This window comes from Eschrichtius robustus, chromosome 4 (assembly GCF_028021215.1).
Source record: "Eschrichtius robustus isolate mEscRob2 chromosome 4, mEscRob2.pri, whole genome shotgun sequence".
Lineage (NCBI taxonomy): Eukaryota > Metazoa > Chordata > Mammalia > Artiodactyla > Eschrichtiidae > Eschrichtius > Eschrichtius robustus.
This window is the reverse complement of record NC_090827.1, coordinates 75807050-75879138: the sequence shown is the minus strand read 5'-3', so window position 1 is coordinate 75879138 and position 72089 is coordinate 75807050. Positions and strand designations below refer to the sequence as shown.

At 41.9% G+C, this 72089-nt stretch overlaps 1 protein-coding gene and 1 non-coding gene across 2 annotated transcripts; one reads left to right on the top strand and one right to left on the bottom strand.

The window, feature by feature from the left end:
• Positions 1–36888: 36888 nt before the first annotated feature.
• Positions 36889–43404, bottom strand: LOC137763739 (serine protease inhibitor Kazal-type 2-like). Its single transcript, XM_068542196.1, has 4 exons — positions 43347–43404; positions 42483–42526; positions 37711–37820; positions 36889–36934 (listed from the first exon to the last, which is right to left on the bottom strand). The coding sequence occupies exons 1-4, from the start codon at positions 43402–43404 to the stop codon at positions 36889–36891; spliced, it is 258 nt and encodes an 85-aa protein (XP_068398297.1).
• Positions 43405–50549: 7145 nt separating this feature from the next.
• TRNAA-UGC (transfer RNA alanine (anticodon UGC)) lies at positions 50550–50626 on the top strand. Its single transcript is given in 2 exon segments — positions 50550–50586; positions 50591–50626. It is a non-coding gene; the product is annotated as a tRNA-Ala (tRNA).
• Positions 50627–72089: the final 21463 nt, after the last annotated feature.

The following is a 72089-nucleotide window of genomic DNA, read 5'->3' as shown; positions in this document are numbered from 1 at the left end:
CAGCAATATTCCCTAAATTGATCTGAAGATTCAATGCATTCCCTATCAGAATCCTAACTCTCTTGTAGAAATTGACAAGCTTATCCTAAAATTCATATGGAAATTCAGGGAACCCAGACTAGACAAACAACCTTGCAAAAGAACAAAGGACTTTGAAGGAGTCCCTGATTTCAAAATTTATTACGAACCTACAGTTATCTAAAGAATGCAATACTAACATAAGGAGAGATCTATAGATCAATGGAATTGAACTGGGAGTCCAAAAATAAACCCTTACATTTATGACCAACGGATTTTCAACAAGAGTGCCAAGATAATTCAGTGGGAATAGAATAGTCTTTTCAACAAATGGTGCTGAGAGAAATAGATATCCACATGCAAAAGAATTAAATTGGACCCCAAAATCACACTGTATACAAATACTAATTCAGAATTGATCAAAGACTTAAATGTAAGAGCTAAAACTATAAAACTCTTAGAAGAAAACATGAACAAATCTTTATGAACTAAGATTTGGCAATGCTTTCTTATACATGGCATCAAAAAACACAAATGATGAAAGAAAAAAATAGATAAATTCGATTTCTTCAAAATTAAATACTTTCATGAATCGAAGGACACTACCAATAAAGTAAAAAGAAAACACACAGAATGGGAGAAAATATTTGCAAATTGTATATTCGATAAGGGACTTGTATCTAGAATATATATGGAATTCTTCAATTCAATAACAAAAAAGACGAATATATCAATTTAAAAGTGAACAAAAGATTTGAATAAAGTGAACAAAAGATTTCTCCAGGGAATTCCCTGGTGGTCCGGCGGTTTGGACTCTGAGCTCTCACTGCCGAGGACCCAGGTTCAATCCCTGGTTGGGGAACTAAGATCCCGCAAGCTGCGAGGTGCGGCCAAAAAAATTATTTTAAAAAACCCCACATTTCTCCAAAAAAGATACATAAATGGCCAACAAACCCATGAAAAGATGCTCAACATCATTACTTGTTAGGAAAATATAAATCGAAACCACAATAAGATACCACTTCACACCCACTAGGATGACCATTACCTAAAAGACTATAAGAAATGTTGACAAGGATGTGCCTTTCTCCAAGAATCTCCTTCAAAACTCTTTGTTTTAGACTCTTTGTCTAAAAGCTCTATTCATTCCTATGAAAACTCAGTCTTTTTAACTACAAGGAGGGAGCTCACTCCTGGAGCGGTTTACCTGTTCACATTCAGTGTATAAAAACTTTCTGTCTCAAAATGCACCTTGTGTGGATGCTGCAGTGTACCCCCTGGGTCCCCTCCTGGAATGAAGGACTTGCCCCTGCTGCTGGAAATGTGGCCAAAAGACAGCTCTCACCTGTCAGCCCCCTCTTTGAAGACTGCCTCTGATGATAAAAACTGCCTTGTCCCAAGTCAACCTCTTTCCAAGGGTAGCACAAATACAATGACTAATCAACACAAGGGTGTAAAGCCCCAACCCCCTCACTCTGACTTGGGGCATCTCTGCAGGACCATTTCAGACCCGAATCTCCCTGTGGGGTTGGTTAAAGCCCTTTGCTGGGTCTGCAGCACAACTCAACTTCTCCCTTTGTCCCATCCTGCTTCCTCTCCTTCCCTTTCACGGGTGTTGGTTGCAAGAGCACTGTGATGCCCTACACGAACACACACACACACACACAGAGGCTTTATTTATTTATTTATTTATTTTTGGCCACCCCTTGCGGCATGTGGGACCCTAGTTCCCTGACCAGGGATCGAACCTGTGCCCCCTGCATTGGAAGCATGGAGTCAACCACTGGACCACTGGGGAAGTCCCCACGTAGGCTTTCAATATGTATTTATTCAGGCTGTGCCGGGTCATAGTTGCGGCACCCGGGATCCTTTTTTTCAGTTGCAGCATGCGGACTTCTTAGTTGTGGTATGCGTGTGGGATCTAGTTCCACAACCAGGGATCAACCCGGGCCCCCTGCATTGGGAGCGTGGAGTCTTATCCACTGGACCAGCAGGGAAGTCTCCCCACATGGGCTTTAATATGATGCTCCACGTCCCTGTTGCAAAACATCAAGGGCATTAAGGGGTAGGGAGCTGGGGCCTCTAGATCTCAAAGTCAGTAGGACCTATGTTCTTCTTATAGGATTTGTTTTCAATAATTCACCAGTATGAGCTGCATACACACTGGTTTCTTTACCAGTGAATACATTAAGTTAAACGAATAAAATGTACAGCCATACTAGAAAGGACATATTCAACAATTCTCATTTAGGTCCTTATTTTCATGAGGGGAACACTTTCCCTATTCTTTGGAAAAGAATTCTTTCCTCATCTATAAAAGGGAATAAATAATCTCTTCAAACAGTTGTAGAGTAGTGAGTTAGTATATGTGCCCAGCATGTTGTGAGTACTATGCTTACCAGAATAACAAAGACATGAGAGTATTTTGAATAGCAGCTCCCTTTGTTATCCCAGGACTCTCAGACTTAATGGTTAAGGTTCTGCAGTTTCTCTCTGTGGGAGGAGGGTTGCCAATTCGTTCATCTTCACTTGAGACATTTACCTGCATATGTGGGAGGGGCTCTTTCCTATAAATGCAACAGACACTCTGTGCTTCATGATAATGCCTATTACATTCCCCATGGAACCCACTGCAACATCATCATAGAGGTATGTGCCTTGTGAATCTTGAAAGGCTACATAGTGTTTCTTAGGTGTATTTATCCATGAAATCCACCCCCTCCCTTGGTTTTTGAGTCATACCTAGGAATTATTTCTTGAATAGTGTCCTGTGAGACACATTTTTGGAATCCCTGATCTCTTCCAGGTGATTCTACTAATTTAGGAGGACATTTTCCCCAAATAACAGCAGGGAACCTGCTTTATGTGTCGGGTACCAAGCATTGTCCTGAGAGCTGTACAAGCATCACCTCTTTTAACTCTCTCAATAGTTTTTTTAGAGATGGCCCTTTAAAGCCCCACTTTAGAGATGAGGAAATTGAGGAGCAAAAAGGTTAAATAGCTTGTCACACAGCAAGTAGTGGAGCCAAGATTTAAATCTAGGTCTATCTGACTTGAAAGCCCATGAATTTCAATTTCTGGTTTGAACATGGTGTTATAAAGGTAGCATCTCTCTTTTCTCTTCATTGAAATCAGCCAAAAGCAACAAAGAGATAGAGAAACAAAGATACAAAATTATTTTTCTTAGAATGTAGGAGATAGTTAAAACCCCAGGTCCCCATTTATTTGGAAGGGCTGCCAAAACCAGTAAAAACCAAGGGGACATGTGGGAACAAGAAGAGAAAAAACCTACAGCAAGGGGACACGGTGGCTGTTTATCTCAGAAAGAGCTGGATGCACGTCTCCAAATCAAGGGGCAAAACCTAACTCTCTTGTTTGCTATATTGGGGCAAACATGTGTCTGCTGGTATCAAGAATTTCCCTGCACCCTGTTTGATATCAAAAGACAAAGATAAGCCTTCCAAGGAACCAGAGATTAGCCACATTTGGGAGAAACCCTGTCTTTGTGGCAGCACAGAAGAGTCTCTGTGTTGTAAAAACTTCACAGCTGCTCATCTTCATTGTTTAGGAGATGCAAAAGCTAAACAAGCTCACTTAAAACCCCAAATAAAGAAAAGTTCCAGCTAGCCTGACCCTTCTCCTACACAAACCTTCTGTAAGCAGCTCATTGAGGAAAAATTCATATCCTGCAAGGATGAATCATATAAAAGAAACCAGTACAGGAAGCTACACAGAAATACTATAAGAAAAAAAGCGGACACGGGTAGGAAACCACATAGTAGACAAAGAATACAACCTGGCATGTTGCTATGAAGCAGATAATAGTTGTGATCAAATATTTCATCACGAATTTTTAAAATTTAATGAAGCAATTGCCTGTGTGAGACCAGCACACAAAGCAAACAGTGCCAAAGGTCAGGAAGGACACAGTGAGATGATGGGATGAAATGAACTGGCAGAGCTCAGATGTCAGCGCAAGCCCAGTAACAAAGCTAACCTGTTCTTCTACATACATCACTAGTAGAGCACAAAAAGGATGATAATAGCAAATGGAAACAGGGTAGATTTCTCTTATGACCAGAGCCTAATTGGAGGGGAAATTTGGGGCTAAATGAGCTCACCTCCAGAAATCCAAGATGGTCTGTTATAGTTTTTGGTACAGCTGTAGGGCTAACTCTGACTACAACTTTCAACAGATATGATGTATTCATGGAGATGTAAGGTAAAAACTAAGTATCAATAGATTGTGTCAAAGTTTCTCTTGGCTGTCAATCTTTTTTTCTTTTTTTAAATTTTATTAATTTTTAAAATTTTTATTTTATTTATGTATTTTTTATACAGCAGGTTCATATTAGTTAATCTACTTTATACATATTAGTGTATATGTGTCAATCCCAATCTCCCAATTCATCCCACCACCACCACCCTGCACCCCTGCTTTCCCCCCTTGGTGTCCATACATTTGTTCTCTACATCTGTGTCTCTGTTTCTGCCTTGCAAACCAGTTCATCTGTACCATTTTTCTAGATTCCAAGTATATGCGTTAACATACGATATTTGTTTTTCTCTTTCTGACTTACTTCACTCTGTGTGACAGTCTCTAGGTCCATCCATGTCTCTACAAATGACCCAATTTCGTTCCTTCTTATGGCTGAGTAATATTCCATTGTATATATGTACCACATCTTCCTTATCCTTTTGTCTCTCAGTGGGCATTTAGGTTGCTTCCATGACCTGGCTATTGTAAACAGTGCTGCAATGAACATTGGGGTGTTTCAAATTGTTGAATGGGGAATTTAGTTTGAAAGAATCATGCCAAAGAATGATTGCTATGGGAAAATATTATAGGAATTCTTAAATCCTTTAACACACACATACACACACACACAAACATGCATGTACACTAAGATAGATAGATAGATAGATAGATAGATAGATAGATAGATAGATAGATAGATAAAGACAGACACACACGTATATCTTAAATAGGCTCTAAACTAAATGCGTAGGCCTAGGCCTTTCCCACCAGAGACTACAAATACTGCCACATTTTCCTCTCATTTCCAGATTACATTAGCTTAAGCCCTCATTTCACTTGCCTTTAGGAAATTTAGTGTTTTTTTTTATTGTGTTTTCCACACCAAGTATCACTGAAATTCCTGGAAAATGCTTACTTCTGAAATTCATCTTGGTTGTCCCTTTCCTCCTCAGCAGTGACTAATCACCTCTGAGCCATCTTGGGCCACCATTTCTTCTGCCAAATTCTTCCCCTGGAAGTTCCTAAAACGCCCTCCCTCTGGTTGCTGCTGCTTTCCCTTCTACTGCTTCATCCCAACCAGGCACAGACCTCTCCCTCATTTCTACAGAGCACTAGTGGAAACCAGGCTGTAATGTTTAACAAAGATTTTTCTAGAAGCTGGTGGCTAACATGAGGGAGTTATAACACAGGCCTAGAATCTTCACAGTCCTTGAATGCTTCACAGGAGTCCCTCGTGGAGCATAGCTTTACTTAAACCCCAGCCTGCAGTCACATGCTGAGGCTACTAAACATCAGTTTTCTCCTGAGAAGACCTATGAGTGAGTCACTGGGTACATTTTCTCTTCCAAGAGTTCAGGTCCAAGTAGAGGATGGAATTGCCCACTCACACCTGTGTAAAGCCTTCTTCCAGAAGCCTTATCTCATGTTCTAGGACCTACATTTTCCCAGAATGATTGACAGCAGAAATGTCCCATTCCCAACCAACAGGGCTAACCTTGCCCCAACTGGGCAAACAGTTTCTCAAGAGGTCCAGCTAATTCAGTACTTTATAGGATCACAGTCTAGCGCCAGGTCAGGCACAGCTAATCCAATCAAATTTATTTTTTAGAATCTCCTTTAATTCAAGAGAATAACCCTCCAGCTGTTTTCAGAGTCTTGTGTCTTGATTTCCTGTTTGCACAGCAATACACATGCATACCTTTACCAAAAATAAGAAATAATATACTATCGATACCTTACACATTATCATTCAGGGCATTTTAGTTTCTTGGAGCCACACATATCAAATCCATCCACTCTAGAAGATATGGTAGCCAGTCTCTGAATATATCCCCCAAAAAACCAGACCTCCTGGTATGAAATCCTTGTGAAGGCCTCTCTAACACGAAATCTTGGCTAGCCTCATGACTTACTTATCCAATCGAACGAGACAGAAGTGACATTGTGCCAGATCTAGGCCTAAGGCTAAAGAAGGCCAGGAAGCTTCTATGTTTGAACTTTTGGGAGCCCTGAATCACCATATAAGTCAGACTACCCTACTGAAGAGACCATGTAGAGGGAGAGGTCATGTAGATAGAGGTCCCAGCCTTCCAGTCATCTCTGCCAAGGCTGCAGACATATGAATGACGCCTTCTTGAAGGTTCCAGCCATTACCACTATCCTACCATTGCAGCTGGTTGAGAGGCCCCAAATCACTATGTTCTGGAGTGCATCGTTATGCAACTATAGATAACTGAGACTTAGCCTGTTGTCATACAAGAAATTCACAGGGAAAAAAAGGTAGTTTATTCCAAAGGTGAACTTTTTAAAAAATTTATTTTATTGAAGTATTGTTGATTTACAATGTTGTGTTAATTTCTGCTGTACAGCAAAGTGATTCAGTTATACATACACATATATATTCTTTTTCATATTCTTTTCCATTATGGATTATTACAGGATACTGAATATAGTTCCCTGTGCTATAGAGTAGGACCTTGTTGTTTACCCATTCTATATATAATAGTTTGCATCTGCTAGTCCCAAACTCCCAATCCATCCCTCCCCCACCTCCCCTTTCTTTTGGCAACCACAAGCTTGTTCTCTATGTCTGTGAGTCTGCTTCTGTTTCATATGTAAGTTCATTTATGTCATATTTTAGATTCCACATATAAGTGATAACATATGGTATTTGTCTTTCTCTTTCTGATTTACTTCACTCAGTATGATAATCTCTAGGTCCATCCCAAAGGTGACCTTTTTAACTGTCATCTCTTATCTGCTTAAAGTTGTAAAATTTTAATTGTTTCCCTTTTGACACTTCAAATATTTTAGGAACAGTATGTAAGATTTGAGTTCAAAGTACCATCACTTTCTTATCCCCTTAGCAGTCTCAGTGTAGCTCATAGCTTTCACAGGTCAGTTTAAGCCTGAAATTAGGGTAGAGGATCTCTTTCCTCCTTCCATGCTTAACGCCAAAGGTCCTGGCCTTTCTCTATTACAGTAAGTGAGTTAGTTAAATTAAACAAAGCTACTTATGAAAGAGCATGCATTAAAAGTTTTACAAGTATAAAAAAACACATGAAATTTAAAAACATTAAGCTAGAGATATAGGGATGGAATGAAAGGTAAATGTAATAGAATGGAGTATATTGTACACCTAGATCAAAATTAAAATTTTATTCTAATCTGACCTTACAACATAGCAGTTAGTATAAGGCAATTCCAATTTTACCGCTGCCTAAGGGAATCACTACTGAGTCAATGGTTATTTTGTGTGGCCGTCGATTGTGTGGCCATCTTACCTAAAATATGTTCTTGTGACATAGAGCAAGAGAACACTATTTTGTCTCCACTTACTCAAATAGCCAATTCCCAATTACCCAAAAGCAATATCAAGGGTATAATATCATATGTTGCTGACAAGTCTCCTTCTGCCCGTTAGCTCCCTCTCGTCATCCCCAAGTCCATTATCTTGGTCTTTGTAATGGCCTTCTACTCCTGGCCCACAAGGTCTATAGGAAGACAATTTATATCTATTCATTCAATCATCCATTCGTTCAACAAATATTCAGTGAGTACTTACTATAGGATAGATACCCTTCAAAACACTCAAAATAGGGTAAAAATTCTAGTTGCCCTATCACTGCTGCAACAATTACAGAACATTTTGTAGTTTAAAAGTGTATTCAAACACATTACTTCCTCTGCTTTATTAAATTGGTCACCAAACATTTAAACCTCTCAAAATGAGACTCATTACACCCACCCATCTCTAGGTTGGTAGGATTTTTTTTGCCTAACTTCAGCACCATTTAATGAGGGTTACTAGTGCCCTGAATTATTCCAAACATAAAGAATGATAGTGATATCTCTGCACAGAGAGGCCTAATAGAAGTTTCTATCAATAAGTGGTCATAAATGTAGGTGATGATGTCATTGTAAAATCACCATTTATAAATAATACAATGCAGTTGAAAACTAAGTGCAACTCTGAATAACAGAAATGACGCAAGCAGACAAAGAGAAATAAATGACCAGTGTGTTACGATAATAAGTGCTTTATAAATACCTACTTACAGCATATTAAACTTGGGTGGAAAATGGGGTTGGGGGAAGCTAAACTCACATGAGTCTCTCTCTAGTTCCTGAGTATCTCTCAGGATTTTCCTTACAAGGTGGGCACACAGTTTTAAACTCCATGTCTTAGGACAATGTCCAAATTTCCTTAGGTGGACCTGATACATTATTGAATAAGCTCAAGCAAATGATAATATTAAATATTTTACTAGTAGCAAGAAAAGCATTTTGAACATTTAGCAACATTTTCTTAAAATAGGTGATTTCTAGAATCTTCAGGCTAAAAAACAAAACTATTCAAAAGATAGGATGGATTTCTCAGATTTAAAATGTGGGCATTAACATTGTATTTGCTAAAATTTGGTTGTCTATTTCAATATATAAAAAATAATTTGAACACATTTGATATGGGTGGCTGAATGATCGTGGTCATTGGAAACATGTTTCTCAGATGCTGTATCTAGGCATCAAGAAATTTAAGATCTAGTTTTGTTTTTCAGTCCAGAGTGAAGGTAACAAATGTTGAAAGCTATTAATTTTACAGATGATGGAAAAATGATGAGAAAGATAAATGAGAATCCCCTGTTTCCCTATGACTTCAAAGAATCTTGTAAACATAGCTTCATTCATCTAAGAAAACAACTCTGCTAATTATATTATATGTAATTATATTATTATATATAATAAGCTAATCTCATAGTTGCCTGTTTTATAGAAAGAGAAGTCAAGCCTTGGGAAAAGAGTTGTGCAAAAGTGGAAAAACTAGAATGAAGCCCCTAGATTTTCTAACTTTTTGGCTCAGACTAACCCTCCATGTAAATGGAGATGCGTTCTCCTCTTGGTCTAACTGGTTCAGTGGATTGTGAGCTCCTCCCTAGTGGGAATGTATCTTCTTCACCTCCCTGGTTTCCATGTCACCACTCACTCACTTCATTTCTCTTCCTATCTCTCTAGTCACTTCTCAGTCTTCTGTAGGTTTCTCTTCTATTATGTGCCTCTTACATCTTGCAGCTATTGGTCCTTCCTTGGCCCTTTTTCCTTTTGATGTTATTCATTCTCCCTGGGTAAATTTTTCTTTCCCATGACTTCAACTACTAACCACTTGCAGATGGGTTTCAACTTTAATCTCCAATACCAACGTCTCCTAACCTCCAAGCCTGTCTGTCCAGCTGTCTACTGAGTGTTTCCTGGAGTTCAGCATATCCAAAGTTGAGATCCTCATCTTCCCCTGAAGACCTGCTCTTCTTCATTTCCCCCCATCTCAATGGATGTCACACAATCTACGAAATGTTGAAACCGGAAAACTGGGAATCGTCCAAGATTCCCTTTTCTTTCACAGACTCTACATCCAAACAATCAAGTCCTGACCACTAGCCCCCGAAATCTTTCCCAGGTTTACCTTTGCCTGTCTGTTCCTATTGTTGCTGCCTTTTTTTTTTTTTTTTCAAGTTTTCATCCCTTCTCTCTTGGACGAAACACTAGCCTCCTTTACTGGTCTCCCTGACTTCAGACCCATTTCCTGGCCCCCGCATCCACCACAGTGCCTCCAAAGCAGCTCTAGATATTAATTCTCTGTTAACCTTCAGTGGATCCTCATCCAGGACAATATAACATGGTCCCTCTCTATCTAAACTTCCTTGTCTTACACCAATTTCATACTTTCATAAATCCTTTCATGTTGCATTTTATGTTCTAAGAATATCAAACTCTTTGTAACTCCCCAAATGTGCTAGACCTCCCTGCCTTTGCATGTCCTTTTCTCTCTGCCCTACCCTGATGTCCAACTGGCAATGTCCACAAGCCCTTCATGTCCTGGTTCAAGCATTCCCTCCTCTGTGAAAGCCTTCCCTGACCCTCCAAGGCAGGTTTTATCCTTCCTCCTACAACTGCACCAGCCACTCTACTGTTAGAGCATTCATTACATAGATTGTGAGGCAGGAGCATATTTTGATATAATGAATTGGAAAAATTCAGTCTTTCCCTCTTATGTGTCTCCTTTGCCACCACAAAACACTTCACTTCTCGTTACTAAACGTGTGCTGGTTTTCCCCCCACCAAACCAAGGAATCCTCTTTGACACCAGCTAGGTGTCCTACGATTTAACTCAATTCTAACGCTATCTAGGTGGAGATAGTGTCAGATCCCACAGGTTAAGTGCTCAGTCCCATAAGACTGCTACCAACCTGGGAATGTAAATTGACACAGCCACTGTGGAGAACAGTATGGAGGTTCCTTAAAAAGCTAAAAATAGAACTACCATATGATCCTGCAATCCCACTCCTGCCCATATATCTGGAGAAAAACATGGTCTGAAAGGATACATGCACCCCAATGTTCATTGCAGTATTGTTTACAATAGCCAAGACATGGAAGCAACCTAAATGTCCATTGACAGAGGAATGGATAAAGAAGATGTAGTACATATATACAATGGAATATTACTCAGCCATAAAAAAGAATGAAATAATGCCATTTGCAGCAACATGGATGGACCTAGAGATTGTCATACTGAGTGAAGTAATTCAGACAGAGAAAGACAAATATCGTATGATATTGCTTACATGTGGAATCTTTTAAAAAATGATATAAATGAACTCATTTACAAAACAGAAACAGACTTACAGACTTAGAGAACAAACTTATGGTGACCAGGGGAGAAGGTTGTCAGGGGAGGGGTAGTTAGGGAGTTTGGGATCGACATGTACACACTGAGATATTTAAAATGGATAACCTGGGACATCCCTGGTGGTCCAGTGGTTAAGACTCCATGCTTCCAGTGCAGAGGGCATGGGTTCTATCCCCAGTCGAGGAACTAAGATCCCACATGCCTCGGGGTGTGGCCAAAAAAAAATTTAATTAAAAAATAAAATAAATAAAATAAAATTATAAAATAAAATAAAATGGATAACCAACAACAGGGAACTCTACTCAATATTATGTAACAACCTAAATGGGAAAAGAATTTGAAAAAGAATAGATGCATGTATATGTATAACTGATTCACTTTGCTGTACACCTGAAACTAACACAACATTGTTAATCAACTACACTCCAATATAAAATTAAAAGTTAAAAATAATGTACCACCAGAAAACCAAAAAAAAAAAATGACTGCTTCTACCCTACATTAGATGCTGATCACAAGTAGTAGGTCCCCAGGTTACCCACAACTTCTGCCCGATTTGCCTACAAAGCAAGGGTTCCCATGACCCCCTCTTCAGGTTCAGTTAATTTGCTAGAGCAGCTCACAGAACTCAGGGAAATATTTACTTATATTTACTAGTTTATTAAAGGGTATGATAAAAGATAAAGCTGGACACCAAGATGAAGAGTGATATATAGAATGAGGTCTGGGAGGGTCCCAAGCTCAGGAGCTTCTGTCCCTGTGGATTTGGGGTGTGTCACCCTCCTGGTGTGTAGATGCGTTCACCAACCTGGAAGCTTGTCGAACCCCATACTATTGGGATTTTTATGGAGGCTTCATCATGTAGGCATGATTGATCATTAACTCCATTTTCAGCCCTTCTCCCTTCTCAAGAGAATGAGGGGCAGGGCTGAAATTTCCAAGCTTCTAAGTATGGCGTGGTCTTTCTGGAGACCAGCCCTCATCCAGGAGCCATCTGGGAGCCCACCCAGCGTTAGGGCAGGTGGATTGTACCTTTGCCTCCACAGTGTGATTTTAGGGACCCGAGCAGCTCCCTGCAAAGCTTTCTCACCTGCTCGCTCTAGGTGATGCCTGAAATTCCATTGTCAATACTCCATTCCCTTAACCAGAGATATTGATCCTTGCTAAAATGGAGGCACATTTGGGAGAAAAAATATTTTGAGTTGCTGTCAATATTTGGGGTGACCAAAAGAGTTGAGGAATTTTTTAAAAAGAGGTGATAAGGTGGAGAAGAAGAGAGTAACAGGTACCTGGAGATTGGGAAGGGGACTCCATGAATAGAGAAAAAAGACAGAATAGAGAAACGTGGGGTGCAGATTCTTGGTGGACTTTGCAGTGCTGCCTTGGACCTACTGTACCTGTGCATGGATAGGATTTGGTTCTGGATCTGGGAAGGCCGGGACGAGAGAACAGAGATGCTTTCCCCTTCCCGACAGTAGTCACTGGCACTGTGGGAATTACCCTGGCCTGCTTGGCAGCAGTTTTCTGTCTTGGATCAGTTGGTGCTTTTCTAAGCACGAAGAGAGCTGAATTGGACTACAATAGACATAAACACTGGGGCATGCGCCAACTCACCAAATTGCTTCCTGAGCTTGTGATGCAGAGAACTATGTAATTATGAGACTAATACATATATGTTGGCTTGAAGAAATTAGACATATACACCCAACTGCCAAGAGCAATGAGAAAAAGTGGATTTGTTGGAGCCAAGTGAATGGTGTGGAGACAAGGACCTTGGAAGCTTGGGTTTTCTGATGAGAAGATACTGCTAAATCTAATTAAGTTAAATCTAATTGCTACAGGAAGTAGCTCTCACTTTCCAAAGCAAAGAAACAGTCATGGCTGTGGCATGGCTATGACAAGCAGGACCTGAAGGTGTGTCTCAGAATTTCCTAAAAAGATTGACTGCCAGAGCAGCCCATTGTCCTCCTATTTCACTGGGTCTTCTCAAATGGGGTGAATATCTGTTTCTCTCCAAGTTCATCTCAGCTGTGCTTCTGTCCCAGTTATTGAACATGTGTGTACCCCTTGCTGTTGCTTAGAAATAACTGTACAGTCATTGATTGTAACTTAGGTGTCTCTGGAAACTTAACACCTCTTTGCTCTTCACCCTTCCTGCCAATGGCTCTGCCAATTTCTCAGCCTCTGAGTTGGTAAATACTAAAGTAAGCTCTTGCCAAGGGCCAAGAAAATGCTTGTTGATTCTGCATCAGGAAAACAATGCAATCACTAGTTCATCTCAGTATAGGGTTAGCAGGACCTTAGTACTAGAGCTTGAAATGCAGTGGGTAAGTAGGCCCCCAGGGACTCCTCTTGCAGGTTGCACAAGGGGAGAAACAACGGGGGTGAAATGTCCCTTCACTGTGCTTGAGAGATAATTGCAGGTACAAGAATGAACGGGTGTGTAAGAATAAATCCACGCTAATATCTAGACAGAAAAAAATATTGAAAAGAAATCAAGAGAAATTTGCATTGCTGGGATTGGCATCTTAGAATCAGGATAATGAAAATATCAGTAATTCCCACCAAAGACCACTGTATTAGCCAAGGTTCTCCAGAGACAGAACAAATAGGATAGACAGAGATAAAGATAGAGTTAGAGAAAGAGAGAGAGATTTGTGGGGATTTCTTATGAGGAAATGGCTCACATGATTATGAAGGCTGAAAAGTCTGAGAAGATCTGCTGTCTGTTAAGCTGGAGACCCAGGAAAGCTAGTGGTGCAATTTAGCACTGTTCCCGAAGACACGTAAGTTACAGTCAATGACTGTACATTTGTTTCTAAGGTACAGCAAGGGGTACAACACTTGTTCAATAACTGGGACAGAAGCACAACTGAGGTAAACTTGGAGAGAGTGTTTCCTGTTATTTTTTTTAGTTTAGCACCTTGAAATATTTCCTCCTTCACTTGGGTTTATGTGGTGAATACAAAGTATTCATCAAAAATTTATCTTTAAATTTGGATTTACTTTATAAACATTTTCATTTACCAACAACACTCTGAGGATATTTTTCAAGTGATGGCAAGTTGCACACCTTAAGGAAGGTGGGAAGGAAAGGAAATGTGAAGGGAAACCCCCCTCCCCCTTACTTGTCGTCCATGTGCACAAGTCATCCATCCCTACCCCTTCCCTGCTCTTCCATTGCTTTTAAAATTATCCCAAGATCAGGAATTCCCTGGCAGTCCAGAAGTTAAGACTCCGCACTTCTACTGCAGGGGGCATGGGTTCCATCCCTGGTCAGGGAACTAAGATCCTGCAAGCTGTGCGGCATGGCCAAAAAAATAAAAATTATCCCAAGATCATGTGGCCATGTTCCCTCCAGGGTGAAAGCACATTTACAGTGAATGTCCCTTGCGGTTACTTTTTATGATCTCAGCTCCTAAGGAAGTGGATGCAGATGGGGTGGAGCCGAGCCAGCCTCCTTTCTCCAGCCTTCCTGTTTCTTTGCCTCTGTCTGTGCATAGGGGTCCCTACAGACCAGGAAATCTCTGCTACAGATGACAGGGGTAGCTAGATGTGTACCCACAACAATTTCCCCTTCTTCCTCACTGAGAAACATTTATTTTACTGCAAATGTCAGCGTGTTCACTTCAGCAAGTGTGGTCCCTTACTTTTCCCAGCCACTGAGACGGATAGGAGTGAATGGTTCTGGCTGCCGAGATGGGAGCAGAAGTTGCTGAGCAGGGCGTCTGCAAAGCTCCTCCAAAGGGGGAAACAGCTCACCTGGCAGGGCCCTTGATACTTTCCCCTCCCCCTTTCTTGCTTATGTATATTAAGCACAAACACACAACAATACTCCATATGTTACAAGGATGTATGTATATCCAATAGCACATCTCGATCACATCTGAGAGGAATGCCTGCAGGGAGCAGGCAATGGGAATGGGTGGCTGGTGTGAATGGAGGAAAGCAAATTTTACAGAAGAGAAGGGCCCTACACAGTCTGTCGATGCGAATGCGTTCTGAGATAGGTGCCTATTCACCTGGTGTCTTGAAGAAAAGAGATTATCGGGTAAGGGTGAGGAGGGGAGAGGAGGAAGATAAAGGAAAGCAATGCAAAGAGTTATTGTCAATAATCCTACAGAACTCTGCAGGATGACACATGGATAAAATTCATCTGGCATCCACGAACCCAGGAATCCATGACAGCTCTCCTAGGCTCAAATCTTCCCCATCTTGCCAGAGTCTGACTTCACTTGGGGGAGCTCTCCAATGTCCAACAGTACGGTAGCCAGTGCCCTGGGGATGACAAAGGCGAATTCTCTGCTTGCGGTACCTTTCCCTGCAGATGTGAACAAGAACCCCATGGCGCTCCTGCCGGAAGTACACGGGCTGCTGGCCAGCCCTCATGTCTCAAATCCAAACACTAGATTCCCTTTCCAGATCCTCTGTCCTGGGCTTGGGCTTCCACCCAGCTAGCTTCAGGGCCTGGGTCAGTCTTTACACAGCTGTCCCTTTTAAGACTCAGTAGACCTAACTTCCTGTTTAGGTTCTGTTCTCCCTGGGGGCAGATTGCTGGCTGCCTTCTTCCTCTAAGCAGAGGTGCATAAAATTAAATGTTAAGTAAAACATCTGTGTTGTGAAAGAGAGGTTTGACAGAAGAGCCACGCAATGAAAGCCTCAGGAGGAGCGCAGTAGGCTGCCACGTGGGTAACCCCAGATGGGCCGGGCCTCCTGGCATTCGCACCCCGTGTAGACCCCTCTCCTTGACTCTCGATGGCCCTGTGACGTGCTTGACCCCAAAAAATGAGGCAGAAGTGATGCCGGGCCAGTTTGGGGCCTAGAACTAAAGAAAGCCTGGGAGCTTCTGCTCTGACACTCCGTGTTCTGGGGGAAGCCAGCTCCTAAGGAGGAGGGCTGATTACTCTGAGACCATCATGCTGGGAGGGTGCCCACAGCAGGTTTTAGGGTGGTTTGTCACCCAACACGAGATAACCAAAACAAGGAGCTACTATATCCATTCTATTTAGGGTTTAAACCTAGAAAGACTTTGGAAATCTTTCTATAGAAAATAGAAATAGAAAGATTTAGAGAGAAAGGTAGTATTTCTTCACTCAAGGGAAAGAGAGTGGTCTTTTGACAAATGGTCTTCCAACCCAAGCTTAAGAGAACGTGTGCTACTGCAGAGCTTCGTGTGAATACCAAGTTCATCTCCCCACACATCTCCTTCTCTCCTCCACCTCCTCTAAGTACGCCGTTCCCTGTTCCCTGGATCTGCCTTATGCTTCTCCCACTCCTGTGGTTGGCCTGTGCTGTACCATCCACCTGTAATGGCGCCTCCCTTCATCACTGCGTATCAAAGTCCCACCAGTTCTTGTGACCATTGTGAAGCTGGGCCACTTTATGACAGTTTCCCAGTGAGGGCTCTTCCTTTCCTCTGAACTCCATTCCCATAGCAATTCTAAAATGGAAAACTTATGGGTCATTAGCCATTTTGTACCATCATGTCTCTTATTATCTTGAACTGACGTGTAAATGTATTTTGATTTAACTTTATACTGGTTCATTTCTTGTTCCTCAAATCAGATTGTAGCTTATCAAGACAGGAACATGTGTGTCTCCCCTCAGTGGAAAGTCAGTAAATATCTATTGATTTCTACTATACTTTCCAGTTATCCCCAATCCAAGGGACCCAGCAGTTGTATTTTCTTTTTCTTACTTTTTTTTTCTTTTGTGTGAAGCTTGAAATAGTGCTTTTGCAACATGCAGGTTTTAATTTATTTTTTAATTGAGATATAATTGACATATAACATCATATTAGTTTTTATTTGAAGTATAGTTGATTTACAATGTTGTGTGTACAGCAAAGTGATATATATACATATAGATATATACACATACGTACATATTCTTTTTCATATTCTTTTCCATTATGGTTTATTACAGGATATTGAATATAGTCCCCTGTGTTCTACAGTAGGACTTTGTCGTTTATCTATTGTATATATAGTAGTGTGTATATGTTTGTCCCAAACTCCTAATTTATCTCTCCTCCACCCCCATTCCCCTTTGGCAACTATAAGTTTATTTTCTATGTCTGTGAGTCTGCCTCTGTTTCATAAATAAGTTTATTTTTATTGTATTTCAGTTTCCACATGTAAGTGATATATGGTATTTGTCTTTCTCTGTCTGACTTACTTCACTTAGTATGATAATCTCTAGGTCCATCCATGTTACTGCAAATGGCATTATTTCATTCTTTTTTATGGCTGAGTAGTATTCTATTGTAACATTATATTAGTTTTATCTTTTCTTTTTAAAGCTTCCATTTCCCATCAAAACAGTTGTAATGATTTTAAACTCTTGCCCGAGACTGAGGAGATTCCTGGGAAGTAGGACCTTTAGTATTAAAACTGGGAAAGTCTCTTGCAAACCAGGGTAGGTTGGCTACCCTCCTTCTACAAGTTATCGCCACATCTAATTCATTTGGCGTCCCACCCAGAGTTTCAACTGCAGAGACTGCAGAACAGTTGCCCAGTCCTATTTTCACATAAACTGCACCCTATAAAGTTCAAGCAGGTGGTCTCCTAAATGAGTTTCACTATCATTTACATTTGATAGGAAGGTTTTTGAAAACTACTTCTGGTAATTATATGTTAGCAAAATGGTGGTTGTTTTCATAGTAGCAGCTATAAAAAGGAAGATTAAAAACTTGCTGAATTTTCTCCAGCGTGGTTCTAGAGAGGGAAGCAATATGACAAGCACATGCAGTCCAGAGCCCAGAGAGTTTACCATAGTCCATGTGGCAGTAAAGAAAGTCCAGCACTTCACTCATACCTTCATTATAGCATTTATTACATTGCATTGTATTTGCTTCTTTACGTGTCACTTTTTTTTTTTTTTAATAAATTTATTTATTTACTTTTGGCTGTGTTAGGTCTTCGTTTCTGTGCGAGGGCTTTCTCCAGTTGCGGCGAGCGGGGGCCACTCTTCATCGCGGTGCGCGGGCCTCTCACTGTCGCGGCCTCTCCCGTTGTGGAGCACAGGCTCCAGACGCGCAGGCTCAGTACTTGTGGCTCACGGGCTTAGTTGCTCCGCGGCATGTGTGATCTTCCCAGGCCAGGGCTCGAACCCGTGTCCCCTGCATTGGCAGGCAGATTCCCAACCACTGCGCCACCAGGGAAGCCCCACGTGTCACTCTTTATGCCTCAGTACTGTGAGCTTCTTAAAGACACAGACAGGTGTATTTATATGACAATATTTATAAAACATATATAATATGCCAGATAGTATTCTCTGCTTTTTACAAATGTTAACTCATTTAATTCTCATATCTCTCTTATAAGATAGGTGCAATTTTTATTCTCATTTTACAAGTGAAGAAACTGAGGCACAAAGTAGTTATGTAACTTGCCAAGCTAGTATGTGACAGACTTCAGACTTGAATTCAGGCAATCTGGCTCCAGAATTGCTTCAACTATGACACAATCCTGTCTAGTCCTTATTTATTTTTGTATTCACCGCACCTAGCCCCATCCTTGGCATAGGACTCAATAAGTATGTACTAAGGAATTAATAAATGAACAACTCTCATACGTTAGACAATCATATGTCCAGGATATTCTTGGAGAGTTCTAATTTTAAACATTCTGCTGTATTTTCAAAACATGTATTTAATCCATGCATCAGGTGCTCGCTTTGGCAGCACATATACTAAACCATGCATCAGATGATGTATCTAGATTTGGGGGTCAGAAACTGTGGCACAGTTTCCATAAGTTTATGAATTCCATTTATTCTAAGTTCAAACTGATATTCTTAGTCCAAAAAATCGTGATGCCCTGGATAACAAGTTTCAAATACCAGACATTGGAAAAATATCAAGTGGTGTTCTTCATTCCTATTTGCTGTGATCAAGTTTGAAGCTGAAACAGTAATGAAAATATACATTATATATGATTTTGCAAGGGTTTGGGTCAAACAAAGGATTTGAGGGAGGATATAAGAAGGAGTCTTCTTAGCTCTGTTATTATTAGATGTAAAAACACTTGGAAAATCTTAGAAGGGTTGCCTGGCCAGGAATGCACTTTGTTAAGATACTATCTTATAAAAGGGGCTGCTATCTCAAGTTTCAATCTGGTCTCCAAAGTATTTCAGCTAAGGACTCCCAGGTCCAGAAAATTATCTACAGCAGTGATTCTCAAAGTCTGCTCCCTAACCAGCAGCATCAGCATCTCCAGGGAACTTACTAGAAACACAAATTCTTGAGCCCACCCTAGACCTATAGAATCAGAAATTCTGGGGGTGGGGTCCAGCAACCTGTTTTTTTTAACAAGCCCTCCAGGTGATTCTGATGCAAACTAGAGTTTAAGAGTGACAGATCTGGACTTCCCTGGTGGCGCAGTGGTTAAGAATCCACCTGCCAGTGCAGGGGACACGGGTTCGAGCCCTGGTCTGGGAAGATCCCACATGCGGCAGAGCAACTAAGCCCGTGCACCACACACAACTGCTGAGCCTGCGCTCTAAAGCCCACGAGCCACAACTACTGAAGCCCCTAGAGCCCGTGCTCCGCAACAAGAGAAGCCATTGCAATGAGAAGCCCGCGCACGGCAACAAAGAGTAGCCCCCGCTCACTGCAACTAGAGAAAAGACCGCGTGCAGCAACGAAGACCCAGCACAGCCATAAATAAATAAATAAATAAATAAGAATCACAGATCTACAATAACGAAATTTGGTTTGTTTTTAACTGTATTCTTTCAAAAAGAGAAATGATTTGAGAATAAGTGAACTGGTCTTTGAAGTGAACTAAACACAGAACTGTTGAATTAGTAATGTAAACAAACATATATACACACCCATAGGTGACAAGTGTGACCCAAGTTTCAGAAGCCGCACAGGGTTGAGGGGGTATTCGTCTCACATTTAATCAGAGTCCGTAGCAAAAGCCTTCCATCTGTTTCAATGGCCCTGTTATTTCATGACATCCCACCAAGCAGAAAAGTGTTCCCAAGACTGAACTTGTGGCTCCTTGGGACATGGTTCTTTCTTTTTTTTCCTTTGCACCATGGCTTCCTCTTCCCAGGTGGGTGTGCTGTCCCTGCAGGAGCTGGTAGCTAAGGTAGTTAAGACCAGCCACCCCTAGAACACTGCTTCCTTGGGACAGTCTCAAGTCCCGATGCTCAGTCCAGCTGGCTCTACTAGAAGGCCCTACTTTCTCCCCTTCTAGTCCTTTCTTCTAGGGTCACAGTCCATAGGTACAATTTCTACATGTCTGAACTGCAAGTCTACTGGGTTCCACTTCTTTCCCGCAGGGTTTCTAGACCCCATGTGAAACGAGGGGTATGTTTGGGCATTTATGTTAATTCATATCCCTGAGTGTGGCAAAATGGTTTCAAAGCTCTCAGAATATTCTCTAATGCTCAGGAGACTGACTTGTCTAAACCTCATAGAGGTCTTGTACAGGATAGTGTTGCCTCAACTAACCTTTCCTAAATGACCTGTCAGACATATCCATCTATCTAACATCTGTCCATTTGTCCATCCATCCAAAAACACACATAGGCACATGCACATCCAGGTGCTTTAAGTCCTTTCTAGAAAAAGGCAAAATATTTTTTTAAAATACACATATCTATAAGTGTGTCTGAGAATGAAAAACACACAAATACTATAAAATATGACTTTCAAAAAATATGATTTTTATGTATAGAATATGACTACTCATCACTAAGGAATAGATGAAACCTTAGGTAAAGCTAATGTAAATATTTCTTCTTTCTTGGTCCAATATGAACCCTCCACCCCATTTTTTAAAAATAAATTTGTTTATTTTTGGCTGCGTTGGGTCTTCGTTAGTGCACGGGCTTTCTCTAGTTGAGGCGAGCAGGGGCTACTCGTCGTTGCAGTGCACGGGCTTCTCATCATGGTGGCTTCTCTTGTCATGGAGCACGGGCTCTAGGCGTGCGGGCTTCAGTAATTGTGGCATGCCGGCTCGGTAGTTGTGGCACACGGGCTTAGTTGTTCCACAGCATGTGGAATCTTCCCAGGCCAGGGCTCGAACACGTGTCCCCTGCATTGGCAGGCAGATTCTTAACCACTGTGCCACCAGGGAAGTCCCACCACCCCATTTTCCATCAACTAAGTCTATATTTTTTGCAAATAGTCTTCAGTGGCTACATCATTATTTTTTGAAGACTTTTTTTTAAAAAAATCTTTTTGGTCGTGCAGCATGTGGGATCTTAGTTCCCTGACCAGTGATCAAACCCGCACCCCCTGCAGTGGAAGCACAGGGTCTTAACCACTGGACCACCAGGGAAGTCCCCATTCTTTTTTGGAAGCAACAATGCAAGACTTTTATGCTCACCACTGAATATTTGGTCTCTCTGCAATAGTCAAAATGTTAGACCAAGAACAGAATTGAATGTACCTTCACAGCCTTCACTATTTTGTTATTATTTATCAGGAGCTTCCTTCACTTTCAAGGTGCTTTCTGTAACGTGCCAGCTGCAGCTGGCACACTCTTAAAAGGACTTCGCTCTCTATATGATTTTTGCTCTGCTTTTATATTATGGGGATCATGGAGACTGACTTTTGGTAGGAAGAGAACAAATTCAAGGTAGTTCAAGCAACACAACACCTGGAAAATCTCCCCCAGTGTGCAGGAGACGTTGACCTCATTGTTTTTTTCTGGGTAACACCATCAAACTCCCCTTGGCAGTAGCTGCTCAACATTTTCATTCAATTTCAGGCCCCCTATGTGTGAGCTTCCCTTGGCTTAGGGATAGAAGAATATCTGTGTGCAAGTCTTGATGAATGAGCTGTTTGGAGATGGATAGTTACCCATTTAGGAAGGCTTGACAATATTCCACTATTATAAAGTAAATGTCCCACAACTTTTATTTTGTAGATCAGCCACCCTGATTTCTTATTTCTGCTATTAAAGTACTATTGGGCAAAGAGCCTGGGGTGAAATTGTGATGTAGAACAAGCTTGACCTTAATAGCTCCTCTCATGCCCTTATTATCCAGTTTCCCTGCTTCTAGAACCCACCAAGGGGATACTGTATTATCAATTCATTCAATTTACACTGCTACAACAGGGATACCGAATAGGCTTCAACTCATCTGCCAACTTTGATTAGCCTGGATAGGCTGCCAGGAGCACTGTGTTGAGGATTTAACTCCAGACTCCTTGAGAAAGCGTGCATGTCTGCCATAGACTGGGAGTGTGCAGGAGATTTGCCTAGAATTTGCCATCCCTGTGTTAAGAATTTAATATATTACCTTTCTATGGGATATTTGCACATTAAAAGAAGAATGTGAAAGAGAGAGCAGTTTATTATGTTGGATGATAAGTGGATGTTCAGGCATCTGTAGAAGGTCAGTGGGGTATATATTTGGGGGAGTCCTTAGAAAGAGCAGAAGAAAGTGAAAGGAAGATCTGTCCCAAAAGAGAATCCAGTTTGAAAGGGTGCAGAGAAGTTGCTAATCCTAGCCTTACAAACTACGATTTTATGGACCTAATATTAACTCTAAATTTTGGTTAAGTGTATAAAATGTGTCCAAGGTGCTTTGATTTACTTTGCTGCTAATATGATTTCTATTTAACAACAACTTTCCAAGATTCACATTACACCCCTTGGTCTGTTGCTTATTTTATTCTCTGTCTATGATATGAGCCAAGGAGCCTGAGAAGGTGGCTTATAGAAGGCACAGACTGTACCATGCGTCCTTCTTCTACTGGACCGAGCACATGCTTGGTTCTCAACAAATAATAAACCACCCAAGTGCTGCCACCTACTTAGAGACCAACTTTTTTCCCAACAGGGTCTAAGTAAGAAACTCCTCACTCAGCAGCACTGAAAACACCAAATGCTGGGAATTCCCTGGCGGTCCAATGGTTAGGACTCTGCACTTCCATTGCAGGGCGCATGGGTTCGATCCCTGGTCAGGGATCCTGCAAGCCACGTGGTGCAGCCAAAAAAAAAAAAGAATAAGAGAACACCAAATGCTTTTGGAGCCTTAGTTTTTTAGGTTCAAAATTGGAAAACAGTAGCCACCAAATCCACTGCAGAGAGATGAAGCAAAAGTGGTCTGGTGATAGGATTTCCTTAACACAGTGAGATATTTTCAGAGCACAGTGATTAAAAAAAAATCCCAGATTTAGAGTCAAAAGATCTGCTGTGCCCTTTGATTGACCATGACACTTAACCTGTTTCAGATTTTCTCCTAAACCATAGAATAGAAACACAACAACCCCCAACTTTCAACCAAATCATTCCTGGTTGACAATCAAAAGAGAAGTCATCATGAATTTAACCCTGAATTCCTATAAGCACAATGCTGTTTCCTATCACAAAAGTTATAAAATTGATCACAAAAATAGAAAAAAACCTCTCCAAATATATGTGCCTTTATTAAATATGTAAAGCCACACAGCCTTCAAAACTATGTAGTAGGGGCTTCCCTGGTGGCGCAGTGGTTGAGAGTCTGCCTGCTAATGCAGGGGACGCGGGTTCGAGCCCTGGTCTGGGAAGATCCCACATGCCGTGGAGCAACTAGGCCCGTGAGCCACAACTACTGAGCCTGCGCATCTGGAGCCTGTGCTCCGCAACAAGAGAGGCCGCGATAATGAGAGGCCCGCGCACCGCAATGAAGAGTGGCCCCCGCTTTCCGCAGCTAGAGGAAGCCCTCGCACAGAAACGAAGACCCAACACAGCCAAAAAAATAAATAAATAATAATTAAAGGTGCTAATAATTTAAAAAAAAAAAAGACTATTGGCTATATAATATTTGAAAAAAAAAAACTATGTAGTAGATGCTTCTTTTGTGAGATTCTTCTGCATAGCTTAGACTCGTTGCAACTTATCAAAATATATGGTTTAAGAGGACAAGTTTCCCTAATAAATCACCCTATGGCAAACAAAGGATTTCTTCACTCCTCCAAAGACAAACATACGACATTGCAAATTAGGGTCATCTGTCTCACAAATATTCATTGTTGATTCCATGCGCATGGATGCCTCTGAAAGTCTTTGAGTGGCAAATGCTTCTACAGTGCCATCTTGCCCTTCCTTTTCAGAAAGGAATTCATTCCTGAGCTCCATAACCCAGATCCTAACACTTCCATTCTGCCCACATCACACCGTTTACCCTGCAGCTTGGTTCGTGTTGCCAGGCTAATGCGACGTCCTTGGCACTTGGTTCCCAGCTTTTCATTGGTTTTTTGGTATTAGCTTTGGTCAGTATGATGGAGTCTATTTCCAGTAATAAAGTTCACTAAAGTGGGTGTCAAAAGTCAAAGCATTTCAAATGGTGGGTGATAAACATACATGAAAATGGTTTATAAAGTATGAAAGACTTTGGATACTGTAAATAGCCAAGCTAATATTGGATATTAAGGATTTTCTGAATTAATGGATATGGTCACCAGGGCAGAAGTTTTAGTCAGCATGAAAGACGTTGAACCAGAGAGGGACAGGAGGCAGAAAACCTAGAGAAGAAAGGTTGGAAGCTTCTTCATGAACCTGCCCACCACAGAAGAGCGGTCTTCTCTTAGGCCTGTCGGGTCAGAGCTTTTTGCTCAGGTCACCTAAGCTTGCACCCTCCTCCTCTGGCAGCTTTTCAAATTCCACCCTTTCCAGCCACAAGCTGAGAGCATTTGCTTAACCCCTACTCCAGAGGGTAAAACTGTTTATTTGCCAGCATTTCACCTAGGTCCTTGACCCCACATGAGCTCCAACTGGACCATTCTTTCGGTGTTATTCATAGAAACAGTGTCTTCAAAGAATCAAAGCATGAGTCTTTAAAAGCAGTTTGCAAGTGAAATGTGACTCTCCCAGGCCAGTGGCAATGCACTAGAGACACATCACTGAGCTGGTTTCAGGCTGAGCTGCATGATTTGCCAGCAAGTGCCAGTTCCCAGGGAGCCGCTGCCCCCTTGTGGCTCAGCACTGGCCAGGAATTATTCCGTGACCGGGAGAACACTTGGCAAAAGTCTGTAAAAGATCATTGGTGGGCTCTTTCTGGCCCTTAGATTTGTTGGTTCAAATAAAATTTCCTTTCATCTCATGGCTTTTTAAATTAAAATCTTTCTTCTTTCTTAAAAAAAAACAAATTTTAAAAGGAATATTTTATTATAATTATCAAAGTAGTGTATATTCTTTGAAGAAAAATTTGTGTAAAATTATTTAATTTTGTTAATGTTTTGATGTATTTCTTCCCTGACTTTTTAAATCTTTTTCCATATAAGGAAACCTAATTTTACTTCGGGACAGAAAAAAAGCCACAGAACTATGAAATCTAATTGTATCATAAACGTTATGTAAACATGATCTCTTCTCCACAGTAAGAAAATAGGCTTTTGAATATGATAGAGTACTACGAAACAGAATTGACTTTTTTTCCTACAAAATTTTAAATGTAAAGGATAGCATTTTAGATCATAGAATCTCATAAACTTTGCTTGTAATTTCAATTCTATGGATTAAGAATACTGTAGTGAATACAATTATTAGACACATTAAATTAAATATTATCTCATTTTCAAGACAGAAGAATAAAACTCTTTGCTCTAAAGATGGACTGTGGGAGTTCTGGTAATTTAGCAGTGTAAATGATCCAGTCATTGGCAAATGCTTCAGATGTTGGTCATATTTCTAAATGCTGTATGGATATGTTGCTTCCCCCCAACTACGGAGAATGTAGAAACAAAGGCATTATAAGAAGAGCTGAGGGGCTTCCCCGGTGGCGCAGTGGTTGAGAATCCGCCTGCCAATGCAAGGGACACGGGTTCGAGCCCTGGTCCAGGAAGATGCCACGGAGCAAGTAAGCCTATGCGCCACAACTACTGAGCCTGCACTCTAGACCCCTCGAGCCACAACTACTGAAGCCCGCGAGCCTAGAGCCCGTGCTCTGCAACAAGAGAAGCCACTGCAAAGAGAAACCTATGCACCGCAGCTAGAGAAAGCCCGTGTGCAGCAACAAAGACCCAACGCAGCCAAAAATAAATAAATTTTTTAAAAAAAGAGCTGAGAATGAGTCATTTGTGTCTCCAAGTACCTTTCCTTCTATATCTCATTTGTTGTATGTGTCATCTAGATGTGTATGTAACACAATATAAATATGGGTGATGGTGTCAAAGGGAGTCTGTGGACAAGGCCTAGAATAGGCTGGGAGGAAACGGACCATATCTTTAGCTGCTTTATCTGATCCTTTATTTTCTCAAGAGTTCTCAATCGTTTTGATCTGCAGATCATTTTAATTCTACAGGAAAAATGTCCACAGTCCACCTACTTCTTGTGTATCACTTTTAAAAAAACATATATGAACATTTTATCACTTTCAACATAGAAAAATAAAACTTCCTAAAAAAAAAAACTTCCTTCTGTAAAGACAGCCTATGGGAATTATGTAATTTGGTCATTTAAATGACCCCGTTATTGGCGACTGCAAATGGCTATTACTATGCATACATACAAAATAATGCTGTATAAGTTTAAACAACGTTACCAAAAAGTCTATTGAATATTAAGCTATTAATTATAATACCTCAGAGTCTCTTATTGTTATTACACATTTCTACATGTTAACATGCTTGTAATCCATGCCCTATTTTTGGTGCTCTTCTATTTATTCATTTATTTTTATAAATTTATAAATTTATTATTTATTTTTGGCTGCATTGGGTCTTTGTTTCTTCGCCCCTTGGAGGGAGGGGGGGCTGGGGGGACTACTTTACATTGCGGTTGCGCGGGCTTCTCGTTGCGGAGCACGGGCTCTAGGCGCGCGAGCTTCAGTAGTTGTGGCTCCCGGGCTCTAGAGCGCAGGCTCAGTAGTTGTGGCTCACAGGCTTAGTTGCTCCGCCGCATGTGGGATCTTCCCGGACCAGGGCTTGAACCCGTGTCCCCTGCACTGGCAGGCGGATCCTTAACCACTGCGCCACCAGGGAAGCCCTTATTTATTTATTTATTTATTTTAAAATTTTTTCTACCTAATTTGACTTATAATGAGGCCAAAAAATGATACAATGGAGAGTTGACAAGAGAGTGAGGAAATGGGCACTCTTGCTCACGTTCAAGGTCACAAAGCTGGGAAGAGGGCAAAACAAAATCAAAGCCAAAGTCTTATCAGAGTCCCAAACAGAAAGATGTGTTCTCTCTCCACCAGTACTCACTGCCTCCTGGGCTTGGAATCCTGTCTCTTGAGTAGAACCAAGGATGATGTCATTCACCTTCAGATTGTAGGGGAATTAGTGAATGTAACCTCCAGTGAGTGTCAGTCTATGTCCTTCCTGGTGAACACACTGCTGTAGCCTCTTCTTATCCTCTGAAACTTCACAAAGTAGCTTGAATAAAGTGTTTTCAGTGAGCGATAACTGGATTAGACCAATGTCACGTGGATCGTGCAGGGTCTGGCTCTGTGATCCAGTTGTTTTTATTCTCACTCCAACTGCTGGTCCAGCAGAGCCTTCTCCCTGCTCGGCACTTTTGTGGTCGCGCTGACGTTCTGAGGCTCAACTGGCATCACATGCAGATTCCCCAAGTCATGTGCATCTCTGATATTAACCTAAGCTCCAAGCTTCTTCTCTTCTCTCTTCGGCGGAGGCTTCCGAAGTCTGTATGTCATGCGCTCCTCCCCCAAGACTGGCCAGGGCCGGCTCACTTCCAAGCGTCTAGAGGATGCTCCGCCCCCTCCCTGTGATGGGGAAAGTAGGAGGTCCTTCCTTCGTTTAGAAGGAGGAGAATCGCCAAGTTGAACCGAAATACAGTTAAAGGAAAGAAATGTTCATTTTAAAGAACTTTAACGTGTAATGGAAACATATGTCTGTTCAGTTTTCTTTTAAATCCCTAGGGTGGTACTCTTCTTTTTAAATCCATTTTTATTCTTTGAAATATATGAGATTCAAATCTAGATCAAGATGGTGGAAAATATCTATCCCGTATATTTTAGTGGGATTTGCATTTTAGACTACTCTAAGGAGATAATCTGAAGGGTCCAGAGAGCTCTGCTTGACCAGCACCAGTGGAGGAGAGTGGTCTACTCTAGGGCATGCGAGGGCAGAGTAAAAATGGGGCCCACGTTTCTCGAGATGCATGTATGGTAGGGCCACTCAAGATGGCTCTTCTCTTCCTCTGTACATCCCCTGCTCGACCGGTCCCTGCTTCACTCACAGGACTATCCAATCCTCTTAATTACAGGGCTTAATCAGTAACTAATTGTGTGCTTGCCCCTGCCGCAGCCGCTGGTTTCCCTGGTAACTGACGAGCCAAACCGACGTCAATTCCCCCGATAAATGGCAGCCTCCTTCTCCTGCCATGTCCTGCCTGCAGTCTGCCGTCCACCGTAGGGTGTCACTCCAGGACCCTTCTGCTTCTGACATGTAAGCTCCCTTGTCTGATAAACGGGATAAACGGTTGATGTCTCTTGTCACTGTCTCCCGGTTCTTTTTTTTTAAAGTATTTGTTTATTCATTTATTTATGGCTGTGTTGGGTCTTCGTTTCTGTGCGAGGGCTTTCTCTAGTTGTGGCAAGCGGGGGCCACTCTTCATCGCGGTGCGCGGGCCTCTTACTATCGCGGCCTCTCTTGCTTCCGAGCACAGGCTCCAGACGCGCAGGCTCAGTAGTTGTGGCTCACGGGCCTAGTTGCTCCGCGGCATGTGGGATCTTCCCAGACCAGGGCTCGAACCCGTGTCCCCTGCATTGGCAGGCAGATTCTCAACCACTGCGCCACCAGGGAAGCCCTGTCTCCTGGTTCTTTATTCAGTCTCGAGGCTGGGCAACTACAAGGGTGCAGGCCTGCGGGGTGCAGCCCAACAGTGCAGCTCATCAGAGCTGAGGATACAGAAAGCCAACCAAGGCCACAAGTAACTGTATCAGGTTCATGGCTCTAATCCTTCTGGCTTGTGGTTTCTCTTGCCATCTCAGTTGAGCATTTCACTCTGATAGAGACTGTTAGAAAGAATTCCACATGCCCCAAGGAATTTTGCAATTGTATTTCCCATCTATCACCTCTAGCTCTCTGCCAACCTTGCCTGCTCCTAAAGCGGGGGAAGGGGAAATTACAAAACTGAAAGCTAATGCTAAGCCAGTGATTAGCGATAATTATCACGGTGATGTCTACCAATCAGATCCAGAGAGGCAATGCCATTTTGGGCAACTCTCAACCCAGTTGCTCCTCAGTTTACTCATCTGTAAAGGACACTGGACCAGTTATACCTAAGTCTGTACCAGTTCAAACTCTGGGAATATGTATTTTATACTCGGGCTTCACAGGCAGAAAAAGTGTTTGGTTCAGCCAAGAAACAGCAACAACAAGAGTGTGTCAAAATAACTTTATATTGGCCACCCCAATACCTTAAAAAAACGAATAAAACAAAGTGCTTCCTTAAAAATAAATATTGTTGATCAAATATTCCAATAAACTAGGACGTAGATCACTTATGTCAAGGCTCATGGCCTTGGTGCACGTCCCGCACCTGGTGAGGAAGTGGCTGTCCCTGGAGGTTGAATGAGAGTGATTTCTTTCTGACCGTTGCAACCTGCTTTACTGCCTGAATTTCAGACTCTCCTGCTATTCAGAATACTCTTACCTTCCTAAATCTGGCCATAGAATACAGAAGCCAACAGAATGGAACTGACTTAAGCTAGCCAGCCCACAAATAGGTATTAGACACCTACTGTATGTCAAGCTAGGAATATAGTAGAGAAGATGACAGGTAAGTGTTCTAGCCTCATGGAATTTATAGTTTATAGCAGACATCAGGTTTTTAGTTTCCAGAAGTGAGAGTTGTTTGCTTTTCAGAGGAACTTAAGAGTATGGTCCTATAGGCTGTGCATGAACAGGGCTACGTTTCGTTCATCACTGTAGACCCAGTGCTCGGTACATAATAGATATCCACAAATGTTCATGGCGTAATTGAGGGAATAATCAGATATAAACTGGATACTTAACAAAAAACCTAAACCAAGTTTGAGATATGCTCCAAGAATCGTTCAAGATCACCTGGACATTGTCTCATTCCCTTTTTCAGAGTAATGAAGGAAAAAATTGCAATTCACTGTGGGCCGAGAGTCAGAACCTTGTTTCCTTTGTGGTGTGTGGGTTGTGTATTTATTTGCCTGTTGTGGGGGGAAGGAAGGAATTCAGGGAGGTTAGTGGTTTTGTTGTCATTATTTTGTGAAGCCTCCTGGGCTATTTTTTTCTTCCTTTAATCAAGAAATATGCACTGTGCTAGGCACTGTCCCAGGCACTGAAGATACCATGATGAGCAGGACTGGCAAGATCTCTGTCCTCTGGGAGCTTCTATTTCTGAACTCTCCATGGATTGGTGGGCTCTTCTTTTCTCCACTTACTTTGGGTGACTCTGATGATTACATATCACTTTTATAATGAGAACATTTTTAAGAGGATTAAAAAAAGAGACTTCTTGAACAAAGGATGGATACAAACCTGAGTTTTCCGTACAACTCTGAGTGAGCATATTTGGGCACCACTGCTTCCATTGCACAAAAAGAAAAGGAGACCAGGCACTAGTTTACCACAGAGAATATGTAAATAGGCACAACCTTTTCAGAAAGAAATTTTACAGTCTCTTTCAACATTTTAAATTTGTTTGTCTTCCAACCAAGTGATTCCAGTCTTATGAATGTATCCTACAGATTGCTTGCAAAAATAAAGAAGGATATATGTGAAACATTATTTGTGATGGTGGAAAATGGAAAATAACCTAACTGGCCATCACAAGGGAACTGCATAAATAGATCATTGTATGTCTGTATGACAGAATACAATAATGTTCTTCTTAAAATGAAGTAGTAACATATACACACTACTATATATAAAATAGATAACCAACAAGGACCTACTTTATAGCACAGGGAACTATACTCAACCAAGAGAATTCTCATAAACAATCCAAATACAGAACAGAGACTGGATAAATTATGACACAATAATATAATGGAATACTATGTAGCTTTTACAAAGAGGAAACTGTATATTAATATGAAAACCTAATATAAAGGAGAAAAGCAAGTTTACAGGGTGTATATGTATAGATGTTTTATAATAATAGAAGGTTGTACAGAAAAGCACAGAAGTATTGATAGTTCAATGTCATAAAAACAATACTGCAGGGACTTCCTTGGTGGTGCAGTGGATAAGACTCCATTCTCCCAATGCAGGGGGCCAGGGTTCGATCCCTGGTCAGGGAACTAGATCCCACATGAATGCCACAACTAAGAGTTCGCATGCCACAACTAAGGAGCCTGAGTGCCACAACTAAGGAGCCCTGGAGCTGCAACTAAGGAGCACACATGCTGCAACTAAGGAGCCTGCCTGCCACAAATAAGACCCCATGCAACCAAATAAATAAATAAATATTTTTAAAAAAACAACACTGCAACAAAATCCTTATAACACATGTTTACACATTTGAGTTTCTTTTTGAAATACCATTATTATCAGTTTTTTTCCTGAATATAAAAGTCTTCCATGCTCACTGTAGTGGGCAATAATTGTTTTATCACCTCACACACTTAAGAATTGCTTGCATTTATTAGTAGACGAGTTTCTTTTAACAACCCAACTCAAACTGCTAGGAGCAAAAAAGAAGAAGAAGAAGAAGAGGAAGAGGACGAAGAGGACAAAGAGGAAGAAGAAGGAGAAGAAAAATAAAAAGGAAGGTGTGGGGGGATGGGCAGCGGGCCAGCTCACAGATTCAAAGGAAAAGTTGACCAACTAAGAATGAGCCATGGCAAGGTAGAAAACAGGGGTGCTCCAAGAACCCTAGTGCCTGGAACCAGACTTTTTAAAATTTTATTGAAATGTAGTTGATTTACAGTGTTATGTTAATTTCTGCTGTACAGCAAAGTTATTCAGTTATACATATATGTATATATATTCTTTTTCATCCTCTTTTCCATTATGGTTTATCACAGGATATTAAATACCATTCCCTGTGCTATACAGTAGGTCCTTGTTGGTCATCCATCCTATATATAATAATTTGCACCTGCTAACCCCAAACTCCCAATCCTTCCCTCCCCACTTCCCCTTCCCCTTGGCAACCACAAGTCTGTTCTCTATGTCTGAGTCTGTTTCTGTTTCATAGATATGTTCATTTGTGTTGTATTTCAGATGCCACATATAAGTGATATCATATGGTATTTGTATTTCTCTTTCTGACTTACTTCGCTTAATTTGATAATCTCTAGGTCCATCCATGTTGCTACAAATGGCATCATTTCATTCTTTTTTATGGCTGAGTAATATTGTATATATGTGCCACATCTTCTTTATCCATTCATCTGGTGATGGACATTTAGGTTGTTTCCATGTCTTGGCTATTGTGAATAGTGCTGCTATGAACATAATGGTGCATGTATCTTTTTGAATTAGAGTTTTGTCTGGTTATATGCCCAGGAGTGGGATTGCTGGATCACATGGCAACTCTATTGTTAGTTTTCTGAGGAACCTCCATACTGTTCTCCATAGTGGCTGCACCAATTTACATTCCCACCAACAGTGTAAGAGGATTCCCTTTTCTCCACACCCTCTCCAGCATTTATTATTTGAAGACTTTTAAAATTTTTATTTATTTATTATATTATTTATTTTTGGCTGCATTGGGTCTTTGTTGCTGCACGTGGACTTTCCCTAGTTGCGGCAAGTGGGGGCTACTCTTCATTGCAGAGTGTGGGCTTCTCATTGTGGTGGCTTCTCTTGTCACGGAGCACAGGCTCTAGGTGCGTGGGCTTCAGTAGTTGTGGCACGTGGGCTCAGTAGTTATGGCTCCCAGGCTCTAGAGCACAGGCTCAGTAGTTGTGGTGTACGGGCTTAGTTGCTCCGCATCATGTGGGATCTTCCTGGACCAGGGATCGAACCCATGTCCCCTGCATTGGTAGGCGGATTCCTAACCACTGTGCCACCAGGGAAATCCATTTGCAGACTTTTTAATGATGGACATTCTGACTGGTGTGAGGTGGTACCTCATTGTAGTTTTGATTTGCATTTCTCTAATAATTAGCAATGATGAGCATCTTTTCATGTGCCTCTTGGCCATCTGTATGTCTTCTTTGGAGAAAAGTCTATTTAGGATTTCTGCCCATTTTTGGATTGGGTTGTTTGGTTTTTGTTATTGAATTGTATCTGCTGTTTGTGTATTTTGGAAATTAAGCCCTTGTTGGTTGCATTATTCGTAAACATTTTCTCCCAGTCCATAGTTTGTCTTTTCGTTTTGTTTATGGTTTCCTTTGCTGTGCAAAATCTTATTAAGTTTGATTAGGTCCCATTTGTTTATTTTTGCTTTTATTTCTATTGCCTTGGGAGACTGACCGAAGAAAACATTTATACAATTTATGTCATCAAATGTTTTGCCTATGTTCTCTTCTAGGAGTTTTACGGTTTCATGTCTTATATTTAAGTGTTTAATCCATTTTGAGTTTATTTTTGTGTATGGTGTGAGGGTGTGTTCTACCTTTATTGATTTACATGTGGCTGTCCAGCTTTCCCAGCACCATTTGCCAAAGAGATCATCTTTTCCCCATCATATATTCTTGCATCCTTTGTCAAAATTTAACGAATCCTAAGTTTGTGGATTTATTTCTGGGCCCTCTATTCTGTTCCATTGATCCACATGTCTCTTTTTGTGCCAATACCATGATGTTTTGATTACTTTAGCTTTGTAGTATTGTCTGAAGCCTAGGAGGGTTATGCCTCCTGCTTTGTTCTTTTTCCTCAGTATTAGTTTGGCAATTCTGGGTCTTTTATGTTGGAACCGGAATGCTGAGCTCCACCAAGACTCTCTGGGTCTCGGGTCTCTGCTCCCCGTGGTACGTTGGCCTCATGCTCTCCTACCGCAGTCTTTCTTTGTAGTGAGGGATCATGGCTTCCAGCAGCTTTCAGTGACAAAGACTCTCAATCCCACCACCTAAAAGGAAAAGGGCTCTTCTCTGAGGAAGGACTCTGAATGGTCAGAAACCCACTGCAGATCAACCTCTGTGACCAGGGTAGGGGGAATTATTACTGGTCATGACTGGTCTAATTTGGACCAGGTGCTCACCCTTCAACCTGTCACCACCAGGGTCAGGGATACAGGATCATGTAAGAAAGCGGCAGCTCCATTCAGCCAGAAGTCTGGAGTGGAGTGGAGAAGGAGAGTGGGAAGCAGAAACAGTGCTTTTTTGGAGCAGAAGAAGGAAGAGTTGTTGGGTAAAACAGATGATTAGTGTATGCTGCATGAGCATAACTTTCTTCTAGATATTTTTAAGTTATTTTCATCATGTGTATATATACATATAAACATTCAAGTGCCAAGAATGTATTTATAAGGATATTCTCTGAAATAGTTTTATAATCATTAAAAACTGTAAGCAACCTATAGTTAACATCTACTGATATTTTTTCTTCTTGAATTTTCCCCTTTTTTCCCTCTGGGAACATTGCACCCAAGTGCTCATCTCAGCTGAACCAATCACATATCACCCTACTTCCTGTGACTACAGCAATTGGCCTGAAGGGTGGGTGTGTGATCCAGCGTGAATTGATCTGTCTTGGCCCAGAAAAGGGTCATTTTCTTTTCAGGTAGTGAGGCGGTGGGGCTGTGACTCAGGCAGACTTTTTCACCTGGAGCTGTTACAAAAGAATCATCTCCTGTCAGGTCAGGAAGCTGCTAGGACACGATCTGGAGCCGCCAATTCTGCCTCCCACACAGGGGGTAAAGCTAGTCTATGAAGGAAGACTCCCCCACTCTTCTGCAAATATGACTAAATGGGCCAATTTCCTCCTTACCTAAGGCTAGTTTGAATTGGGATTCTTCCAGTTTCAACCACGAGACTCCTAATATCTGAATACATATCAATAGAGCTGGGTAACTTATGGCACAATAAAATACTTTTAAGTGTAGCTTTTAAAAAGAACAAACTACATATATTGACGTAACAAACAAATATAAGGAGAGAAGCAAGTTTACAGGACAGGGGTGTGTTTCTGTGTGTGTGTGATTTTATATACACCACATACTTACGGAGACTGTGTTCCAAAAGGTTAATATTGGTTACCTCTGGAGGCTAGTATGGGAAAGACTTTCACTTTTTAAATATATTTCTGTGTATTTTTTTAAAATAAATTTATTTATTTATTTATTTTTGGCTGCGTTGGGCCTTTGTTGCTGCACATGGGCTTTCTCTAGTTGCGGCGAGCGGGGGCTACTCTTCATTGCAGTGTGCAGTCTTCTCATTGCGGTGGCTTTTCTTGTTGCGGAGCACAGGCTCTAGACTCACAGGCTTCAGTAGCTGTGGCACGCGGGCTCAGTATTTGTGGCTCATGGGCTCTAGAGCTGTGGCATGCAGGCTAAGTAGCTGTGGCAAGCGGGCTTAGCTGCTCCACGGCATGTGGGATCTTCCCAGACCAGGGCTCAAACCTGTGTCCCCTGCATTGGCAGGCGGAGTCTTAACCACTGTACCACCAGGGAAGCCCTCTGTGTATTTTTTTTAACTTTCTGAAAATCACATACCACTTTTATAAAACTTTTAAGCCAAAAATAACTACAAGACATAATGTAATTGTGGCACATTTATGTTATACAACTTCCCACTTCATTGCCTCTGTTCCATTTAAGAACAGAGGTCTGGGAATTTGGAAACCAGGCTTCTAGTCCAGACTGTTTTGCATGTATTCTATAACCTTGGGCAAGTTGGTTTGCCTCTGCAGGCCTCAGTTTCTTCCTCCCTAAGAGGCGTACTTAAGTAACAGTAGCTACTATTTCAGTGGTTTCCATGTGCCAAGTGCTGTGCTAAGCAGTTTCCTCACAGCAGCTCCATGGGTAGAGCATTATCCCCCTTTTCCAGATAAGAAAACAGAAGCTCAAGTAAGTGTTGGAATCAGAATTCAAATTCACGTTTAGCCCATCCCCCAAAGCCATGTTCTTTTCACTACACACTCTCCCAGCCACCTCTTGCCTCACGTCTCAGTTTCCTGGCCCTAGAATGCACTTAAACCCAGGACTTGACTCAAAATCCTCTATCTGGAAAACACTATCTTTCTAAATTAACCTTTGGTCACTTTTATTATTGCTATGTCTGTTCTTTACGTTGCATCAAACTCTAAGACAGGACGTCTCAATCTCAGCACTACTGACATTTTGGACTGAAAATTTCTTGGTTGTTGGGAGCTGGATGTCTTTGGCAGTATCCCTGGCTTCTACCCCACTATATGTCAGGAGCACCCACCCTTCAAGTTGTGACACCAAAAATGCTTCCAGACATAGTCGCAAATGTCCCCTGGGGGAAAATCACCCAGGGTTGAGAATCAGTGTTCTAAAAAAAGGGAAAAGGCAAATTCCTGCATTAACCCTGAAGGAACACTGTTTTGAAAGGAGTTATGGAATCTTATAAGTATTTTTACCTGCATGATTCTTGGACTCTACCAGCTCAGGCTAAAGTCAGCTCCAGTGTCTCATCTCACATTATTTGCTCTGTGCAGAACACTGTACCAGTTACACATACATTACATATCCAAGATTTAGGGAAATGGGGAAGGAGAATAAACCTTGCCCTCTACAAAAATGAGTCCACTTCTCCCTTAGTGAAATTCACTTTTGCCTCAGAGGAAAAGAGCCACATGAGGCTGCTCAGTGAGAATGGATATTCAACAGGGAACAGGGGTAATTGAATACGATGCTGATTTTATTCCAACTAAATAAAGCAGCACATAAGTCATCTGGGCAATAAGCTTAACTCAAGGCGCAAAAACCAAGAAACAAGTATCTTTGTTTGTTTGTTTTAATTATTAGTCACAGTCTATGGCTCTCTTCCATACCTCATCTCAGAAAATGTGGGTTAACATTTCACACAGAGTAACACAGGAAAAGAGAAAAAGGGAAGATGAAATTCATTTAGTGTGCAGTTAAAGGTGGTTTCTCCAATTTCTCTTCTGTGAACTGTTCCATCAGCATGGTCCACTTTGGATTATTTTAATATCATGACCATCTTCCCTGCAAAATGAACAACCATAAAAACACATTTATTACCTACCATATTGAAACTGTCCCCCTCTTTGTATTAAAAGGACCCACGTCATTATACATTAGATTCTTTCCAGGGTGACACTTAATTAGTCATTTTTAAAGCTAAATCTAGGAAATTATGAGGGCAAAAGCCCAACTCTGCCATTTTTTTTCCTAACCCAATGGCACAAGGAACTATCCCCAAAGAATCACTCTGAGAAGCCCTAGTAATTTCCTGAAGACTGAGTTCAGAGAATGGACCCCTGAAATACCAAGCAGCATACCTGGAGGGGGAGTCATGATCACCTGAACTGGTCAGGTATGTTACATGAAGGGCATCAGGTATAATATCAATACACTTATTACTGAGCATTCTAACAGCTAGAGTTATTAAGATCTGTTTTCTGACCAGTAGTGCAGGCTGTGTAGGTTGCCTGTACATGCCCTCTGAATTTAATAGCACGTTTACTACTCCACAGAGTTTAACTACTAAATATATTCTTAATTTTGGGAAACTACCCATCCCTGGATTGTACCATCACTTCATTATTTGGTCTATAATTGATTAATCACTCACCTCATTCTCTAACCTTGACCTAGAAAATGTACTGAAGGAGTCTGTGTCTTTTTAAATGTCAGTCTTAAAATAGAACTACTTATGTCTCATTTGATTCTTATGTCCAAGAGTCACAACTTCCTAAGTTATCAAAATGCAAGATAAGAACTAAAGAAAACTTGGCTAGTTTATACTGTAAAATTGTTACCTGATTTTCATGCACAGAGTACACTCATTGGGATACGTGGACATGTCACTTCCACACACGGGGTTGAAGTCCCTGGGACATCCTGGTAATTTATACTGATCGCAGTTTGGCTAGAAAAGAGAAAGGAAGACAGAAATTGGAGAATAACTTGAGACGTTCTCATCACAAAATAGCTCAGGGGAAGACAAAGTCCCAAGTTTCCCTAGATTTCCTAGAAACAGCCTACAGAAAGATTTCTATTTTCCACACACAAAAAAAAGTTTTTCTAATGCAAAAATCAGATGCAGTGTTGAAGCAATGGTTCAATACCTGCTATGTAAGAAAAGGACCTCAGAGGAAGGTTCTGTCTGGCTGATTTTTAAATGAAAGTCCAAGACATGTCACCAAACCTACTTTACTATCCTCCAGCTTCATAATTTGCTCTTCACTACCACCTCCATGAGAATGTCCTGTTACATTCCACCTAATCCCTGGGCATAATGCCCAGACACACTCGGGAATCCTGTCTGGACTTTTAAGATACTGGCATTGAAGCAACAGCATTAAAGAAAGCAGTAGGTTCAGAATTAGATCTCAGGGGTTGTTATGGGTTTAATTGTGTCCACCCAGAAAGATATGTTAAAGTCCTAACCCCCAGTACCTCAGAATGTGACCATATATGGAAATAGGGTCTTTATATAGGTAATCAACTTAAGGTTAGTAGAATTGGCCTTAATCCAATATGACTGGTGGCCCTATAAAAAGGGAAAATTTGGACACAGAGTCACACACAGAGGGAAGATCGTGTGAAGACATGGAGAGAATGCCATTTACAAGCCAAGGAATGCCTGGGGCTACCAGATACTAGGCGAGAGGAATAGAACTTCCTCTCTCGGAAGGAAGCAACCCTGCCAACACCTTGAGTTTGGACTTCTAGCCTTGAGAACTGTGAGACAATTCATTTCCGTTGTGTAAGCTACTCGGTTTGTGGCTTTATTACGGCAGCCCTAAGAAACCGATATGGGGTCATGGAACTCAACCCTCAGATTTCATGGAATTGAGGCCGGATAGGTAACATGTCTTGTGCATAGCCACTAGTCTCTAGCAGGGCCAGGACTAGAAATGGTCACAATGGTCACACCATGGTGTGCAGAGTCCCACTTTAATAACAGGTTAAATATATGGCCTGCTGTATTTCTGTTTTGTGTGTGCATATATGTTTTAGTAAATAGTGATTACCTTTCCTCACTTCAGAGTAAGTCACACTGTTTAGCACTCTTAATAAATGAATTACACATTTCTACTGACATTATCTGGATTTATAAAGTGCTAAGCAGGGCTGGCCTTGGGCCAAACTCTGAAGTAAAGAAATTTTTTGACCCTTTCCATCCTCCGTTCAGCCCTCTATCTCCATTTCAGAGCCTAATGTGTTTCTTGCAGCTCCAGGCTCACTAAGATGATGCCTTCCAGGGCTTCCACAGGAGAGTAGATGCCCTCTTATCCAATGAGATTGGGACAAGTTGTTCTTGGTCATTTAACTGAAAAAGTCAATTAAAGCACGTAAACAGTAACACAAAATATAACATACCCTAAATATTTTATCTTAAAACATATAAATGAAAATAAAATTGCCATTCTTTTGATGTAAGGCAATGACAAGGCACATGGCCAGCTGTAATGCTACCCACACTAAGATAACCTCCCTTGCAGCTAGTTATGACCACATGATCAAGATCAGGCTGATGGGATACGAGTGGAATTATTGTGTAGTAGCTTCTGGGAACCTCCTTTAAAAGAAAGTTGGTACCTGTCCTCTGCTTCTCCCAATTTTTATTCTCCTTTGTCCATTCCTCCATCCTGCTCCTGGGTGCATGGAGCTCTACTTTTTATCTTACAGACCAGGAAGACAAAGGCCACATCCTAAGATGGCAGCTCTGCGAGCTGTTATTTTGAGTCGTTGTTTCTTGCAGCTGAATCTAATCCTACCTGACACAAGACATAAGACTTTTCCTATCAATGTTTCAACTAGAGTTTTGTGTACTAACACTGCAAAAATCATACCCACAATAAATCACCTATGATTTCTTGTTTTGATTTCTTTAAAATGGAATTTCTCAACCCCATTCATATTTTGGACCAGATAATTCTTTGCTGTGTGAGGCTGTGCACCGTAGGATGTTTAATAGCATCTCTGTTCTCTATCCACTAGATGCCAGTGACAACTCCCTGGTCATGACAATCAAAATGACAGTCTAAATGTCTGCTGGGGAGTAAAACTGCCCCTTTTTAAATATGGTGAGACTTTATAGACACTGGCACAGCAAGGTAATATACAATTTAAAAAAATAATTCCCCAATTATTTTCAGTTGTTTTACCTACACCTAATTCAATTTGTTTTTAGCATTTTGTCTTTCAGCAAGTCTTTCAAAAGCATTTGACACATTTCTCATACAAACAGCTTTATTTCTTTACACTCATGTTTATGCTGTCTTTACATTTTTAATTAAAATAGGACTGGCAACTGGCATAATAGGCTTGTGAACACACACACCTGAGTCTTGGTCAGCACATAACACCACTGATGGAAAATAAGCTTTACTGGCATACAGGAGAGTAGTTAAGCAAGAAGGTAACCTGTCTATAACCAGTGAGTAATCGATCTGCTGTGGGAATTGTTCAGAGAGAAAGGAGAGGGTCGTATGTGAGTCTGCTGAAGTGGAGGATGCCTGATTGAGTTTTTACTGTTATTATCCCCCATTTTCTGAAAGAAAATCAAACCCAAGAAAACTGAGTCATCTGATCAAAAGTAGTATTGGGCACCCATTAAATGCTGAAGACTGGGTATCAAATAACAAATAAGACATCATCCATGACCACAGGAGTATACCGCCTACTAGGGGAAGACAGGCAATTACAATTCAGTGCTCTGATGGATTAGTGAAGAGCACCAATCTGGAGTCAGAATGCCTGGGTTGGACCCATAGTTGCACCATTTCCATGTGACCTTGACCAAGGGGATAATAATGGTACCTACTTCATAGTGCTATAAAAAGTTAAATGAGGGAATTCCCTGGCGGTCCAGTGGTTAGGACTCCACACTTTCACTGCCAAGGGCCTGGGTTCAATCCCTGGTTGGGGAACTAAGATCCTACAAGCCTTGCTGCGTGGCCAAAAAAAAAAAAAAAATTAAATGACTTATTCTATATAAAGAATTTAGAACAGTGCTTGGCACATAGTAAATGGTATCTAAACATTTAGTGTTGAAGAAAATCAGAATATGTCACCCCCAAAATATGGCTCTATGACAAAAATTATTTTGAGCTAAAGGCAGTTAATATGCAGCTCTCTCTCTCTTCCCCTTTTCTGCCTAAAGGCAGGATATAAATTCTCCTTTAGTGGACATGACTCTGGACTCTTATCAGCCCAGCAATGGCACCTGAGGAATCTGCAAACAAACCTTACTCCATTAGTTCCCTCCCACTATTTATCTTCCCACTGTTTGCCACCCTTGGAAGCCTAAAACCATTTTCCTTTGTCCTGTCATTTATCTACAAACTTATTGCTCTCTGGTAAAGATGTTACATAAGGCAGATTTCTAAGCCGCCTCTTTGAGTTACTCTTCTCTTGAGTGCTCCCATGTGTATGCACAATGCACATGTTTATAAACGTTTGTTTATTTTTCTCTTGTTAACCTGTCCTTTGTTATAGGGGCCCCAGCTGAGAACTTAGAAGGGTAGAGGAAAAATCTTTTTCCTCCCCTACACTAGCATGGTGGTGATGATAATGCAGTGTAGTTTGAATGGAAGCACAGAGAAAGTGCATTTATGTCTGCTTTGGAGGAAGAAAACAGGGTGGGAAGGTTTCCTGGAAAAGGTCTACACTGAATTGAATACTCAAAATTACCTAACCCACGGAGGTCAATATCCCCATATGTAAAATAATAATATCTATCTATCTTACAAGGTCACTGTGAGAATTGAGAGACTGCATATACAAATGGACAGTGTCAGACCACATGTTAAAATAGAACTCTGACCCATAACCTGTAGCAACTTGCCCAGGAAACCAACCCATTACTTAGAATAACCAACCCAAGAAGCCAACCTGCTATAAATTAGACTTGTCAGAAGTCAGATGGTTATCTCTAGTGACAGTCCAATAAGCCAAACAGTAAGCTCTGTAACAATTGGCCAAAATGGCCAGAACTTGATTAATAACTGATAGTTTCCCTAAATTTTTGTTCCTGCTTCCAACTTAGGACCAATCAGAGAAAGCCAATATGCCCTCCTAACCAATCACATAGGATTCCTGCCTTTAGTTACCCACTTACAGCCTCCCCATGCCAACAGCCTTGATCAGGGCACACCTGATGCCTTCCCTTTTTCCCACTGTAAAGCTTTCCCACTCCTCTGCCTTTGAGTCTCGGCCAAAATGCAGGTGATATGCCTGATTCACTTGCTTCATCAAGCTCTGAATAACTAGCTTTTGCTTGTTCTCATTTGGTTGGCCTTCCCTTGCTTCCACAGAAGTTAATTTGATAATATACATAAAATGTCTACTACAAGGTGTAACTATTAGGGAAACAAAGCCCTGAGGCCTTCAAGGCCTGAGCTATTGTCAACCAAATTTTACATTGTGATCCGTATCAAAAAGCCTGCCTGAGAATCTGGTTTCTAAAGAAGCAGTCTACTGTTTCGAAAGTGGCAGGTAAGACCTGAAAACCAGCCCCCAACCCAAACTGTTGAGGGCTTCGCTGTATCAGTAGAAACAATACAAGTGGTTTCCTACTTACTGTTCTGTATTCTGAAGGGTGAGCAAATTGAGTGTTCAAAGAGGCTGCAAGAAGGAAACAGACACTTTAAAGCATGGGGTTAATTAAGGTCAATTCTTGTTCATAAGGGTTTTTTAAAATTCAGCTTGTGATTTATACAGGCCACGTGTCTCCCTTTCCCTCCGATGCCTAGCTTCTTTGAACCCCCCTAAGAAGTATGTTCAGTTGTGTTCTGGCACCTCTCCTAGCAGGCACACAGAGGACATTTGGTATCGGTTCCGTAACTGACCACGCTAATAGGATTGCTTGGGAAACTTTGGAGCTACCGAATAAAAGTTAGAGAAGAAACTCAATAATTCACGATGTTCTTTTCCTCTGTGGCTCAAGGTAATAAATGCAAAATTTGACATTAGGTGTTACCGCTTTAACTCCATTTTAAGTGGACATCAAGTCTGGCTGGACTAAGGCCCCTTTCTCATGAGCCCGAGTGCCCGGCGCACTTGGCATTCACAATTCCTGATTTCGGTACATCTCCTGCTGAGGTTCTGTAGGGCCCCTGGTACATAAAAACCCAACTCCCGATCTTGGGCTCCAGGAAATCTGCTTTAAGGGAGAAAGAGCAGACAGCAGGGTCACTAAGAAGATGCTGGGAACGAAGCCCAAGCAAGAACTAAAGAGGGTTGCTGGCTTCACAACGCCAGCCCCGCACACCCCCAAGGTTCGTGTCCCTAGACAACCGCGGGGCGGGCCTGGAACCGCCAGTAACGGGTGCGCGGAGGGGCGCCAAGGCCGCCCGGACCCGGGCAGGGGCAGTCGCCAGCGAGACTCCCTCTCGGTAACTCCTCGGCCGGTCCTCCGCGGAGCAGGCCCACAGGTGAGCGTTACCTGCCGAGTCCCAGCAGACCAGGAGCAACAGCCCCAAGCGCAGTGCCTCGAGCGCCATCCTCCGCGGCCGGCGGTCGGGTCCCTGCGCTCCAGCGCCCGCGCGACACGGACAGCGCCCTCGGGTCGGACACGCGACGGGGTGGGGTGAAGGAGGGGCGGGTAACAGAAGGAAGAACGGAGCAGGTAGGAGGAGGGGGGAGGGGCAGGAAAGGACGCGTGGGGGGGAGGGGGAGGGGAAGGCAGAGGAGGGGTGGTGGCTGGCCCCCCATCTCACCCCGCTGAGGATGAGAGTAAGCAATTAAAGGGCCACCTCTCCCTGCAGCAAACAAGAACCGTGTAAGAGGGCTTCCCTGGTGGCGCAGTGGTTGAGAATCTGCCTGCCAATGCAGGGGACACGGGTTCGAGCCCTGGTCTGGGAAGATCCCACATGCCGGGGAGCAACTAGGCCCGTGAGCCACAACTACTGAGCCTGCGCGTCTGGAGCCTGTGCTCCGCAACAAGAGAGGCCACGACAGTGAGAGGCCCGCGCACCGCGATGAAGAGTGGCCCCCGCTTGCCACAACTAGAGAAAGTCCTCGCACAGAAACGAAGACCCAACACAACCAAATAAATAAATAAATAAATAATTAATTAAAAAAAAAAAAAAAAAAAAAAGAACCGTGTAAGAGCCCTGGATAAGCTTGTGGGCTCTCAGTCAACCTCAGTTTCTTCAGCATCTGCTCTGTACCAAGCAGTGCTTGGGGCTGAACTTAAAGGCGTCCCTGCTGTCTGGAAGCTTTCCAGTGTAGGAGTTGGGGGAGAGGTAACAGGGGGAACTCCAAAACAAGTGAATACAATAATTTTGAAAATTAAGTGCTAGAGAGTTGGGAGGGGGGAGGAGAAGACTTTCCTTTGGGAGGTCAGGAAAAGCCTTTCAGAGGTAGTTAAGCTGAAAGCTGAAGGATGAGAAGGAAGCCTGGTGAAGACCCTGGGGTATTCCAGTCTGAAGGAAAAGCGACTGCAGAAAACTAGAGGCAGGAACCAACTCATTGTGTTCAGATGGAGCCCTAGGTGAGGGAGGGGGAACGGGGAGGGTGATGGAACCACAGGGTCATGAACATGTGTGGTCATGTAGGCCATGATAAGGGGTTTGGATTTGTTCCTGTTGCAGTGGGAAGCCAGTGGAGGATTTTAAGCAGGGGCATGGCCCTGATATGACTTATGTCTTAAGAGGTTGGATGAAGAATGGAGGAGATAGGTAAGAGTGGAGGCGGGGGGAGAAATTCAGTGGCTTTTACAGAAATCCAGGCAAGGGATGGTGGCAGCTTGAACTGGTGGCTAACAGGGGATTGGTGAGAAGTGGTCAGATTCAGGATGTCTTTTGGAGGCAGAACCAAGTGGAGTGAAGAGAAGAATCAAGGATGCTTCCTGGGATTTTGTCCTGAACAGGTGGATGTGTGGTGATGCCATTTCTGTGATGAAGAACGTTTGGAGAGGATGCCTATTAGACCTCCAAGTGGACATGTGGACAAGGCAGTTGGAATTGCAAATTTGGAGCTTGAGATATAAATTGCAGAAGTTATCAGCATATCAATGGTAGGCTGACCCAAAGCCCAGGGGAAGAGTACCGCATGGGTCAGAGGTCAGAGCCCTGGGGCACTACTGTGTGCAGAACTCTGACAGATATGGAGAACAAGGAACAAGCCAGTGAAGGAGGAAGAAAACCAAGCTAGAGTCTGGGGTTCCTGCTGCAAGGTTGGGAATTAGGAGGACTGAGCATTGTCACGAGCTTTGGCGAAATTGTAGTCACTGACGACCCTGATAAGATCTTTTTCAGAGAAGTGGTAGGTTCCAGAGCCCAAATGGCCTGGCTGAAGGAATGAGGTGAGAAAGTGGTGACAGAGAGTGTAGACAGTCCTTGTGAGTTTTGCTATGAAAGGGGAGCCAGAGGTGGGCAGTGAGTAGCCTATGAAACTTCCGAGTCTTCTGGGGATCATGTCAAAAACCTTCGAGTATCTTCCCGCCTCCATTGTCTTAGGAGGAAACCAAAGTTCTTACTATGGCCGCCAAGGCCTCTGCTGGTCTCTTACTGCTCTCCCCTGACTCACTCTTCCCCAGCCCCACCGGGCTCCCTGTTCCCACCCTAGTGCCTTTGCACTTGCCTTTCCCTCTGCTTACATATCTATGGAGCTCCCTCCTCCCCTTCCTTCTGTCGCAGCTCACATGTCCCCACATCAGAAGTGCCTTCCCTGACCATCCTGTAAAACCATAGTGCCCCTCCTTTCTATTCTCCTTAGCCTGCCTTATTTTCCCTCCCCCATAGGGTTTATCTCAACTTGACTTTTTGAAAAAATTTATTTATGACACCCGCATGTCAGTTCCTAAAGGGGAGTGATTCTTTTTTGGTTCATGCCATATTTCCAGCACCTAGAAGAGTACTGCTCAACAAATATTTGTTAAATGAATAAATGAATTCCTACGGAGTCGGGACCTTAGCTTACCTAAAAGTATGGTCCACAGAAAAAAAAAACAAACCACCAGTATGCATAAACAAAATGGCTCTTTGGTTAAGAAGGAATTAAACCTTGATTTCTGGTTTTGCATGCATTCATTTCTTAGTATACCATGGCTATAAAGAGTTTTGCAGTCAAATACTTGCTCTGCAAGTTACTTAACAAGCTCTGAATCTCAGAGCTTCTACTTTTGCCTTCCCTTATAAAATGGGTATTATAATAATAGAATCTTGGGAGTATTAAATGAGAAAATGTACATAAAGAACTTAGGACACAGTGGACTCAATAAATTTTTGTCTCTTGCCATCTTCTCTATGATGGCATCTGTAACAAAGACAGTTATTCAGTTTGTAAGTGATTAGGCACCTGCCCCGAACTCACATCACGTTGGCCATTGTGTTGTTACAGAGCTGGACATCACGAGCCTATAGGCAGTGACATTTTCTATTTTTCTTACTTCTCTAACCCTAGTTTCTAGCACTGTGCCTGACACAAGCTCAATAAATATTTGGTGAATAAGTAAATCTTTGAAATATTAAACAGACATCACAACAGGAAAGTAGACCAAAAAAAGAGGAAAACATAGGACCCAGGAAACAGGAATTCCAACCCAAGAGAGAAACAAAGGAATTAGTAGGCAGCAGTATAGCAGTCCTAGAGTTCAGCCAATCCAGAATGGAACAAGCAAGAGGCCCCTGGAGGCAGGTTCTAGAGGAGGAAGTAGATAGAGTAAGAAATGTGTCTTACAGTAATTGAGATGAGATTGACATCAAAGGGGTAAAGTTTAGGGATTGATGTGCAACAAGTACATAGAAAACTAAGCAAATAAAAAAGACAGTAATTGGCTTCAGGAAAAACAAAGTTGTTCAAAGTTGTTCAGTCATTGATCTATCCAAAAGTATGATTCACTATTTTGGGAGAATGGGAGGAGAGGAAGTGTGTATGTGGGCAGTGCGAGTGATGGGAGGCATGACAGAGTTACATCTTTCAGAGTAAAAGTCAAGGGATGAAATCTAAACCTGAACAACCAAGAAGAAGAGGCCTTATATACGTATTATTTAGAGACGGGAAGTTAACTGCTCAAATAATTAGTTAAAAGAGTACAAATCGGATTCTTCCAGGAATTGGAAAATGAGGCAGGAGGGATGGAGTAGGAGCAGCCCGCTGCTACTTTCTTAACAAACTGTGCATGTGTCATGGGCTGAACTGGGTCCCTGCCCCAAAGTTATGTTGAAGTCCTAATACCGAGTACCTCAGACTGTGACCATATTTGGGGATTTAATTAAGTTAAAATGGGGTCATTAGAGTGGACCCTAATCCAATATGACTGGTGTCCTTATAAAAAGATATTAGGACACAGACAACACAGAGGGGTGAGCGTGTGAGGACACAGAGAGAAGATGGCCATCTGAAAGACAAGGACGGAGGCATCGGAAGGAAACAAACCTTGATCTTTGACATCTAGCCTCCAGAACTGTAAGATAACACATTTTTGTTGTTTAAGCTACCTGGTCTGTGATATTTTTCTAGGACAGCCCTAGCAAACTAATACAGCATGTACAGTGTTTAAAAAATTAAAAGTATCATTTTGTATTACAAGAATAATATTTTAGGGCTTCCCTGGTGGCTCAGTGGTTAAGAATCTGCCTGCCAATGCAGGGGACACGGGTTTGAGCCCTGGTCGGGGAAGATCCCACATGCCATGTAGCAACTAAGCCTGTGTGCCACAACTACTGAGCCTGTGCTCTAGAGCCCGCAAGCCACAACTACGAGCGTGTGTGCCGCAACCACTGAAGCCCGCGCGCCTAGAGCCTCTGCTCCACAACAAGAGAAGCCACCACAATGAGAAGCCCACGCACCATAATAAAGAGTAGCCCACACTCACCGCAACTAGAGAAACAACGCAGCAACGAAGACCCAACGCAGCCAAAAATAAATAAATAAACACTATTTTTAAAAAAAAAGAATAATATTTTAAGAAATTAGCAAATAAAAGAAAGGTTATTCTGAGACTCATTCATCAATGACCTCTAACAGTACCTCGTATAGTATGAGAACATTTATTTACTGATTATTTTTTTTCCCTTGAGAAACTCCCTTTGACATATTGACTGATTCTACAATACATACAAATTTTTGTGGCTATTCAGCAAACCTTAATGAGAGATTTAGAGATGAGAAATGATTTGACCAAAGAGGGACAACAAGTTAGTACATTGGCAGATCTGTTTCTTTTCTGCCTCTTATATCTGTGTGTCAGTGTTGATCTGTGTCATACTCCCTGGTTCAGTCCAGGTCTAGTCTGGAAAATACAGTCTACATCAAACAAAAAGATTCCTAAGCCCAAGCAGGTAGTTCACTCATTTGGAATAACATATGCCCTTCATCCACATTCCCGCATAATCACAGAAGTGGGACTAGGCCAAGTAAGTAATTATGAAAACTATCCTGTATTTGTGTTCTCCCTCAGCTCTTTGTTTAGTTGGGCTCAGCTCTATTTGGTGATGTCTACTGCCATCTAGTGGAAATGAATTGACATTTTAACTAGTGCCTCATTTTTATGGTACTTTAGTTTTCGAAGAGCTCTCATTTATCTTCACAATAACCTATGAAGTAGACATTGTTATTCCATTTTGCTTTAACTTTTTCGAAATACTTAATATTATTGAGCTTATTGTGCTTCAGACACTATACATGAATTATCATATTTATTCCCCGTATCAATTTTTTTTTTAATTTATTTATTTTAGGTTGCGTTGGGTCTTCATTGCTGTGCGCAGGTTTTCTTTAGTTGCAGCGAGTGGGGGCTACTCTTTGTTGTGGTGCGCGGGTTTCTCATTGCAGTGGCTTCTCTTGTTGCGGAGCACAGGCTCTAGGTGTGCGAGCTTCAGTAGTTGTGGCACGCGGGCTCAGTAGTAGTGGCTCGCAGCTCTAGAGCGCAGGCTCAGTAGTTGTGACGCATGGGCTTAGTTGCTCCACGGCATGTGGGATCTTCCCTGACCAGGGCTCGAACCCGTGTCCCCTGCATTGGCAGGCGGATTCTTAACCACTGGGCCACCAGGGAACCCACCCCCCTTTTCAATTTTGTGTGATCTGTGCATATTGCCTGTGTTGTTATCCCATTTACAGATGGGAAATCTAAGGCTTAGAGAATTTAAGCCTTAGATTTAAACTTAGTAGGAATCAGGATTCAAACCCAGGGGAGGCACACATCACTAATACAAACCTTCTCCTCCCCCTCCTTCTCCTTCTCCTCCTCCTCCATTTTCTTCTTCCCCTCTTCATCTTCATCTTCATTATTGCAAACATTGTGATTATGTGCCAGGCATTTTCCTAAGTCCTGTGCAGGTATTATACAACTTAATCCTCACAACAACTCTTATGAATTAAGTATAATTATTATTCCCGTTTCATCGATGAGGAAATCAAGGCACAGAGCAGTTAACTGAGGTCATCAGCTAGTGAAAACATAGCCAGAATTGGAACCCAGAGAATTTGGGGTTTTATATTTTATTTATTTATTTATTTATTTATTTATTTATTTATTTATTTATTTATTTATGGCCACACTGCACAGCTTGTGAGCTCTTAGTTCCCCGACCAGGGATTTAACCTGGGCTCTGGCAGTGAAAGTACCAAGTCCTAACCACTGGACCACCAGGGAATTCCCTGTTTTAATATTTTTAAAAATTTAAATAAAGTTAACATTTGCTTCTCTGAAATCTATGAAGTGAGTCTTTTCTTCCTCATTTCTTATTTTGTTTTCTAGCTTTATTGAGCTATCACTGACATATAACATTGTGCAAGTTTAAATATACAGTGTGATGATTTGATACACATAATATATGTGAAATGATTACAACGAAATACTTAACACATCCATCACCTCACATAATCACAAATTGCGTGTGTGTGTGTGTGATGAGAACATTTAAAATCTATAATCTCAGCAATTTTCGAGTATACGATACAGTATTGTTTTTTTTGTTTTTTGCTTTTTTTTAAACGTGATGATCCATTTATTTATTTATTTATTTTTGGCTGTGTTGGGTCTTCGTTTCTGTGCGAGGGCTTTCTCTAGTTGCGGTGAGCGGGGGCCGCTCTTCATCGCGGTGCGCGGGCCTCTCACTATCGCGGCCTCTCTTGTTGCGGAGCACAGGCTCCAGACGCGCAGGCTCTGTAACTGTGGCTCACGGGCCCAGTTGCTCCGCGGCATGTGGGATCTTCCCAGACCAGGGCTCGAACCCGTGTCCCCTGCATCGGCAGGCAGACTCTCAACCACTGCGCCACCAGGGAAGCCCGATACAGTATTGTTAATCGTAGTCACCATGCTGTACGTTAGATCCCCAGAGCTTTCTCATCTTATAACTGGAAGTTTGTACCCTTTGACCAACATCTCCCCATTTCCCCACCCATACAGCCCCTGGCAACCACAATTCTTATTCTCTATTTCTATGAGTTTGGGTTTCTTTTACATTCCATCTGTCAGTGAGGTCATGCAGCGTCTGTCTTTCTCTGTCTGGCTTGCTTCACTCACCACACCACAGGGCCCTCAGGGGAACCCCAGGGAGCATTATATTATTCCAGACCCCATGCTCTCAACAGTAAGCAGTTTCAGAAATAAAGTTAATTTGTCTCCTCATTACAAAATTAATACATATTTAGGAAAGCAGAAAGAAAAAAAACACTCAAAATTCTGTCTCCCGGGACTTCCCTGGTGGTCCAGTGGTTAAGACTCTGCGCTTGCTCCCAATGCAGGGGGCCCGGGTTCGATCCCTGGTCAGGGAACTAGATCCCACATGCACGCCGCAACAAAGATCCCGCATGCCCCAACTAAGACCCAGCACAGCCAAATAAACAAATATTAAAAAAATAAAAAATTCTGTCTCCCAAACACAATCAAAATTAACATTTGGTGTCTTTCTCCTAGACAAAATTCTAAGCTACTTTGATTTTAATATAGCTGTGATTGTACTATAAAAACCATTTTGGGTTGTTCCTTTTATTTAACATTTTAACTTTGGCATTTCCAATATCCCCAAACTCTTCATAATTGTTACTGTGAATAGGTCCTTTATTAACATTATAACTTGTGTAATGCCTTCTATGGGTCAGGTACTGGTGTAAGGAATTTCTATGTATTTATTCCTTTAATCTTCACAACAAACCCCATAGGATAGAGAGTATTTTTAGCCGTATTTAGTTGGGGAAACTCAGACACAGCTGGTAAGTGACGCAGCTTGGATATGAACCTCCACAGTCTGGCTCCAGAGTCTATGTCATCATCTAACTGAGGAAGCAAGGATTTAAATTGTTTATATTTTGAATCAGTTACTAAAAGGCACATGGAGAAGCACTAACAGTTTTACCATTAAATTGTAAGAAAACTTTATGCAAAAAATAATAATGATGGTGATTAATGTGTCACTTATTAAAAAGGCAAAATTTGCATATAATTAGATAAAGCCCAGAAAATAGAGGAGAGTATTAATAGTCACCATTTATCAAGTAATAGCTATGTACTTTTACATACGTTATCTCTAATCTTCACTGCGACCCTGTGAAATAGTTAATATTATTCCCTGTTCATATGATGAGGAAAGGAAACCAGAGAGGAGTAATTTGCTCAAGATCACAAAGATAATACGTGCTGAAGCTGGGTTCACTCACAGATTTTTTTTACTTTAACCTTAAGTTCTCATCTTCAAGCTAAACTCTAGAGCTGCATTTTCTAATACTGTAGGAATTAGCCATGTGGCTATTGAACACTTGAAATGTGACTGGTGTGAAGTGAGATGTGCTGTAAGGGTAAAATACACACCGAATTTCAAAAACTTAACAGAAAAAAGAGTGTAAAATATTTCAATGATTTTTATATGGATAACACGTTGAAATTATAACAGTTTGTATTTATTGAATTCAGTAAACTATGATGACAATTAATTTCACATGTTTCTTTTCACTTTTAAATGTGGCTGCTAGAAATTTCAGATTACACACGTGGCGCACATTATATTTCTATTGCTTAGTGCTGCTATAGACCAGCACCTCTTAAACTTTAATGTGCCGATGAGTCACTTGGGGATCTGAATTAAAATACAGATTCTGGGCTTCCCTGGTGGCGCAGTGGTTAAGAATCTGCCTGCCAATGCAGGGAACACAGGTTCGAGCCCTGGTCCGGGAAGATCCCACATGCGGTGGAGCAACTAAGCCCGTGTGCCACAACTACTGGACCCCGAGCGCCTAGAGCCTGTGCTCCGCAGCAAGAGAAAGCCTGCGCACGGCAATGAAGCGTAGCCCCGGCTCACTGCAACTAGAGAAAGCCCGTGCGCAGCAACTGAAGACCCAACCCAGCCAAAAAAATAAAAAACAATAAATCAATAAATTAAAAAATAAATTAATTAAAATAAAATAAAATACAGATTCTGATGCAGGAAGTCCAGGGTAGGACCTAAGATTCTGCGTTTCTAACGCGCTCTCAATGAAACCAACGCTGCTGGTCCAGGTGGAACACGTTGAGGAGCAAGGTTCTAGATGGGAGGGAGGCGGGGGAGATCAGCATTAGAACCCTCAGCAACACCTGTGTTTGGGGGAGTAAAGGGAGGCTCCGACGTGCCGAAGGGAGAGGTGGCCTGAGAAGGTCCTTGCAGAGCCAGGACAGTGTGTTGTTGGGGAGGCCAGGGTGGCCGCAGGTCAAGGTGAAATAATCAACAGCAACGCCTGTGAAAAGACTAATCGGGGCCTTGCTGGTTTGTCGACGAAGAGGCTACTGACGAATGCAGCGAGGACAGTTTCCGTGAGTAATGAAAACGGAAAGCAGATGTCCGAATGTTGGGTAATAGGACAAGTGGACCTGGTCGCTCTCTTTTTTCCTAGAACGACAGGGAAAAAACAGTAGCTAAGACTGATGTCAGGGGCAAGTGAGAGAAAGTGGGATGAGGAGCGTAATGGATTATGGGGACACTTGTTTGGTTTGATTTTGCAGGGGGGAGACCTGAGTCTATGACTTATGCAGAAACGGAAGGGTGTGAGGGAGAAGTTGGCCCAGAGAACATGGGCAACTTCTCTAAGTAAAGGAACGGCCTCACTGAATGTCAGCTGTGAGGCCGTGCCAGGAATAAATACGACACAGCCTCTGGCTTCGAGGATCTCACAGTCTCGAGTACTAAGAGACCTGTGTGCCCCTTCCATGAAGCCCTGAGAAGGCAGTAAAGCTGGCATGGATTAGTGATGAGCAATCTCTTCTACACGAGGCCCAAATCAGGAAAGATGTATATGATCCCCAATTTTCCTCGCAGTTACATTTAAGCATTCTATATTTCTTGTATGGTCAGACCACCCAAGATGGCTGTTCTCTTGCTCTCTTGTACATCCCCTGCTGACCAGTACCTGCTTCACCTATACCCTACTCACCTGACCGACCTTCATAGGTACTTGCCCAGACCCCAGCTAGTGATTGTTCTTATCAAAGGGGCAGTGAGGGGTGGGCCTCTCTGCTGGTTTCCCTGCTGATGAGCCAACCTGACTTAACTCCCCCTGTAACTGGTAACCTCCCCTCCCCCTCCCCACGCAGACTGTCACCACGTCCGGCCCACCGTAGGACACACAAGGTGGGGGGTCACTCCAGGACCTTGCTTCAGATGCATAAGCTCCCCTCATCCATTAAATCATTGATGTCTGTTGCTGACTCTGGGCTATTTCTTTGGTCTAGAAGCTGGGCAAGTACAAGCCTTGTAGGCCTGTGGGGTACAGCCCAACATTCTCCATCACATCACAATGAAGGGTTTTATTTTTTAGGCTAAAATTTCACAAACAACTTCACTAGTAACACCCACTGCAGTGACCTTGGTGACAATGAAACCGTGCACCTCAGATTGGGACTTGAACCCACGTGCCGGGACTCAAACCCAGCCAAAACCCTGACTGGGACTTGAACCCATGCAGCTGAGACTTGAACCCATGCGGCTGGGACTCGAACCCAGCCAAAACCCACAGTCTTCCAACTGAGATCACACACCTGTTTTCAGGACTTAATGAAGCTCAGGTTCCTGATGTCTCATTGCAGAAAGAATTTAGTGAGAGACAAAGTGATAGGTAAGAAGTGGATTTATTAGGGAGAAACACACTCCGCATACAGAATGTGGGCCATCTCAGAAGGTGAGAAAAACACCAGGTTATGGTGTTGTCAGTTTTTAGAGGGGTGGGTAATTTCATAGGCTAATAAGTGGGAGGAGTATTCCTGCTATTTCGGGAAGGGGTGCGGATTTCCAGGAATTGGGCCACCGCCCACTTTTTGATCCTTATGGTCGGCCTTGGAACTGTCATGCCGCCTGTGGTGTGTCATTTAGCTTGCTGATGTGTTACAGTGAACATATACTGAGACTCAAGGCCTAGTGGAAGTCAACTTGTCCGCCATCTTAACCTATTTGGTTCTAATCAGTTTGTCATGTCCTCCTGCTATGTCATTCTTTCAAAGGTTGTGCCCTGCCCCCTTCCCTCCTGTTTCAACAGCACCAAGTCTTTGAAGAAATGTTGAGTGAGGTGACACCACGTGGGGTTGGTGAGGTTATGACATAGAGGCAGGGAAGAGATTTGGCTTCAGGATACAGTCACAGACCAGGAACAGCCAAAAACCTCTGGCCCCTCAGAAAAGGCTACTTTTGGTGGCAACTGGAGGAGGGGGGTCTTGTCCTTTTAGTGGGAGCACATGGGGGGGTATGGAGTGAAGTGGCAGTGTGCCAGGCCAGAGTGAGGGGGAGGGGAAGCTGGTGCAGGCGCAAAAGAGAGATTTCTCCCTCCCTTATCTCCTTGTCAGCCTAAAAACAGTTAAAAGAGAAACCCATATCAGGCCCCACCCAGCCCATCTTCTGAATAAGCTCTGCAGTCCTTTCAGTTGCTGTAGAGATTCCCAGAAGAGTTAAAGGTCAAGCCTCCAATTCTGTCCGGAAACCAGCCCACCTGCAGGTTTGTGTAACTATTGTCCCATTGTGTCACATTCTTATGCAAATATTCTGAAGCACAGCAATCAAAGAACCAGCCCCAGGGAGTAAACAAACTTAAAACACACAGTGAAGATGCTCATCCCCCTTCAGGATTTTTTTTTTTTAATTTTTCTCGGAGTATAGTTGCTTTACAATGTTGTGTTAGTTTCTAATGTACAGCAAAGTGAATCAGCTATACGTATACATATATCCCCTCTTTTTTGGATTTCCTTCCCATTTAGTTCACCACAGAGCACTGAGTAGAGTTCCCTGTGCTATACAGTAGATTCTCATTAGTTATCTGTTTTATACATAGTATCAATAGTGTTTATATGTCAATCCCAATCTCTCAATTCATCCCACCCCCTCTTCCCCCTTGGTATCCATAAATTTGTTCTCTACATCTGTGTCTCTATTTCTGCTTTGTAAATAAGATCGTCTATACCAATTTTTTCAGATTCCACATATATGCATTAATATACGATATTTGTTTTTCTGACAAGAGCACAGAATCATGGAGCTCTTTGGAGATTCACCTCCAGCATCTTGGCTTCCTGGGGGCTCAACTGCCTCCTAGCCCTGGGCCAACCCTTCTCTGCCAGCTCTCTGGGTCCTTCTTCCTCCCTGGGACAGTCTGAGCCATTTTAAAGCAGCCTGGCTCAAATAAAGGAAGAGACATTCCTGTCCTTTCCCTCAAGGATGAGTGTTTACACAGGCAGACGTGGAGCGTTTAGAAGTGGTTCTTTTAACGTGTCTCTGGAGAATGATCTTCTACTTCTGTAATGACCTGTCCAATACACCAAAGAAGCCCAGCCACTTATGCACCTTCAACAGTTTTCTGACACCTTAATAATTAAGGCCCATGCACCTCACCAAGGTCGTTTCAAAAAACCTTTCTGTTTCCTTGAAACTTTCCTGCTTAAAGCCACTGTCTCACCCTGTTTAAGCTTCCTCCCCTCAGCCTCCTCCCCAGCCTCCTAAGTGCACCTTCATCTCCAAAAACCAGGCTCCAGTTTGCCAGCATGTAAAAGCCCTGCCAAGCCCTGGCCCTTCCATGAAGCGTGTCTGAAATTTCAACATTCTCCAAAAGGCACACCTAGCCCTCATGAATGACTTCTTTCTCTTCACTCCTATGGTTATTTTGTAAAACGTCCACACTCACAGTGGTTAATTCAGAAAATATAAGGCTTACTGCGTGCCTGGAGATTTTTAAGGTGCACTAACAATTCCAAGATGTATAAAGTGGTCAGTCCTATTCCCACGGAGCTTGAAGATCAGTGAGGGAAAATGACATGTAAACATATACTGTATGGTAGTTGCTATGTTTGGGATATTCCCCAAGTACCATGAAAATCCATCCCAGCCTTGAGGGCCCTAAAAAGGCTTTCTGGAAAGGGAATGGGGAAGGGCATCCCAGGCAGGAATTAGACAGGCAAAGGCCTAGAGAGGGGTCTTAGCCTAGCTAAGAACACCATTGGGTCAGCTAGGCTGGAGGGCAAAGTCCGGCAGGGCAAGGGGAGGATGGGATGAGGCTGGAGTGGAACGCAGGGTCCAAAGGGTGAAGGCTCTTTTCAGCCACGTTCAGGAGTTTGGTCTTGATCCCTCAGGCATGTGGGCCATTTAAGAAAATTCCTTTGTGGTGGGCTGAATGCATTGGTTGGGGTGAGGGGACTGCAAGAATGAAGGTGCATCACATGGGATCTGACACAAATAGGAACCAGACGAGTATTTCTTCCATGAGGAGGCAGCTAGAAGCCTGTGAGGTTACCCAGATGAGAGATGACTGAGGCCTAAGCTCAACAGATGACTGTCTTCAGAGTATTTGTTTCTTCACTTGTGTATGCGTGTGTGTATGTTTCTCCTTCATTGGAATGGAAGCCCTGAGATGGCATTTCTGTCTTGTTTACTGCTTATTATAAGCCCAGGACTTACAATGGCGCCTCGACCCTAAGAGGCACTCAATAAATAGGTGAATGAAGGAATGAGAGCAGCTGACAGTTGATTTGACAGGTGACTGATTGGGGTGGGGGGAGAGGTAGAGGGAGGTAGGACCGCCTGCAGTCCCTGCCCCAATGCCACGACCCCTGAAATGAGGCCCCCTCAGAGTTGGCGACTGTTAGTTTCCTATTGCTACTGTAACAAATGACCACATGCTTAAAACAACACACATTTGTTCTCTCCCACTTCTGGAAGTCAAAAGTCCAAAATCAATTTGACTGAGCCAAACACAAGGTATTAGCAGGACTGGCTCTTTCTAGGGATGTAGGGGAGAATCTAACTTTTCTAATTTCTGGAGGCTGCCTGCATTCCTTGACTCCTGGCTCCCTCCTCAAATCGATCCAACCCCTTGTTTCCATCCTCAGGTCCCCTACTTGCTATTTTGTACTCAAATCCCCTTCTGCCCGCCTCTTATAGGGACACCTGACTATGTTCAGACCCATCTGGATAATGCAGGATAGTGTCTGCCTTTCAAAGTCTTCTATTTAGTCACATCTGCAAAGTCCCTTTTGCCATATAAGGTGACATTCACAGGTTCTGGACATTAGGACGTGGATATCATTGGGGGCCATTATATCAGCCTATGACAGTGACCAGCACATGAGGTGGCTACTGGGTGCTTGAGTTGAGCCCCCGCTGAGGTTGGTAGGACTGAACCTCTTCACCTGAGAGTGTTTAGGAGCACAGCCTGGAGCCAGACTGCCCCAATTCAAAGCTCTGCTACTCATTAGCTGTGTGACCTTGGGTAAATTACTTGACCTCTCTGTGCCTCAGTTTCCTTATCTGTAAAATAGAGAATAGCTGCCACACAAGGTTGCTGGGATGAGTTAATACAAAAAAGGCATGCAGGTAGACTAATGCTAGTCACACAGTAAGCCCTCAGGAAGTGCTGGCTACTTGGGATAGCCCAAGGGAAAACCTGGGGATGCCCTGATCCCATTTCTCAGCGTGAGGTGTGTCAGCAACTCAGCCCTGAAAAAGCAAACTACGCTGGGCATCTGAAGCCTCTCCTATGCTGGGGAGATTGAATGACTTGGAGGTGGTGAAGCAGGACATTGCTACTCAGAACTCCTCCATTGAATCTCCCCATTTCAGATAATCTTTCTATAATAAAAGTCAACACAAATGTATGCCACATGCTAACCTAAGTACTTTTAATATTTTGAATCCATGTAATTCTCACAACAACCATATGTTATAGCAACTGTTATTATCTCCATTTTACAGTTACGAAAATTGAGGACCAGAGACCAAGATTCACTGCAGGAACAGTCTGGCCAAAAAGCTGCCTTTAGTACCTCTACTGTGGGATACTCAGAGCAGCCACTGTGAAGAATCATTTCTCAACGATAGATCCCTACATCTTCAGGTCACTAAATCCCAGGCTGTTTCTGAATAGGCTGAGCCCACACGTGCCCATATTCTCGAGGAATTGAGGGCAGACCATGTCAGGCTCTTTTCAATAGCCTTGATGGAGGCTGAGCCATGCCTTCAACCAAAGCTCAAATAATCGGTGAATTGCCCCTGGATTAGTTCTCTTTTCTGTGTAACAAATTACCCTAAATCATAGCAAGTCAAAACAACAAAACAGACATCATTTCAGTTTCTGTGGGTCAGGAACCTGGATCCAGTGTCGTTGGGTCTTTTGGCTCAGGATCTCTCCCAAGGAAGCAATTATATTGTCAGGAATATAGTCATCTCAAGTCTTGACTAGGTGAGGATCCACTTCTAAGCTCACTCATGTGGCTGTTGTTAGGCTTCTGGTCTTTGCGGACTGTCAGCCAAGTCGACAGTTCCTTGCCATGCAGGTCTTTCCATAGAGCTGCTTGCACCATGGCAGCTGGCTTCCCCCAGAGTAAAGGCTGAGAGAGGGGAACGTGAACACCTCCTGAGTGCAATATTTAGGAAGAGAGTAGAGAAGAGCAGAAAGAAGGAATTAAGGTAGGAGGCGAGGACAACCCAAAGGACTGGTGAGATGGCTTGATCCTCAACATTTTTCTTTTGTCTTTGGATATTTTAGGCAGACTCAATATGAAAAAACTATATAACTTAAAACTAAAGGAAAAATAGCACAGTCAAAGTTCAGGAATCCACCATGTAGCAAGAAATGAACAGATTCTCAACATGAAAAACATGCAAGCATAATTTTTAAATGGATAAAACTGAAGAAGTCTAGGGGTTGCTGTGAAATACAAGACCATTGGAACAGATGGAAATCATCAATGACATTATGCAGCAGGTGGAGAAAGGAAAGTTAACCCCTGGAAAAAATGAGTCAGAATTTGAAGGCTGTAAGGTTGTGGTATACATTTTAATGGAGAAAAGTTGTACCTTCCTGTTTTGGTGTTCGGGTTCACAATTAAAGATACTCTCGGGAGTCATTTGTGTGTACAGAATTACATTCCATGTACCCTGAGTCCTGTGCACTAGTGGCTTTCAAACACTTTTGAAGTGGACAAAGAGTTAGAAATACATTTTACACAGCAACTGAGGTGCACACACTCACATGTAACAGGGAAGAGCCAAATCAGACTACGTGTTGGATCTGTTTCTTTTACTTTAACCTTTGCTTTCCCTGCTTTTGTTCACTAAAAGGATATTGTCTCTACATAATGGCCTGCCTCAGGGAACCCTGCCCCTCTGCCTGAATGTTAAACCAAAGCGCCTTTGTTCAGGGAAACATCCAGACCCTGTCCACCTGTGAATGGCTGCAAGAAAGAAGAAATTAACACATCCCCTCCCTGAGGCTGGCCATTCCAGGGGATAGTTGCAAAACTTGGTGCCTTTTTACTTTACTTCCTCATCTGCTCCCCCTCTCTGAGCTGTAAAAGAAACTGGCATCCAAACCCCGATAAAATGGTTATTTTGAGACATTAGTCTGCCATCTTCTCGGTCTGCTGGCTTTCCGAATAAAGTCATATTCCTTGCCTCAGCACCTCGTCTCCGATTTATTGGCCTGTTGTGTGGCAAGCAGAGTGAGCTTGGACTTCTGACACACACACAACAGAAGTACAAGTTTTATGAAAACACTATTTACGCTTATTATGTGCTCAGATTTTTATATTCTATTTTAAAATTCTGGTCAAGATCCACTACACAGATTTCATGAAGCTTTAATAGGTTGTAAACATGCAGGTTGAAGAATACTACTCTTGTGAGACTTTTAGCCAGTTTCATCCTGAATTACAGAGAATGGTCAGGATAAAGCCACAAAGCCCAAGTTTACATTAACTGATTTCCCCATAGGGAAAAGGAAGAAAATCAGGTGTGAAATAAACACTTAATGTTAAAGATTTTTTTTTCATTTTTACTCTTTTTTTTTAAATACCATTTTTAATTGAAATATGGTTACAATGTTATTTTAGCTTCAGGTGTACAGCAGAGTGATTCAATTATATATACATTATATATATTATATAATATATATATAATTCAGAGTCTTTTCCATTATAGGTTGTTACAAGACATTGAATATAGTTCCCTGTGCTATACAGTAGGTCCTTGTTGTTTATTTTATACATAATACTGTGTATATGTTAATCACAAACTCCTAATTTACTTCCTCCCCACCCCCTGCTATCTCCTCTGGTAACCGTAAGTTTGTTTTCTACATCTGAGTCTATTTCGGTTTTGTAAATAAGTTCATTTATATTATTTTTTTAGATTCCACATATAAGTGATATGCTATAATATTTGTCTTTGTCTGACTTACTTCACTTAATATGACAGTCTCTAGGTGCCTCCATGTTGCTCCAAATGGCATTATTTCATTCTTTTTCACGACTGAGTAATATCTTTTAATAATGCATAAAGTTGAACCAAGTACTTAAAAATGTTTTTCTATATCTGTGCTTATTTCCCCATTCTAATTTTTTATTTTGTGTATCATTTTGTTTTCTTTTTTCTTTGGTTAGCAGTTTATTGCTTTTCAAAGAATTCAGTTCTCGGGTTTATTTATTAGTTCTACAATTTTTCAATTCTCTAATATGTTAATATTTGTATTCACCTTTATTTTTGCTTTCCTTAGGTTTATTCTGTTTTTCTGTTAAATTTGAAAAATTCAATGCTTAATTTATTTAATTTTTCTTGTGTGAGTTGTCTATTGCTAATTATTGCCAATAAATTACCCTAAAACTTGGTGACTTAAAATAACATACATCTATTATCTCACAGTTTCTGTGGGTCAGAAATCCAGGTTTCACCTGCCCTCTGCTCCAGGGTCTATTGTGAGGCTGCAATCAAGGTGTCAGCCCAGGACACAGTCATCTCCAAGTTCAGCTGGGACAAAACCACTTCCAAGCTCACCCAGTGGTTGTTGGTAGGAATCAGTTCCTCTCTGGCTGTTGGTCCAAGGTTGCCCTTAGTTCCTTGACAGGAAGCCTTCTCCATCAGGGTAGGCATGGGAGAAAAGCCAGGGACAAAAACACCAGTAAGATGAAAGTCAGTCCTTTGTAATGAAGAAAGCAAGAATTTGTCACCCCAAAATATTGCCTCTTTGATATAAAAATCATTTTGAGCTCAAGGCAATTGAGAAGAAGCAAATACAGGAAAAGCTCTCTGCCCTTCCCCTATTTTCCTAAAAGCAGGACATAAATTTTCAAAGGTGTCCCTCTCCTCTCTCTACCAGGAAAGATAAAAATTATCAGAGACAGCTTTAGGCTCATATCAGCCTGGAGCTGGCACCAGAGGAATCTACATAACCAACTTTACTAACTAGCCTTTATCTGCCATTGGTTCCCCATATACTTACCTTTCCTTGGAAGCCTAAAACTATTTTCCTTTGTCCTGTCATTTCTCTACAAATTTATTGTTCTTTGTTGAAGATGCTGTGTAAGCCAGATTTCTAAGCCACCTCTTGGAGTTACTCTTTCCCTGAGTCTCTCCCATGTATATGTGAGATATACATGTTAGTAACTTCAGTTTTTCTCTTGTTTATCTGTCTTTTGGTACAGAGGTCCCAGCTAGAACTTAGAAGGGTAGAAGGAAAAGACTTTTTTTCCTCCCCTACAAAAACCTAATGACAAAAGGAAGCTTCAATCCATCTCTGTTACCATGTTCTATTCACTAAAAGGGAATCATTATGTGTAGCCCACACTCCAGGGGAAAAGATTACACAAGGGTGTGAATTCCGGGAGGCAGGGACCACTAGGATTCATGTCAGAACTCCCTACTGCACTTATATACAGTTGACCCTCGGGCACTTTTGCCTGAGGCTGTACATCATTCACAGACATGCAGAGCAGCAAAAAATTTGAGTCAGCTGATATGTTTGTTCCCAGATGGGGCTGAACAAGGTGAAACTCTGCCTTCTTGTTTTAGCTCTCATACTATAACGTGTCCCTTCCACAGTCTATTTAGTGCCACATTTTTGTGTTTTTTGGTGGTGACATCCATATTTATGCCACCCCTGCCATGTTAAGTACTGAACTATTGCCTAGTATTCCCAAGTACAAGAAACTTGTGATGAGCCTTAAGGAGAAAACACATGTGATAGATGAGCTTTACTCAGGCATGAGTTACAGTGCTGTTGAACATGAGTTCAATGTTAATCAGTCAAAAATGTATACATTAGGGGACTTCCCTAGTGGTCCAGTGGTTAAGACTCCGAGCTTCCACTGCAGGGGGTGCAGGTTCGATCCCTGGTCAGGGAACTAAGATCCCACGTGCTGCACAGCCCCACCCCCGCAAAAAAAGTATATGTTAAATAAGGTGTCTTTAAACATAAACACCCATAAAACTAGGTTATGTATTAATTGTTTGACAAAAATGTTGTGACCAGAGGCTCATAGGAAACTAACCCTGTATTTTCCCTAGAGCAATGGTTCAGTATTCACTAATGCAGCGTTTGTGGCCACTTTATAGAACATAACTACTATAAATAATGTGAATGGGCTCTATGAGTGTTTGTATTTAAGACTATGATTTTCTTCTGAGCTGGGCTTTTTATGCATCTCAGAATTCTGATATGAGGAGTGTGCCTGTTACTAAGCTTTTATCAAACCCAGAAAGAACTGCTTTCCAACTACCTTGAGTCCTATATGTTAGTGGTTTTGAAACCTCCGTGCTGGGCTTTGTGACAGCGGGACTAGAACTCTACAGTTTACATTCATTCTTTGTCAGCTGGCTGCTGTTAGGTTCTGCCAGTAGGGGGCACTATAGGGAGACTTGAAGGCAGGAGGAGGAAGCAGGAACTATGATCCGCAATGCCCCTTTACCCTGGCAGAAGCAGCAGCTAGTTTCAGCCTCCAGACATTTTTCCAGGCACCCTGAACCACTGTCCCCCTCAGAGGCCTGAGTCTCAGCTCTGTGGAGCCCTTCCTAGAACATGGCAGATGCTACCTGCAGGCTTTACCTCAGAGTTACCTCAGTGTCCCTTTGCTTTTTTTCAGACCTTTAAGATCTGTATAACTAATTTAATTTCCAAGTTAAATTCTCTCTGTTGAGCTACCTACTATGGTTTCTATTTTCTTGGAACCTAATTGATACAAAGAGGTTTCTTTAACTTTTTACTTTAAAATAATTTTATACTTACAGAAAAGTTACAGAATAGAACAGAAAAATTCTGTATATGCTTTATACCCTTTACTCAAATCCATCATTTTTTTTCATTGAGGTGAAACACATAATATAAAAGTAAACATTTTAAAGTGAACAAGTCAGTAGCAATCAGTACAATAAAATGCATCGATCAACTTTTATCATTTTCAGTTTGTTTTATAATTCACTATCTAGCTCTATAAAGCACATATGTATGGATGCATAATTTTGCATAATATTAATTATTTCTCCTGAAACATTTGTAAGTTGCATACATCACACTCCTTTACCTCTTACTACAATTACACGTACTTCTTTAGAATATATTTGTATATAACCATTGGTACATTACTTTAATCTATAATCCGTATTACAATTTTGCAAAATATCCCAGCAATATCCTTTACAATATTATTTTCCCCATTAGTTCAGGACACAGTCCAGGATGACACATTGAATTTAGTTGTTATGTCTCTTTTATTTTATTTATTTATTTATTTATTTTGAAGGTTCACGTCTTTAAGCACACGTACACCTTTTGTAGGGTCGCAAAATTCAGTTTTAGATGTACGCAATTTTTGCTCCCTTTTTACCATTACTGTGGTTGTGATTTGTAACCTGTTATGTCCATTAGTAACTGTGACTTTTTCTTTTTTTTCTTTGATTTTTTTTTTAACATCTTTATTGGAGTATGATTGCTTTACAAATGGTATGTTAGTTTCTGCTCTATAACAAAGTGAATCAGGTATACATACACATATATCCTCATATCTCCTCCCTCTTGCATCTCCCTCCCACCCTCCCTATCCCACCCCTCTAGGTGGACACAAAGCACCGAGCTGATCTCCCTGTGCTATGCAGCTGCTTCCCACTAGCTACCTATTTTACATTTGGTAGTGTATATACATCCATGCCACTCTCTCACTTCATCCCAGCTTACCCTTTCCCATCCCCGTGTCCTAAAGTCCATACTCTACGTCTGTGTCCTTATTCCTGTCCTGCCCCCAGGTTCATCAGAACCACTTTTCTTTTAGATTCCATATATATGTGTTAGCATACAGCATTTGTTTTTCTCTTTCTGACTTACTTCACTCTGTATGACAGACTCTAGATCCATCCACCTCACTGCAAATAACTCAATTTCATTTCCTTTTATGGCTGAGTAATATTCCATTGTATATATGTGCCACATCTTCTTTATCCATTCATCTGTCGATGGACACTTAGGTTGCTTCCATGTCCTGACTATTGTAAATAGTGCTGCAATGAACACTGTGGTACATGACTCTTTTTGAATTATGGTTTTCTCAGCGTGCATGCCCAGTAGCGGGATTGCTGGGTCGTATGGTAGTTCTATTTTTAGTTTTTTAAGGAACCTCCATTACTGTTCTCCATAGTGGCTGTATCAATTTACACACCCACCAACAGCGCAAGAGGGTTCCCTTTTCTCCACACCCTCTCCAGCGTTTATTGTTTGTAGATTTTTAAATGATGGCCATTCTGACTGGTGTGAGGTGATACCTCATTGTAGTTTTGATTTGCATTTCTCTAATTATTAGTGATGTTGAGCATCCTTTCATGTGTTTGTTGGCAATCTGTATATCTTCTTTGGAGAAATGTCTATTTAGGTCTTCTGCGCATTTTTGGATTGGGTTGTTTGTTTTTTTGATATTGAGCTGCCTGAGCTGCTTGTATATTTTGGACGTTAATCCTTTGTCAGTTGCTTTGTTTGCAAATATTTTCTCCCATTCTGAGGGTTGTCTTTCCATCTTATTTATGGTTTCCTTTGCTGTGAAAAAGCTTTTAAGTTTCGTTAGGTCCCATTTGTTTATTTTTGTTTTTATTTCCATTTCTCTAGGAGGTGGGTCAAAAAGGATCTCGCTGTGATTTATGTCATGGAGAGTTCTGCTTATGTTTTCCTCTAAGCGTTTTATAGTGTCTGGCCTTACATTTAGGTCTTTAATCCATTTTGAGTTTAGTTTTGTGTATGGTGTTAGAGAGTGTTCTAATTTCATTCTTTTACATGTAGCTGTCCAGTTTTCCCAGCACCACTTATTGAAGAGGCTGTCTTTTCTCCATTGTATACTCTTGCTTCCTTTATCAAAGATAAGGTGACCATTTGTGTGTGGGTTTATCTCTGGGCTTTCTATCTTATTCCATTGATCTATATTTCTGTTTTTGTGCCAGTACCATACTCTCTTGATTACTGTAGCTTTGTAGTATAGTCTGAACTCCAGGAGCCTGATTCCTCTAGCTCCGTTTTTTTTTCTCAAGATTGCTTTGGTGGGGCTTCCCTGGTGGCGCAGTGGTTGAGGATCTGCCTGCCAATGTAGGGGACACGGGTTCGAGCCCTGGTCTGGGAGGATCCCATGTGCCACGGAGCGGCTGGGCCCGTGGGCCACAATTGCTGAGCCTGAGCGTCTGGAGCCTGTGCTCTGCAGCGGGAGAGGCCGCGATGGTGAGAGGCCCGTGCACCACGAGGAAGAGTGGACCCTGCTCGCCGCAACTAGAGAAAGCCCTCTCACAGAAACGAAGACCCAACACAACCATAAATAAATAAAAATAAAATAAAATTAAAAAACCCACTCTCCTCTAAAGGGTAAATCTCTACACATACTCTTTACATGGCATCTTTAAAAAAAAAAAAAAAAGATTGCTTTGGCTATTCGGGGTCTTTTGTGTTTCCATACAAATTGTGAAATTTTTTGTTCTAGTTCTGTGAAAAGTGCCATTGGTAGTTGGATAGGGATTGCATTGAATCTGTAGATTGCTTTGGCTAGTATAGTGATTTTCACAATGTTGATTCTTCCAATCCAAGAACATGGTATATCTCTCCATCTGTTTGTATCATTTTTAATTTCTTTCATCAGTGTCTTATAGTTTTCTGCATACAGGTCTTTTGTCTCCTTAGGTAAGTTTATTCCTAGGTATTTTATTCTTCTTCTTGCAATGGTAAATGGGAGTGTTTCCTCAATTTCTCTTTCAGATTTTCATCATTAGTGTATAGGAATGCAAGAGATGTCTGTGCATTAATTTTGTATCCTGCTACTGAATTTACCAAATTCACTGATTAACTCTAGTAGTTTTCTGGTAACATCTTTAGGGTTCTCTATGTATAGTATCATGTCATCTGTGAACAGTGACAGTTTTACTTCTTTTCTGATTTGGATTCCTTTTATTTCTTTTTCTTCTCTGATTGCTGTGGCTAAAACTTCCAAAACTATGTTGAATAGTAATGGTGAGAGTGGGCAACCTTGCCTTGTTCCTGATCTTAGTGGAAATGGTTTCAGTTTTTCACCATTGAGAACAATGTTGGCTGTGGGTCTGTCATACATGGCCTTTATTATGTTGAGGTAAGTTCCCTCTATGCCTACTTTCTGGAGGGTTTTTATCATAAATGGGGGTTGAATTTTGTCAAAACCTTTTTCTGCATCTATTGAGATGATCATATGGTTTTTCTCCTTCAATTTGTTAATATGGTTTATCATATTGATTGGTTTGCATATATCGAAGAATCCTTGCATTCCTGGGATAAACCCCACTTGATCATGGTGTATGATCCTTTTAACGTGCTGTTGGATTCTGTTTGCTAGTATTTTGTTGAGGATTTTTTTTAAATTATAATTATTTATTTTTGGATGTGTTGGGTCTTCCTTGTTGCGTGCAGGCTTTCTCTAGTTGTGGTGAGCGGGGTCTACTCTTCGATGGGGTGCGCGTGCTTCTCATTGTGGTGGCTTCTCTTGTTGTGCAGCACGGGCTCTAGACGCGAGGGTTTCAGTAGTTGTGTCGTGCAGGCTCAATAGTTGTGGCTTGAGGGCTCTAGAGCACAGGCTCAGTAGTTGTGGCACACAGGCTTAGTTGCTCCGTGGCATGTGGGATCTTCCCAGACCAGGGCTCGAACCCATGTCCCCTGCATTGGCAGGCAGATTCTTAACCACTGTGCCACCAGGGAAGCCCTTGTTGAGGATTTTTGCATCTATGTTCATCAGTGATATTGGCCTGTAGTTTTCTCTTTTTTGTGACATCTTTGTCTGGTTTTGGTATCAGGGTAATGGTGGCCTCGTAGAATGAGTTTGAGAGTGTTCCTCCCTCTGCTATATTTTGGAAGAGTTTGAGAAGGATAGGTGTTAGCTCTTTTCTGAATGTTTGATAGAATTCACCTGTGAAGCCATGTGGTCCTGGGCTTTTGTTTGTTGGAAGAGTTTTAATCACAGTTTCAATTTCAGTGCTTGTGGTTGGTCTGTTTATATTTTCTATTTCTTCCTGGTTCAGTCTCGGAAGGTTGCACTTTTCTAAGAATTTGTCCATTTCTTCCAAGTTGTCCATTTTATTGGCATATAGTTGCTTGTAGTCATCTCTCATGATCCTTTGTATTTCTGCAGTGTCAGTTGTTACTTCTTTTTCATTTCTTTTTTTTTTTTAAATTAATTAATTAATTAATTAATTTATGGCTGTGTTGGGTCTTTGTTTCTGTGAGAGGGCTTCCTCTAGTTGTGGCGAGCGGGGGCCACTCTTCATCGCTGTGCCCAGGCCTCTCACTGTCACGGCCTCTCCTGCCGTGGAGCACAGGCTCCAGACACGCAGGCTCAGCAGTTGTGGCTCACGGGCCCAGCCACTCCGCGGCATGTGGGATCTTCCCAGACCAGGGCTCGAACCCGTGTCCCCTGCATTGGCAGGCGGACTCTCAACCACCGCACCACCAGGGAAGCCCTCTTCTTTTTCATTTCTAATTCTACTGATTTGAGTCTTCTCTGTTTTTTTTTTTGATGAGTCTGGTTAATGGTTTATAAATTTTTTTATCTTCTCAAAGATCCAGCTTTTAGTTTTATTGATCTTTGCTGTCGTTTCCTTAATTTCTTTTCCCTTTGTTTCTGATCTGATCTTTATGATTTCTTTCCTTCTGCTAACTTTCCTCTGCTAACTTTTTTGTTCTTCTTTCTCTAATTGCTTTAGGTGTAAGATTAGGTTGCTTATTTGAGATGTTTCTTGTTTCTTGAGGTAGGATTGTATTGCTATAAACTTCCCTCTTAGAACTGCTTTTGCTGCATCCCACAGGTTTTGGGTCGTCGTCTTTTCATTGCCATTTGTTTCTGGGTATTTTTAAATTTCCTCTTTGATTTCTTCAGTGATCTCTTGGCTATTTAGTAGCATATTTTTTAGTAGTGTATTTTTTTCCATGAGTTTGTATTTTTTACAGATTTTTTTCCTGTAATTGATATCTAGTCTCATAGCGTTGTGGTCGGAAAAGATACTTGATAACGATTTCAATTTTCTTAAATTTACCAAGGCTTGATTTGTGACCCAGGATATGATCTATCCTGGAGAATGTTCCATGAGCACTTGAGAAGACAGTGTATTCTGTTGTTTTTGGATGGAATGTCCTATAAATATCAATTAAGTTCATCTTGTTTAATGTATCATTTAAAGCTTGTATTTCCTTATTTATATTCATTTTGGATGATCTGTCCATGGTGGAAGTGGGGTTTTAAAGTCCCCTGATCTTATGGTGTTACTGTCGATTTCCCGTTTTATGGCTGTTAGCATTTGCCTTATGTATTGAGGTGCTCCTATGTTGGGTGCATAAATATTTACCATTGTTATATCTTCTTCTTGGATTGATCCCTTGATCATTATGTAGTGTCCTTCTTTGTCTCTTGTAATAGTCTTTATTTTAAAGTCTATTTTGTCTGATATGAGAATTGCTACTCTCGCTTTCTTCTGATTTCCATTTGCATGGAATATCTTTTTCCATCCCCTCACTTTCAGTCTGTATGTGTCTCTAGGTCTGAAGTGGGTCTCTTGTAGACTGCATATGTACAGGTCTTGTTTTTGTATCCATTCAGCCAGTCTATGTTTTGGATTGGAGCATTTAATCCACTTACATTTAAGGTAGTTATCAATATGTATGTTCCTATTACCATTTCCTTAATTGTTTTGGGTTTATTATTGTAAGTCTTTTCCTTCTCTTGTGTTTCCTGCCTAGAGAAGTTCGTTTAGCATTTGTTGTAAAGCTGGTTTGGTGGTGCTGAATTCTCTTAGTTTTTGCTTGTCTGTAAAGGTTTTAATTTCTCCACTGAATCTGAATGAGATCTTTGCTGGATAGAGTAATCTTAGTTCTAGGTTTTCCCTTTCATCACTTTAAATATGTCCTGCCACTCCTTCTGGCTTGCAGATTTTCTGCTGAAAGATCAGCTGTTAACATTATGGGGATTCCCTTGTATGTTATTTGTTGCTTTTCCCTTGCTGCTTTTAATATTTTTTCTTTGCATTTAATTTTTTTAATTAATTAATTAAATTATTTATTTTTGGCTGTGTTGGGTGTTCGTTTCTGTGCAAGGGCTTTGTCTAGTCGTGGCAAGTGGGGGCCACTCTTCATCACAGTGCTTGGGCCTCTCATTATCGCGGCCTCTCTTGTTGCGGAGCACAGGCTCCAGACGCGCAGTCTCAGTGATTGTGGCTCATGGCCCTGGCCGCTCCGCGGCATGTGGGATCCTCCTGGACCAGGGCACGAACCCATGTCTCCTGCATTGGCAGGCGGATTCCCAACTGCTGTGCCACCAGGGAAGTCCCTGTATTTAATTTTTGATTGATTAATATGTGTCTTGGCATGTTTCTCCTTGGATTTATCCTGTATTGGACTCTCTGTGCTTCTTGGACTTGATTGACTATTTCCTTACCCATATTAGGGATGTTTTCAACTATAATCTCTTCAAATATTTTCTCAGTCCCTTTTTTTTTCTCTTCTTCTTCTGGGACCCGTATAATTTGAATGCTGGTGTGTTTAATGTTGTCCCAGAGGTCTCTGTGATTGTCCTCAATTCCTTTCATTCTTTATTCTTTATTCTGCTCTGTGGTAGTTATTTCCACTATTTTATCTTCCAGGTCACTTATCCATTCTTCTGCCTCAGTTATTCTGCTATTGATTCCTTCTAGAGAATTTTTAATTTCATTTATTGTGTTGTTCATCATTGTTTGTTTGCTCTTTGACATAGTTCTTCTAGGTCCTTGTTAAATGCTTCTTGTATTTTCTCCATTCTATTTCCAAGATTTTGGCTTATCTTTACTATCATTACTCTGAATTCTTTTTCAGGTAGACTTCCTATTTCCTCTTCATTTGTTTGGTCTGGTGGGTTTTTACCTTGCTCCTTCATCTCCTGTGTATTTCTCTGTCTTCTCATTTTGCTTAACTTACTGTGTTTGGGGTCTCCTTTCACAGGCTGCAGGTTCATAGTTCCCATTGTTTTTGGTGTCTGCTCCCAGTGGGTAAGGTTAGTTCAGTGGGTTGTGTAGGCTTCCTGGTGGAGGGGACTGGTGCCTGTGTTCTGGTGGATGAGGCTGGATCTTGTCTTTCTGGTGGGCAGGACCATGTCCGGTGGTGTGTTTTGGTGTCTGTGAACTTAAGATTTTAGGCAGCGTCTCTGCTAATGGGTGGGTTGTGTTCCTTTCTTGCTAGTTGTTTGGCATAGGGTGTCCAGCACTGTAGCTCCTGGTCATTGAATGGAGCTGGGTCTTATCTTTGAGATGGAGATCTCTGGGAGAGCTTTCGCTGTTTGATATTGCATGGGGCCAGGAGGTCTCTGGTGGACCAGTGTTCTGAAGTTGGCTCTCCCACCTCAGAGGCTCAGGCCTGACACCTGTCCAGAGCACCAAAACCCTGTCAGCCACACAGCTCAGAAGAAAAGGGAGGGAAAAAAAGAAAGAAAGAAAACAAATAAATAAAATAAAGTTATTAAAATTTTTTAAATTATTAAAATTTAAAAAGTAATAAAAAAAGAGAAAGAAAGAAGAGAGCAACCAAACCAAAAAACAAATCCACCAATGATAACAAGCAATAAAATCGATACTAAAAAGAAAACAAAACAAAAAGGAAAGACAGAACCCTAGGACAAGTGGCAAAAGCAAAGCTATAGAGACAAAATCACACAAAGAAGCATACACATACACACTCACAAAAAGAGAAAAAGGAAAAAAATATATACATATATATAAAAAGGAAGAGAGCAACCAAATCAATAAACACAAAGATAATAAGCTCTAAATACTAAACTAAGTGAAACATAAAATCAGAAACAAATTATATGCAGAAACCAAACCCCAAGTCTGCAGTTACTCTCAAAGTCCACCACCTCAATTTTGGGATGATTCATTGTCTAGTCAGTTATTCCACAGATGCAGGGTACATCAAGTTGATTGTGAAGATTTAATCCACTGCTCCTGAGGCTGCTGGGAGAGATTTCCCTTTCTCTTCTTTGTTCGCACAGCTCCCAGGGTTCAGCTTTGGATTTGGCCCCGCCTCAGCACGTTAGGTCGCCTGAGGGCATCTGTTCCCCACCCAGACAGGCCGGGGTTAAAGTAGCAGCTGATTAGGGGGCTCCGGCTCACTTAGGCTGGGGGGAGGGAGGGGTACGGAATGCGGGGTGAGCCTGAGGCGGCAGAGGCAGGCGTGACATTGCACCAGCCTGAGGTGCGCTGTGTGTTCTCCCGGGGACGTTGGCTCACGGGAACCTGGCAGTGGCGGGCTGCACAGGCTCCCGGGAGAGGAGGTGTGGATAGTGACCTGTGCTTGCACACAGGCTTCTTGTTGGCTGCAGTAGCCTTAGCATTTCATGTTGGTCTCTGGTGTCCGTGCTGATAGCCACAGCTCACACCTGTCTCTGGAGTTCGTTTAGGCAGTGCTCTGAATCCCCTCTCCTTGCACACCCTGAAACAATGGTCTCTTGCCTCTTAGGCAGGTC

Coding starts and splice junctions, on each gene's coding strand:
- LOC137763739 (XM_068542196.1), bottom strand. CDS start 43,404: ATGGCGCTCGAGGCACTGCGCTTGGGGCTGTTGCTCCTGGTCTGCTGG. Junction 37,821..42,482: donor ACCCTTCAGAATACAGAACA/GTAAGTAGGAAA, acceptor TCTCTTTTCTAG/CCAAACTGCGATCAGTATAA. Junction 36,935..37,710: donor ACTCTGTGCATGAAAATCAG/GTAACAATTTTA, acceptor TTCATTTTGCAG/GGAAGATGGTCATGATATTA.